The 72089-nt window shown below is 35.1% G+C and overlaps 2 protein-coding genes and 1 long non-coding RNA gene across 6 annotated transcripts in view; 1 reads left to right on the top strand and 2 right to left on the bottom strand.

Moving 5' to 3' along the window:
- Positions 1-17650, top strand: part of LOC136035318 (uncharacterized) — a 117962-nt gene extending 100312 nt beyond the window's left edge. For 2 of the 4 annotated variants that reach the window (XR_010619391.1, XR_010619388.1), the window contains 2 exons: positions 10666-10781; positions 13066-15130. This is a non-coding gene — a long non-coding RNA (uncharacterized LOC136035318). Of the gene's footprint in view, positions 1-10665; positions 10782-13065; positions 15131-17266 lie in introns of those variants that run through there. The other 2 variants (XR_010619390.1, XR_010619389.1) reach the window with 2 other exon arrangements.
- The window catches only part of LOC136035316 (venom protease-like), a 46198-nt gene extending 18100 nt beyond the window's left edge, over positions 1-28098 (bottom strand). The window contains exons 1-4 of the mRNA XM_065717026.1: positions 27910-28098; positions 18050-18237; positions 10828-11053; positions 5864-5999 (exon numbers count right to left, since the gene is read on the bottom strand). Coding sequence (XP_065573098.1) covers positions 5864-5999; positions 10828-11053; positions 18050-18237; positions 27910-27991 — 632 coding nt within the window. The 5' untranslated portion in view covers positions 27992-28098. The remainder of the gene's footprint in view (positions 1-5863; positions 6000-10827; positions 11054-18049; positions 18238-27909) is intronic.
- A 13831-nt stretch (positions 28099-41929) lies between these two features.
- Positions 41930-69905, bottom strand: LOC136035312 (venom protease-like). Its single transcript, XM_065717020.1, has 6 exons — positions 69772-69905; positions 58831-58995; positions 51000-51126; positions 47644-47906; positions 43309-43463; positions 41930-42173 (listed from the first exon to the last, which is right to left on the bottom strand). The coding sequence occupies exons 1-6, from the start codon at positions 69821-69823 to the stop codon at positions 42015-42017; spliced, it is 921 nt and encodes a 306-aa protein (XP_065573092.1). The 5' UTR covers positions 69824-69905; the 3' UTR covers positions 41930-42014.
- Positions 69906-72089: the final 2184 nt, after the last annotated feature.

Genomic DNA, 72089 nt, shown 5'->3' with positions numbered 1-72089 from the left:
ACAGGGACACAACTACAATGGCGCGTAACTAATATGGCGCGTAACGACTTACGCGCGCGGGGGGGGCTTGGGGGGGGGGGCGCGAAACGCCCCACCAACTAGGTGTTGGGGTGGCCTGAAGCGCCACCCCAACAGCTAGTATATATATAAAAATAAGATGTCTCTGTGTCTGTCGAGTGACGTCATGTCATCATGTCATGTCGTCATGAAGTTAGTTGTCGTCATGTTTGTTATGTCGATGACGTCATTAAAGGTATTTAAGACATTCGTTCACGGAAAAATGTTAATTGTAAAATGACTGAAGAGCCTACAATGGCAACAGCCGAGGAAGCTGCTCAAAGAGTCTATGTCAAAAAACTTGCTGCTGATAGAGAAAGTAAGAAAAGAAAGCGTGCCGAGGAATAACAAGAACAGCAAGAAAACAGGCTTGCGGCTGAAAGAGAAAGTAAGAACAGAAAGCGTGCCGAGGAACTACCAGAGCAACGCGAAACCAGACTTGCAACTAAAAGAGAAAGTGAAAAAAGAAGGCTTGCCGAGGAATCAAAAGAACAGCAAGAAACCGGCTTGCGGCTGATAGAGAAAGTAAGAAAAGAAAGCGTGCCGAGGAATCACAAGAGCAACCTGGGTCAGTGCGATGCTGTATGTACTCAGTGGAATGGCAAAAACGAGGATTGCCACACGCACATATACTAATCTGGCTACATTATAAAATTACTTCTAACGAAATTGATGATGTGATTTTCGCTGAAATACCTGATGAAAATGTCGATAAGGGGTTATATGATATTGTTGTAAAAAATATGATACATGGACCTTGCGGTGCACTGAACGAAAATTCGCCATGCATGGCCAAAGGTGCACAAAGCAATATCCTCGACTTTTAGTACCCAACACAAATATTGGCAATGATGGTTACCCACAATATAGAAGAAGATCTACTGAAGATGGCAGTAAAATAGCAATAATAAAGAAGCGTAACGGTACCACCATCGAAGTAGATAACCAGTGGGTTATTCTATATTCCCCATTATTATCAAAAACATATAATGCACCCATAAACGTTGAATACTGTAACTCCGTAAAGGCAATCAAATACATATGTAAATGCGTCGACAAAGGCAGTGACATGGCAGTTTTTGGCTTGCAGTCCAAAATCAAAGATATCGATGAAATCGTACAATATCAGGCTGGAAGATACATAAGCAGTAATGAAGCTGTTTGGCGAATTATTTCATTTCCGATACATGAACGTTGTCCAGCTGTTGTTCACTTAGCGGTACATTTACAGAATGGTCAACGTGTTTATTTTTTGGAATCCAACGTGCAACAAAGAGCCCTGAATCGACCGGATACAAAGTTAACTGCTTTCTTTTCGCTATGCAAAAATGATTCTTTTGCAAAAAAAACTGCTGTATACTGAAGTGCCTTCGTATTACACGTGGAATACTAAAAATAAAGTATTTGAACGTCGAAAACAGGGTAAGTCAGTCGACGGCCAACCTACCATCTTCAAAGATACCACAATAGTTCACCCCACCGTTCACCCCAGTCAACATGAATGATTCTTTCTACGCCTGCTTTTGGTGAATGTACCCGGTTCGACGTCCTTTGAGTATTTGAGAATAGTAAACGGTACTATACATGACACTTCCCGTAGTGCATGCCAAGCTCTGAATTTATTGGAGAATGACCAACACTGGGATAACTGCATCAATGACGCGTGCGAAACGTCAACTCCAATTCAAATTCTTGCATTGTTTGGAATCATTCTAACAACTTGCTCTCCTTCAGCTCCTACAGAGTTATGGGGAAAATATAAATCGAAAATGTCCGAAGATATTTTCCATCGAAAACGGTTAGAGACGTCAGATATGACTTTTGATTTTACATCAGAAATTTATAACTACACTTTAGTTATTATAGAAGATTTGTGCGTATGTATGGCAAACAAACCTCTTCAGGATTTGGGAATGCCTTCACCTAATCGTACCGCTGCTGTTTCGACATGTGTAGAATTGGATCGTAAACAAAGTTACAGTACGAGTGATCTATTGTCGTATGTACAAAATAACATTTCCAAGTTAACGTCGGAACAAAAAGACGTTTATGAAACGATAATACATTGTATCGATAACAACGTTGGAGAAATTTTCTTTTTGGATGCGCCAGGAGGTACTGTTAAAACGTTTGTGATAAAACTGATTCTGGCATCAATTCGATCATAAAATGATATAGCGTTGGCATTTGCGTCGTCTGGAATAGCCGCAACGTTGCTGCCTGGTGAAAGAACTGCTTATTCCGCTTTGAAATTGCCTCTGAATTTGCATTCTATAGAAAATCCCACGTGCACTATTTCCAAATCATCTGGAATGGGTAAAGTATTGCAGCAATGCAAACTTATTAATTGGGACGAGTGCACAATGGCACACAAAAAATCGCTCAAGGCTCTGGATCAATGTTTGAAAGATTTGTGAGGGAATTCGAAACCCTTTGGCAGCACATTAATATTGCTTGCGGGAGATTTCAGGAAAACATTACCTATAATACGTAGATCAACCCCTGCAGACGAAATGAATGCTTGCCTGAAAAATTCTAATTTATGGGCACACGTAAAAACATTAAAATTAACTACAAATATGCGTGTCCGATTGCAAAACCATTACTCTCGTCAAACAGTTTCAGATCAATTGCTGGCAATTGGAAACGGAAAGCACCTAGTAGACTCAATTTCAGGACGTATACAACTACCTGCTGAATTCTGTAATTTAGTGACGTCCAAAAATGAATTGATTGAAAAAGTATTTCCGAATACTCTAAACAATTATAAAATATCCATCTGAATTTTTAAATTCCGTGGATCTTTCAGGGTTTCCGCCACACGTGCTACAACTTAAACAATAATACTGTTAAGAAATATCAACCCACCAAAGCTTTGCAATGGCACGCGACTCGCCGTAAAAAAAATCAGTGGAAAACGTAATAGAGGCCACAATCTTGACAGGGCCTTTTGAGGGTGAGGCTGTTCTTATTCCTCGCATTCCCATGATTCCAACGGATCTGCCTTTTCAATTTAAAAGATTGCAATTCCCAACTGTGAAACTACAAATATGCGTGTCCGATTGCAAAACGATGACTCTGGTCAAACAGTAGACTCAATTTCAGGACGTATACAACTACCTGCTGATTTCTGTAATTTAGTGACGTCCAAAAATGAATTGATTGAAAAAGTATTTCCGAATATTCTAAAAAATTATAAAAATAATAAATGGCTAAGTGAAAGAGCGATTCTCGCACCCAAAAATATAGACGTCCACGAAATCAACAATATTGTTTTGACCAAGATTCGAGACCAGGCAGTCCTTTACAAGTCAGTCGACACAGTTTTGGAACCAAATGAAGCGGTTAATTATCCATCTGAATTTTAAATTCCATAGATCCTTCAGGGTTTCCACCACACGTGCTACAACTAAAAATAGGCGTACCAATAATACTTTTAAGAAATATCAACCCACCAAAGCTTTGGAATGGCACGCGACTTGCCGTAAAAAGAACAATGGGAAACCTAATAGAGGCCACAATCTTGACAGGGCCTTATGAGGGTGAGGCTGTTCTTATTCCTCGCATTCCCATGATTCCAACGGATCTGCTTTTTCAGTTTAAAAGATTGCAATTCCCAATTCGATTAGTATTTGCAATCACCATTAACAAAGCTCAAGGTCAATCATTAGAAAAATGTGGTATAGATCTTAATACTGATTGTTTTTCCCATGGACAATTGTACGTTGCATGTTCGAGGGTCGGTAAACCTGACAATGTATTTATATGCAGCGACAATTGGACAGCGAAGAATGTTGTATATTCGCAAGTTTTACGCAGTTAATTTGTATTGTATCTATCTATCAATCTATCTATATAAAAACGAGTTGTGTGGATGCATGTTTGTTTGTTTGTAAAAAGAGCGTTTGCATATGACGTCATTATTAGTACATACGGCTTTGTATATGCACAGACAATGGGAAAGCCAAGAATGTTGTTTATTCGCAATTTTTACGTAGTTTGAAACACATATATAAATCTATCTATATTCACAGGTGGGACACAGGGACACAACTACAATGGCTCATAACTAATATGGCGCGTAACGACTTACGCGCGCGGGGGGCTTGGGGGGGCGCGAAGCGCCCCACCAACTAGGTGTTGGTGGCGCCCCACCAACAGCTATATATATATATATATATATATATATATATATATATATATATACATATATATATATATATATATATATATATATATATATATATATATATATATATATATATATATATATATATATATATATATATATATATATATATATATATATATATATATATATATATATATATATATATATATATATATATATATATATATATATATATATATATATGGATAATGTAAACGGTTCTTGTCCAAGGAAGCAAATGTAAAACATACTTGACAAATCTGAAGAAGATTGATCATCGGTGTTTTTAATCTGTAACTATAGGACATTTCCAGTATGGAAAAATTCCAGTGGAAGGGCTATGGCGTTGTAGATGGATGCTAGAAGGTGACGGCTGAACCGCTGTTTACTTTTATGATTCCAGCGTAATTCTAACTAATTCTAATTCCAACGTGTGTAGTTTATCTAATAACTAATTCTACGTATAACGTGAGTTATCAACAAACAGCGTGTGTGGCCGATAGATGAGCCGATTGAAAAGCCTGGCCATGTAACGGGGTCTGCGAGTTTGAGGAAAAGAACCGTGCAGATTTTAACCACATTTAAACATAATAAACATTTTATTGAGGGTGTTCTCATATTACTTGTGCTTATAAATTACCCTACTATAACGTTCATATATATTTCAAGCAATATTTCAGCTTATCCTTGACGACCAGTGTAAAATCTTTTTCCTTAAATTGATAATTTGTTCTTACTGTTAAAAAACAACTGGAAATGATGGAAATCGTTAACTGAGATGTAGTTTTAGTAAATACTCCATAGTATTTAAGAAAAAGGGATAAAAAATTGAAATATTCTGGGATCTTTTTAGTTATTCTTGTCAATCAAAGGAGAAGCATGGAGCAATACGGGAAAAAAAAATGTCCCCTCCTTTGTTGTCCTTGACAACTACTTACGTTATAAGTAGCAACACATCGTAATTACTGCTTTAACTCTCAAAGAATTAATAACTGAAACACAAACGTTGTGTTTGCCGAACGTAAAATTGAAATTACCACTCTTAAATTTAGTATTTTAAATTCTTGACTTAAATTAAATGCCAAGGCTAATTTTAACCAGTATCCATTGAAGTTTTAAGAAACAGGATGATGTAGAATATCCTAGAAAAAGAATATTAGAATATTTTTGGTGAACAAAATCTCGAATGTAATGGGCTAGCTGAGGATTATCCACCATTATGTAGGGCTTGGGCCTCATAGTAGTTTATATTAATCATATGCAGTTAAAATCATTCCAAATTTATAACATGAAAAACTGAAATATGATATGAAATACCAAACCAAAAAATCATGCTCGTTGAACACCCAGAAAGAACCTGATAACAGATGCAAACATCTTGCTAAATAAATACACTTATTTAGTTCGCTTTTGCTATTGTATTTTTAAAAAGAAAAACTTAATATTTCAAAAGTGCTAATAAAAATTAGTTAAAACAAATGTGAGGGGTGACGAAGGTGAAGAAAGTTTTCTCTCGTGAAGTACAGACGCTCTAAGTAGGATTGGAGAAAGGGTAAAGATGGAGAAAGACTTTTAAAAGCTTGTAGAAGTAGCATATCATAAATAGGGTGCTAAAAATGTGAGAATAAAACTCACAAATCATCTTTGTCATACACACAATGAGCAGCTGTTAAAATATGCCTATTTGTAATAAGAGAGCCACCACATCCAAAGTCAACTCCCTTACTTGGGTCTTCAGTATATCCCAGGAGAGCCATCCATGGCCAGGCGCCTGAAATAAAAAGCACAAAAGAAATGAGTTTTAAACTTTTAATAAAACTAAAAGTTGTATTCAGTTGACCTAAAAAAGTTACACAATATTTAATCATATTACTTCAATAAAAATAAATCTCAGTTCTGTATAAGCACACCATTCAAAATTAAATGATGTACTTATGCTGAAACTTAGGGTTTCACTAGTGCTAATAAAAAATAGGGCAAGGCATGCCTTATATGAAAATCATGGATTGACAACCCAAGACCGGCAACCGGAAAATAGAATTGTTTTTTGTTGTTGTTTTTTTTTTCCAACCCTTATGAATTTTCTAATTGATGATAAGGTGGAAAAAATCAGCAATAGACAACGATACATCTGTTACTCTTTAAGACCCTTTCAGACACACTCTTTGTTATGTCTGTCAATAAGAACACGAGCTCAAACAAAAGGGCTGTTGAATTAGAATAGAGAAGAATTGTTAAGTCTATAAAACTTTAGCCTAAAAAGCAGTAGGCAGAGTAGGAGACAACTTCCCTCGTGTATGGAATAACTTCTGTTAGTTTTAAACATTAATATAGTTATTTACTTTTATTTGAAAAAAACTTAATTTTATTGAATTGAAATTTAAAGCAGACAAAATGTATTATAGGCCTACCTCACTCAATATATCATGCATAAATAGCTAAAATGAACTGACTGTAATTTTCTGTATTTGTAGAATTGTGAAAACGCTGTGCTTTAGTTAAAACACTGGTTTTAGGGTAGTAAAATATAAAATACTTTCTGAAGCAAGAAAGTATTCTTAGAATAGAAAAAACAAAGCAATTAATGAAGTTTTTATATAACTTGAAGTTATTAGGTGTATCCCCCCCCCGAATCATTTCCTCCAGAAAACTCCTTCCTGAGGTAAAATTTAGCGGCCACAGAGAAAGTATGACAAATAAAGATTATGATGGAAAGATGGAATTTCGGGCTATTCTGCCAGTATTTCAACAAATAGGCAGAATATCTGGTGTAGAATAACCCATAATATTTATTTACACATTTTTATTTTGTTTCAATTTTTATTTTTGTTTCTGGGAATTGGGTAAGATAAAAATTAACACGGGATATATGGGGTAGCTATGAACCCTGAAGACAGACATATTTGACATTTAGAAGTCTTTGAACAGAAAAGATATCTCAAAATTTTGGTTCGATATTTTAGGGGTTAAAGGAGGGCCTGATAGCAGAAAAAGAACCAAGAGGGAGGCTGATTGCCCTCCAGAAGCTGTAGTCTTTTCAAAATCGCACTAGAACTTTCAATTTTCAATCAAATGAGCCACCTCACATGTGTGTAAGATAGTCATTTCCATTTGAAGGAATGACAAAAAGGTTTGTGGCCCTTTTCCGCCTCTTTTGTTTACTGCATTTTGAATATTTGCTTTTTGTACCTACTGCCTTGGGGTTCACTAGCCCGACGTTTTTACAAGTCCTTTTCTGAGCCACATTTATTACAAGAGGCAACCCTTTCAAAGGGACCAATCCCTTGAATATTTTTAGTACACTACTTCCCTTAGTCCAAGGATTTAAGGCTGTAAGGTTGAATATTTATTGCAGATATGGCTTTTTGACAAGTGTGACTTTCTTCTACTCTTTATCATTGAATTTCAGGTGTCGAATTATTTCTAATCCATTTTCAGCTTCGATGGCAAAGTTCTTTCGAAATAAGGGGATACACCCCTAAGGAAACGAGTGTAAGCTTTTCTTCCAAATAGGTGGGGCAAATAAGCAAAAAAAACAATCCATCATTCAAACATGGAAGTGTAGACTTGGTTCTTTCTATGAATTTTGCGCCCTAAAAATGATTGTTTTCCAGGGAAAGTTACTTCTTCTCACCTCACAATTATGATGACCTTATTCAACAAAAAAATAACCCCTAAAAGTTTCATGCCAATGGACACCCAAGCTCTAAATCAAAGAAACCTGACTTTTTCCACCATAAAATCTATCTTTAAGAAATTGATAGTTCTTATAGTTTACGGTCCTTATCCAAAGAGCTCTTGAAGCTATATAATCGATTCTTAAACACGTAACCTGTACATATATTTTAATGCATTGGAACATTGTATACAAATAGGAAAAGAGGAATATTAGCGCTAAAAATCTCTGAAAACAAAGTTTTTGGTAGAATTTGCCAGCCTCCCCTACCCTAACAAGGAATTTCGTGAAATTCCCTCGCCTTGCCTTTACTTCCTTTGTACCGGTAGACCTATTACTTTATATTTAATGCTAAATAGCTAAAGATTGTCGCTAAAGAGGGAGCACTATTAAAACCCCACCCTATCACCAGCAATAAAGGTGTAAAAAAAGGAGGATACAGCATTAGACTTTACAGTACCTATCGGCGGTGCTGATCTCCGTTTCTTGACCCTTCAGTCAGGAAGTGCAATGGGGAGCTGGGGGCCAACCATCCTGTGCTGTCACATACCCTTCCTGTTTACCTTCCCCAGATTTCTCCAGGTACCCATTTAAAGATGGGCCGACTCTGACTAAGCTTACAGAGTCACGCCTCTGACTCCCGTCCCAAACTGAACAATTGGGTACGCTGGGATTCGAACCCGCGTCTTTTCAGACAAAGGATCCCAAATCCAGCGCACCAACCGACTCGGCTAGGACGGCTATACAAAAATAAAGGTGTGGACCAGAAATATTCTTGAAAATCAATAGCGATTAGGTATTCCTTTCTACCCTCCCTCCCCCCAGAACTCATACTATATTTATTTGAAGGAATAAAGAGAGTTAAGATGTTTTGACATGTAAATACACTCTTTGAGACAGCTGCACCCCCTCCTTTCCCGCTTACAAAATAACCAACAACCTATCCTTACTAATAGTTAATGCGCACACATCGTCGCACATTATTTTATGAAACATTAAATAAAAAACAAGGTTTTTTAACGGAAAGTAAGGAGCGGCATTAAAACTTAAAACGAACAAAAATTACTTCTTATATGAAAGGGACTCCTTCCTTATCAACGCCCCGCTCTTTACGCTAAAGTTTGAGTCTTTCTCTTAACTCTACTTTTTAAAACAATAGAAAACTTTAGCGTAAAGAGAGGGGCGTTGATGAGGAAGCAGCCCCTTTCATATACGAAGTAATTGCTGTTTGTTGTAAATTTTAATGCCGCTGCTTACTTTCCGTTAAAAAAAAACTTTTTTTTTATTTAATTTCTGAACGTTTTTGAATCAATGCATGTTTTGATTTTGGCTCTCCGCAGATGAATAATTAAACCGACATTTGCATATTTAGTTTTTTGCCTGAATGGCTTTCTCATAGTTTTGATCGAACGATTTTGAGAAAAAAAGGAGCGGGGGAGGAGGCCTAGTTGCCCTCGGATTTTTTGGTTAGTTAAAAAGGCAACTAGAACTTTTAATTTTTTACGAATGTTTTTATTACTAAAAGATATACGTAACTTACAAACCAGCTTACGTAACGAACTTCTGTATTCTCATGTTTTTATTACGTATATGAGGGGGTTTATCCCCTCGCCAGTACCTCGCTCTTTACACTAACGCTTAAATTTTGTTCCAATTTCTTAAGAATGACCCCTGAATCACAAAAAACGTAGAATAAATAGTTGAAATTACTAAAAATACTTTAGCGTAAAGAGCGGGGTATTAGGAGGAGGTTAGCCCATCATATGCGTAATAATTTCTGTTCGTTTTAAGTCTTAATGCTTCTCCTTACTTTCAGTTGAAAAAACGTTTTTATATTTTTTTTTTCATCGTTTTTTTTTAATAATGCCAGAAAATTTTGCGCTCCCTTCATGAAAGTTTTCTTCCTCCCTGAAAAATTCCTCCAAGGAAAGGTCCCCCAACATCCCCCTCTTCTCAACCCCCCCCCCCCCCAACCTAAAAATCCCCCTGAAAACGTCTGTACACTTCCAATTTGACCATTACTATATGTAAGCACTGGTCAAAGTTTGTAACTTGTACCCCCTCCCACGGGGGCTGTGGGGGAGTAAGTCGTCCCCAAAGACATAGTTATAAGGTTTTTCGACTACGGTGAATAAAATAACCATCTCAGAATTTTGATCCGGTGACTTTGGGAAAATAGTTAGCCTGGGAGGGGCCCTAGGTGCCCTCCAATTTTTTTGGTCCCTTAAAAAGGGCACTAGAACTTTTCATTTCCGTTAGAATGAGCCCTCTTGCAAGATTCTAGGACCACTGGGTCGATACGATCATCCCTGGGAAAAAAACCAACAAAAAAACAAACAAATAAACACGCATCCGTGATCTGCCTTCTTGCAAAAAATACAAGATTCCATATTTTTGTACATAGGAGCTTGAAACTATAACAACAGGGTTCTCTGATACGCCGAATCTGATGGTTTTATTTTAGTTAAGATTCTATGACTTTTAGGGGTTGTTTCCCCCTGTTTCCTAAAATAAGGCAAATTTTCTCAGGCTTGTACTTTTGATGGGTAAGAATAACTTGATAAACCTTATATATTTAAAATCAGCATTAAAATACGATTCTTTTGATGTAGCTATTGGTATGAAAATTCCATTTTTTTTTAGTTTTGGTTTCTATTGAGCCGGGTCGCTCCTTACTACAGTTCGTTACCACGAACTGTTCGATGAGACAAATTAGGTTAGTAAATGAAGCTTTAAAATAAATCACCAAATTCTTTTTCAGACTTTTCTTGAGGAGGACTCACAATTGACGCACGAAACCTGAAAAATGCCGTGGACCATCCTAACAAATCATGTGTTATTCGTTGACGCTAAGTAGATGTGAAATACGGTGCATATGTATGATTGTTTATACCTTTTCCTATGCAAATAGCTTTAATATTACCTAGTGCTGCAGGCTCTCCATCAACTATTCTTGTATTTGTTGCTGAAGATTTGCCACAAGTCTGTGGCAGCAGTGCTTGAATATTACCACTGGGCCTTGGTTGGCTAACTGGCTGTGTTGGTTGCAATGTAGGATTACCACTAAATTGATTCCCACCTTGATTTTGAACTGCTGGTGCTGGTGCAAATAGGGATTGAATGTTGAATGAAAATGGAGGGCAACATACCTTAAAAATGAGTCAACCAGCTAAATAAGTTCAACCTGAGAAAGGCAGATTTGGAATTTCAAATATATTAGCATCTTGTAATATTCCTTAGACTCAGAAGACAGCGTTCTTAGAAATTTGGAAAAACAGTTCAAAGTTTTATTGACTGTCACCAAAAAAAGGGAAACAAGTAAAACTAATCAGACAAAAAAAAAATAGAAACCAGCTGATTGATAAATTAATTTTTTTTTCCAATGGCATGGAAAATAAAAGTTTCTTTTATTAACAAAAAAACCTATTCTGTGTGGAAATTGTGATATAAGGCATATAAAATGAAGACAAAATCAGACTAGTAGATAACAGGAATAGCTGCTAAAATATCTTTTTTCTATAAATGTTCGAATTTATCGAAGCATTAAAGTTTGTTTTTTCTTAATTTTCATGGTAAAACTTTCAAAACTCGAATAATTTCTCAAAACTAGAATATACTCTTATAAAATTACATTTTAATCAATTTAGTGTTCAAGAAGAAAGAAGAAGAATGGAACGTTAGGAGAAGGAGTAACATTATGACATGAATCAGATTTTTTACATGTGCTACTATGCGTTTACCTAAAGAGGCATAGCACGGCAAATCAACCATTAAGCAGAAACGAAAAGTGTTCGTTCCTCCTTGAAACGTTTGACACTATGTTTTCAAATAGCACCATCTATTAAAATAATAGAGGAGACGAAAAAGTTAACTGCTCCTCAATCGTATGAGATAATTTTTTACAGTTCTTGACAAGCCTTAGATAATGATATAAACTATATAAAAATATAATATAAATATAAAGATAAATATAAATATAAAAAATAAACTGTATGGTATATTTATATCACAAGTTGGCACAGCAGAGTGAAGTAAGATCTTTCCATCTGTCACGAAGGATTTGATTTTATCACACTCTATGGTAACGATCGATCTTGAATGATATCACAGGCAGGATTGAATCCGCAAACCTCAAGTCATGAGGCACATGATGCATTGATTTAATTTTTTTCAGAAAGCTTTATATATACTTTTGATAAAGGGATTATAATGGTAATCTTTGACACTTTTTAATTGAATCGTTTAAATTAGAGTACAGATAAGCATAGATTATCATTATATGTTAATGCATCAGTTTTCAGTTCTGTTTGTACAATTCACTACCAAGCTACCCTCTCACTATCAAGCTATGATATCGATGAAACTTACATAACCCCCATTTATAATGAACCAGACCTATCCCTTTTATAATTTTTTTTAGTGTATTTACGAATTTATTACCATGTCTTATCTGTTACTTTTATTTTATGAGTCTCCAATTGTGCAATGGTAAGCCTACCCACTTGTCACACAGGAAACCGGGGTTTGACTCTCTGTCACGGAGAACTTTTAGTATATTGCATTTACAGCAATATCTTTTAAATTTAAATTGTAAAAAGGCCACAGGGCTCAGTTCCTTTGGGCATGAGTTCCCTCTTAACTATAGCATCAAACAAAACCAAATATGTGCCATGGTTTTCTCTTTACTAGATATCAGCCATCTGTACAGCCATGATACCGATGAAGCTTTTATAATCCCCGTTTGTAATCAACCTGATTCCTTATATATATTTTTTAGTTTATTAACCAACTTATTATCAGGTCTTATATGTAACCTTTTTTCATAAGTCTCCAATGGTACATTGGAGAGCGTACCTGCTTGTCATGCGGGTGACCGGGGTTTGATTCCCTATTGGAGGGAAATTTTAATATATTAACTTAAATATAATTGTAAGGCCCTATACTATAGCTAAACTACCTGTACAAGTTAGTATAGGCAAGAGTTTGTTCTTTATTAAAAAATAATGCAGCTAATTTCAGTCCAATATATGCAATAGTTTGTTCTTTTAATGTTCGTCTCTTAGTATAAGACATAAGGATAAAAGGATAAATATCCTCCTGAGCCATTGCTGGCACATAGGGCGTCGAGTCGACGTTTCAGTTGATGAGTGTTTTTTTACAGGAAAGTAGCAAGCTTGTCGCACAACGTTGCTGCAGCGTGAATCGAACCCGGGTGCTCTGTATTGCCAAGAAGAGCATCAATCCGCTGTGCTACAACGGTATAAGACTTTAAAGTATTTTAAAGTTGTGTCCTTGAACGACTGAGTGGTGCAGTGGATAGTGTGCTGGGATTATCTTTTAAAGATCGCTGGTTCAATCCCTGCCGTGGCCAATTTTGATACATTTGTCAATTTAAAGTCTAAACAAAACACCAATTAATGACTGCCAGATGAGATTTTCCAGCCTGACACTATTAATGATGAACTATAGTAGTATAAAACTAAAAAAAAAGAATTTTTTTCTTTGGAAATAAAGGACAACGCTAATATTATTTCCTTGTCGAAAGATAAGCGTGTGTAAATATTGAATTCACTTATTACGTCATATACGGTTATGATCTATACGATTATAACGTCACTCATTAAGCTTGTGTACGAAAATGCAGTTTTTTTGTCTAAATTGATTCTATTTTACAAACTTTTTTTTAATTACAAAAGGTATTAGATGTAGCCACTGTTTCCTTTAAAATGAACCATTTTACACCTTTTAATATTTTCCAGTGCCCAGCTAGCTGAGGAGAAAAAAAAGCAGAAAGAAAAATGGTGCCGTATATGCAGAACATCGTGGTTGCTCCTATGTAGGGATTTTTGACAAAACGGCCCTAATAGTGTACTTCGTTTTTGGATCTGATTCTAGTTTTAGGAGTTCAGACCTATTTCTCTTTTTTACAATGTGGCGTGACCAACTCTTAATAGGTTGTTAGTAACCGCAGCAGCCCGGATCGCTTGTTGTTGCTGCAACCTGGATATGATTGGCTAAGAAAATGTGACTATTGACTTAACAAAATTAAACTTATAGATTTTGAGCACACAGAAATATTGAACTCTAATCTCTTTTATCTTTGGTATGAAACTAGTTTACTTTTAAAGATATTTATTATTGACTATATTAACTTTAAAAGCAATCGTCGTAAAACAAATTAAGTAGAAGAAAAAAACTCGCGGGGTAGGTTATTTTTATAAAAACAGGAATTCATAGTTTAGGAATCGAAGATTCACATTAAACTATAGTAAATATTCGAATTGGACTAAAAGTCTTCAAATAGGGTTCTGCAAAATTTCTACTTAACAAGTACCAGTGCCACCTATTTTTTAAATAGTTGATACTGACAACAGAAGAAAATAAACTCATTTGGTATATTGCTTTTATTAAAATAAGTTCAGGACCTCCATGATTCGCATTAAACTACAGTCAAAGTTTTAATAGGACTAGAGCTCTTTGAAAACAATACTTTATAGATTGCTGTAACAATCTAAGCAATACAATAAAATAATCAAATTTTAGCTGCGGAAAGCGTTAATGTTTATTTTAATGTTATGTAAGCCCGCTGTGGTGCAAATGCAGCTGAGAGAAGGTTAAGTCAAACATCTGGTTTAATAACGGTATTCTTATTTTTTCATAAATGTTTTGGTGATATTTTAATGACGCATAAAAAAAATCAATGCAATGCTTAGGATCTTGGCTGCAAGTGCTATCGACTTTCGCAGTATTAGCTTGATTTTAAGGCAATTCTTATGACAACTTTTGCGAATCATTTATTTTACTATAAAAAAAAAAACACTTATGGATATGAAGTAATCTTTGACTTGTTCAAGTTAAGTGTAAAGACTGCAGCAACATGGTCCTGATCAACTTCTTTCAGCACAAGAGTGTGGAAAGGCAAAACTTTTTGAACAGATCGAAGTATTTTTTGCTACCTCCCTATGCTTAAAAAAATGCACTTCTATGCATTAATATTCAAAGTTCCTCTTAGTTCAATATGTAAAAAAAAAGTGTCGTGTGTCGCTGAAACAATCTTAGTGGGAGAAGGCCAAATTTGGTTGTATAGCCTGGAATCATAAATTACTTGTATTTTACTTTTGTTGATTGTCTAATACAATAAAGATTATGTCGAGAAAAAACTTTGTGTCTATAATGCAAATTTTCATGTTTACATCAAAAACGGCATCAAAAGATTTCCATTGCCTTCTTTTGTATAATAACTTCTTAAGTTTTTTTCATAAGATATGGATTTCTAATTAAAAAAAAAGGTTTTATCTTTTGCAAACTTTTCTTGGTACTTTTTATACTCAACTTGAAAATATTTTTTCAAACACCAAGGAATTTGTTGAATTGTGGATGGTTACAAAGAGACTGTTTTAATCTCTGAACTTACTATTTTACGCTTAGCGCCTTTTGAAAAAAAATTTCAACCAAAAAAGTAACTTTATGACTCAGATGAAAAAAAAAAAAAATTTCACAAGAAAAAGTAAATCAGATAGCTCCTAAATTTTCAAGGTCCTACGCATTCAAGCTTCAATATTTGCCAAATTCAATAAAACAATGAAAAGCTTGAATTTCAAGCTGCTTGGAAGTTAAAAATTAAATTAGATAAATGAGCAATTAAAAGAAAATTTAACTTATGACTTAACCTTATATAAAGCTTACAGGGAAAATCATCCTATTTTGATTTAGAAATATTCCGATGTTCTTTTGAGCAAAAAAAAATTCTTAAAAATATCTTAATACTATTAGAATTATTCTGCAAGCTATTTGAATACGCAATTTAAATACCGTGTTCTATTTGTTTTCACAAAGTTTGGCGTTAAATTTTGTCAGAAAATGTAAGACCGTGTAAACAACTCATTTTTTTAATGGTTTTTCCGGGTGCCGTTTGTGAAAAGATTAAGGAAGAAATGAATTATTTAACTATCAAGTTATGTCACAAATAATTTTTAGAGGTTTCAGTTCTTTATCCAAATTCTGGAATTTTTCTTCTTGCAACTACGAACTACTGTTCAGCTTCTTGTTCAAAATAGTCGAAAGACTAATAACTATATCTTTGAGGATGACTTGACCCCCCCGGCCTGAGGGGAAGGGCTGCAAGCTGTAAACCTTGCCCATTATTTACATATAGCATTGGCTATTGGGAAGAATTCAGAAATTTGGTGGGATTTTTCTGGCGGGGGAAGGGGTACATACAAGTATTTTTCCATGGAGGAATTTTTTGGGAAGTTGATTTTTAATGAAGAGGGAGCTGGATATCCCGTCACTATTTAAAAAAAAATCAGGAATTAAAAAAAACATGTTTTATCAGGTGAAAGTAAGGAGCAACATTAAAAGTGAAAACAAAACAGAAATTATTATGTATATGAGGGGGTTTGCCACCCTCAATAGCTCGGTCTGTGTGCTAAGGTTTTTTTTAGAACCTTTAAAAAGCTTATTATTCTAACTAAACGGCCCTTGTGTATCAGGAATCATTCTTAAATAAGAGGAACAAAAGTCAAACTTTAGCTCAAAGAACGAGGTATTGAGGAGGGGGAAAACCCCCTCATATAAGTAACAATTTCTGTTTGTTTTAAGTTTTAATGTTGCTTCTTACTTTCAGTGGACAAAAGCTTTGTTATTTTTATTTAATGGAAAATAAGGTAGTCAGCTAACAAATCCTTGTGAAACGCACAACAAAATGGAGCTGCGTTACACACAGTGCAAAGTGTTGAAAATATTCAGGGTAATTTCAAAAGCCAATTTTCATTTTTATTATGAATATTGCACAAAAACCATTTACTCTAAAAGCCTAAAAACGTAATTTTTGCTCTCCTTAAAATATGAAAAGTGACATTTGCCTGTTTGTTTTGGCTTGACAATTTTGTCCATTTTTGCCAGTTTTTACTCAAACTTCACAGCACTATCTTGTTAGAACAACATTATCGTCATTTGTAAGAAGACGATTGCATTCTCTCTTACATTCAAATTGTGCTCATTTCTGAAACGTAGCATACCTGCTAACAGATATACGTAAACTATGCGAATACAAAGCCTAAATTTCAAATAAAAATTATTTGTAGTTTTTAGTTTTGTCTGTGCGGTCAGAGAGAAAATATCCCACCGTCAGTTGCTTTTTTATGTCTTTGCACTATTCTAAAGCAGAACCATAGATTGATAAGGAACTTAGAATATTTCGGTGGTCGTAACACATGGCAGTGGCAAAAGTACAGGCATCAGTGAGTGGTTTTGCACGGGAGCCTGAGACCCAATTCAAGGCTCACTGAAAAATGTATTTCTTTTATAATTTTGTATAATATTTGTATAATTAACCTAGCATTTTTTTTTGTCTTTTACAGACTCTCCCGACCCTCCAAAATGTATGGACTGTGTAATAATATCCTGATTATGCCCCTCTAATGGGATAAACACTATATAAAATAAATAACGTAATTTTCAGGTAATCCTAAAGAGCAGGAAGAAAATGATGAAATTATTTGACATTTTTGTATAAAAACATGGAATATCAAACTTTACAAAAAGAGTCTCCATACAAAAAAAAACTTACCATTTACTAACTTTTACTGAAGCATTGAATTTGAATTCTGACTGGATTATGTCCTCGAATGCTGTGTAAGTGATAAATATGGAAATAAGCTACTTCCACGGTGCTTAAAATGATGAAAAATGTAGGTCTCTTTTAACCCAATCATTTTCGAATCAGCGTAGATGATCGAGCTTGAAGTGTAATGTCTATTCTATGTGTATTATATTATATTATATTATATTATATTATATATATTATATATACTATATATTATATATATTATATTATATTATATTATATTATATTATATGTGTATTATTCTATGTGTCATTAATAGCAATAAAATAACTGTTGTTTAAATCATAAATTTCTGTAGGTTTACTTTTTTAAAGAGCATTCGGTTTTAAAATTTAGTGCCAGCCATACGAATGATTTACTTCTTTTAAACAAAGAAGAAAAACTTCAAATATATCTTCTAAATGAACAAAATGATATATAAATGAAAAAGACAATCAGGGTAAAAATTAATATACAGGAAATACTTTCTAATATCTACAACTATTTAAAATAATTGATAAAAACGAATTAATCTTACCTTTGGTGCACGAATAGTGAAACCACAAATTGCTTTCCTAAGTAAAGTAAATGTAGATGGGGTTGGATCAAACAGCAAACCTCGTAGAGTTGGACAGCCTTCGAGTGTTAGACAAGTTCCTTGTACTTTATTTAAAAACACACATTGATTTGGCTGGACAAATGACCCAAATGATTCACCAAAAATGACTGAAAATGTTAATCAATTACCGTATCTTACGTGACTATTTTTTTTAATCAAACACACTCTTATCCATCTGGCTTTTCCCATGGATAGGGTTTGACTGGGCTTTGGCTATAATTCTCCTCCTTAGCGTTTCGTACTCTCTACGCCTCCCTTAATATCTTTTTAGAGCCTGCAACCATTATCCACCAGTTTAGTAGCTGCCGAGATCTCCCTAGAATCTTGGTAACACTATTTTGGCTATTGTTATTGCAGAACAACATTACAATTATTTGCCCTTTTCAGCTTTCTTTTAAAGTAAGCTCCTTAATATTTAGTCACGGTAAATCGGAAGATGTGACATGGTATTCTACGTGAAACCAAGTTCTCTGTCCAAAATACAAAGCAAAAAAGCCGAATTGATCTGTCCAACCTGCTTTCCCGTGCATTGTTGGTTCTTAAAATGTCTATAGGCTTCAGGTGTTTCTACACTCCATTATCCCTTATTTTATTTGCTTTTTAAAAATTGCTTAAAGAGCAACCTTTTTCAAACAGTTCGTGGTAACGAACTGTAGTAAGGAGCAACCCGGCTCAATAGTGACTGAAACTCTAAAAAACGGAATTTGGATACCAATAGTTACATCAAAAGAATCACATTTTAATGCTATATATATATATATATATATAAATTTCATCAAGTTTGGTCTTACTCATCACAAGTTACGAGCCTGAGAAAGTTTGCCTTATTTTAAAAAATAGGGGAAAACACCCCCTAAAAGTTCTAGGATCTTAAAGAAAGTTACACCATCAGATTCAGCGTATTAGAGAATACTACTGTTAAAGTTTCAAGCTCCTATATTCCAAAATGGGGAATTTTGTATTTTTTGCCAGAAGCCAGATCACGGATGCGTGTTTATTTATTTTTTTTTCCCAGGGGTGATCATATCGACCCAGTGGTCCTAGAATGTTGTGAGAGGGCTCATTCTACTGGAAAATAAAAGTTCTAGTGCCCTTTTTAAGCGACCAAAAAAATTGGAGGGCAACTAGGCCCATTCCTACGCAAATTTTTCTCCGAAGTCGCCGAATCAAAATTTTTAGATTGCCATTCTGTTCAGCCTAGTCGAAAACCTAATAACTATGTCTTTGGAGACGACTTAATCCCCAATAGTCCCCGAGGGAGGGGCTGCAAGTTACAAATTTTGACTATTGTTTACATATAGTAATGGTTATTATGAAGTGTGCAGACGTTTTCAGGGGGACTTTTTCACGTTAGGGTGGTAGTGGGTAGGGGGAGGGGGTTACGTGGGAGGATCTTTCCATGGAGGAATGTAATTTTTATGAAGGGGGCGCAGGATTTTCTAGCATTAATTAAAAAAAAAAACAATGAAAAACTAAATAAAAAAATCACCTGGAAGTAATGAGTCGCATTAAAACTTAAAACGAACATAAAATATTACGTTTATAAGGGGGTTCGTCTCCTCCACAATACCTTGCCCTTTACGCTAAAGTATTTTTAGTAATTATAACTATTTATGCTACGGCCTTTGGGATTCAGGGGTCATTCTTAAAGATTCAGGATAAAGTTCAAGTTTAGTGTAAACAGTGAGGTATTGATGAGGGGGGCAAACCCCCCTCATCAATTTTTTATTTTTATTTATTGTTTTAAAAATTATGGTTGTGACAGAGCCAAAATTTAGCGTAAGGAGCGAGCCGTTGCGGAGGGACAACCCCTTTCATATACGGAGTAATTTCTGTTCGTTTTAAGTTTTAATGTCGCTCCTTACTTGCAGTTAAAAAATCTATTTGTTTTATTTAATTATATCAAAGACGTTCCCCCTTTTTAGGATGTCCAATAAAGTTTTCTCTTTAAAACGAATAAGATTAAAAGGAAATTTTTTTTTAAAACCAATTAAAAATGTTTTGATGAGGGTGGCAGTCCATTAAATACTTACCCGTGGAACAAAGGTGAAAAAGCCCTGCCTTTAAAAATTGAAAATAAACTATTGCTTACGTATTAGTGGAATCCCAGATACCATTCCAATAGAAATCATGCACCGAAAATCAATTGTCCTAAGTTCTATTTTTTTTTATCATTATAGGGTCTTGTAATGTTTTTAATCAACCCATAAATAATCTTTAATGTTTGTAGGATTTTTGCTTTTTTGATTATTGTTACATACCTATGTCAAATTCATCAAGTGTACCCTTAAAGTAAGTTGGCGGTGGAGGAATAATGGGATGTGCTTTTAGCAGGTTTTAAATCTGAATAAGAGCAACAGACCAAAAGGACCTATTATTCAAAGTCAGAGACTCATCAACTGGAAACAGTGTATGCATTTCTAGTCTGATCTGGCATGCAACAATTAGTACAACATCCCCAGATAGAGTTCTACTAGCGTTTGTTATATGTAGTTAAAGAGAGAGCCAGTGTGAATGATGAAAACTTAGTAGGAAGCCAATGAAGACTCCAAGGCTGTACAGTGAATACACTCTTTACACATCGTGCAATCTAGTATCGTATTTCTTATGCAATTGCAACTAAAAATGCCCATATCGTTCCATAAGCGTTCCTAAAACCGGCGTAACCGTAGCTGCTGTTTGCTACACAGCCAAGGAGCGTGGGCAAAAAAATTGGAAGCACTGAAATGGATGGATTAGGTCTGTCAACATTTGCCCTTAAACACTGCTTATGAGATTCTCTACGAGTCAGCTGGATAAGTAGCACTTCTTCTTCTATCAGAAGTATGGTGGCGAGCATCTTTGCCAAATGAGGATAGTCAACACTAGGAAATTTTGTATAAGAAAGTACAGAAAAAACGCTAAACTACATACTGAAAACAAGGCAAAACACATTTCCAGTAGCAATGGACACCAATTCAATCGCTGTTCGGTGCCACAAGCCTGCTTGACATGTCTTCCATAAACAACGAAAAGCTAGAACCAATCGAAGCAGAAGATGTTGCAAAGTGTTTTTGCTAAATCTGGCATGATCACCTGAACTGATCAACCTTAATGATGTCTTAACATAAAACCTAGTATATCTACCTATGGAAGATATCAAAAGTTTATTTTTCAAAATTCCTGAGACAGAATACAAGATTAAGCATATGTCTATTTCCAATCGAAAGTGCCTGAAAAAAGTAATCAATGCCCTGCCTCACCCGAAGTCCTATCCCTCGAGAGATTCGAAAAAAGTCATACAGTCTCGATTCTACACTGGCATGTCGAAGGACCCATGGTTCTTTTTACAAAAGAAAAATATCTTAATGAAGAGGAAAACATAGAGACAGTCTATAGAGCAGCACAGGTGATAAAGAATACTATCGTAAATTTTACATTCCAAGCCGAGGAAACAAACTCCATAGAAGTTACTAGTGACATTAATCAGGTCCCGGGATGTCTGTATACCATGACCTACTGGTTTTTTATAAGGCCATATGACGGCCCTTACTACACTGACAGATTTTCATTCACAAAGAGCCAAATACAGACAGATGAACTGCACGCCAAAAATAAAATCATTATCATTTAGGCAACCCCGTGTAAGAAAGAATTCTCTAGTTCCTAAGACTAGCTCTGACTGTTCAACAAATTATTAAAAAAAAGTTCATAGATCTTCTCAGTAAACATGGTTAGTGGCTTCTATAAGGCCGTACCATGCTATTGAAAGCAGCTTTGGACAATGCTATTGTGAAAGACTCCTATGAGCTACAAGGATTGTATGTTCCCCAATTTTTAAAGAAGAATGCCATCGTGCTCTTTGCAGTTTATAGCACAGACTTTTCTGGGGACACTGCTAATCAACTTCGGCAATGAGGGGTTTGCCAGTTTTGCTAGTTGGTGTACCTATTATTTGTTTCCGGTGTATTTGATGGTTAAGCCAATTTGGTTCCAGTGGTAAGACATGTAGGGGACTTGTAAGTAATACTCGGCTTTTGGGCTACAATCATCTTCAGTGATGAGGGGTTTGCAACTTTTGTTAGTCGGTGTACCCATTTATTTGTTTCCGGTGAACTTGATGTCTATCCCGGGAGAGAGACTTGTAAGTAAGAATCTGTTTACTTTGGGTTAGAAATTTGAGCAAGTTGGTGCACATTGTATTCGATCTCTTTAAATCTGACAGAATTAAGCGTTTACGCAACGGGTACAAACGATAACGTAAAACAATGAGGTTGTTTCGTAATAATTTATGTCACCTAAGGTATTTTAATCCTGAAAAGTTACCGATAACTTTATAATACCAACTAGATTATATACGATATTGTTCCAAGTTTTCATCCGTCAGGATGTCTACGATTGAAAAGGACAGGACAAAGTTCAACTGGCTGCAAAGTCAATTTAGAACCTTCTTTCGATATCATTTTGTAGTTGTTGTTTTTTCAACGCTGAGGAATGGCCTTTGGTCATGTGATAACTGATTGCCTTTTTGTTTGAACATACCGTTTTAAAAAATTCGATAGGCTGACAACTTCATCTTTTAACCAAGAGTGAAGAAACCACCACAAACGAGAATGTAAAACAATGAGATAGTTTCGTAATCATACAGTTTGTGGTAACGAACTCTAGTAAGGAGCGACCCAGGTCAATATTAAACAAAACTCTAAGAAACGGAATTTTGATGCTAAAAGAAAATTAAAAGAATCGAATTTTCATGCTGATTTTAAATATATAAGTTTCATTAAATTTAAACTTTGGCATCAAAAGTTACGAGCCTGAGAAACTTTGGCTTATTTTGGAAAATAGGGGGGAAACAACCCCTAAAAGTCATAGAATCTTAACGAAAATCGCACCATTGCATTCAGCATATCAAAGAACCCAGAAACAAAAAATTGCAAGCTCCTATCTACAAAATTGTGGAATTTCGATTTTTTTGCGAGAAGACAGATCACGGGTGTGTGATTATTTGTTGTTTTTTTTTATTTCCCAGGGGTCATCGTATCGACCAAGTGGTCCTAGAATGTCGCAAGAGGGCTCATTCTAACGGAAATAAACAGTTCTTGTGCCCTTTTGAAGTGACCAAAATAATTAAAGGGCACCTAGGCCCCCTCCCACGCTCATTTTTTTCCCAAAGTCAGCGGATCCAATTTTGAGATAGCCATTTTGTTCCGCATAGTCAAAAACCATAATAGCTATGTCTTTGGGGATTACTGATTCCTCCCGATCCCTGGGGGAGGGGCTGCAATTTACAAACTTTGACCAGTGTTTACATACAGTAATGGTTATTGGGAAGTGTATCGACGTTTTCAGGAGGATATTTTTGGTTTTGGGGGTGGGGTTCAGGGGAAAGGGCTATGTGGGAGGATCTTTTCTTGGAGAAATATGTCATGGAGGAAGACGAATTCAATGAAAAGGGCGCAGGATTTTCTAGCATTACTATAAAAAACAATGAGAAAATAAACATGAAAAAGTTTTTTCAATTGGAAGTAAGGAGTAGCATTAAAAGTTAAGCGAATAGAGATTATTACGCATATGAGAGGTTCTAAAAATACTTTAGCATAAAGAGCGAGGTATTTAGGGGGAGATAAATACCTCACACTTTATGCTAAAGTATTTTCAGTAAATTCAACTATTTATTCTATGGCTTTTCTGATTCCGGGGTCATTCTTAAAGAATTGGGAAAAAGCTCAAGATTTATTATAAAGAGCGAGGTATTGGCGAGAGGACAAACCCCCTCATATACATAATAAAAATATTAGAATATAAAAGTTTGTTACATAAGTTCATTCTTAAGTTACGTATATTTTCTAATAATAAAACGTTCGTTAAGAATTAAAAGTTCTAGTTGCCATTTTAAGTAACCGAAATATTGGAGGGCAACTAGGCCTCCTTCCTCATCCCTTATTTCTCAAAATCGTCTGATCAAAACTAAGAGAAAGCCATTTAGACAAAAAAGAATTAATATGCAAATTTCATTTTAATAATTTATGTGTGGAGAGCCGAAATCAAACGTGCATTAATTCAAAAACGTTCAGAAATTAAATAAAAAAACACGCTTTTTTTAACTGAAAGTAAGGAGCGACATTAAACCTTAAAACGAACAGAAATTACTCCGTATATAAAATGGCTTGTCCCCTCCGCAATCCCTCGCTCTTTACGCTAAAGTTTGACTCTTTGCCACAATCTTACTTTTTAAAACAATTAAAAACTTACGCGTAAAGAGCGAGGGTTTGCGGAGGGAACAACCCTTTTCATATACAGAGTAATTTGTGTTCGTTTTAAGTTTTAATGTCGCTCCTTACTTTCAGGTAAAAAAACTTGTTTTTTTTATTTAATAATTAATAGAATGTCATCTATGGTATTTTGATCCTGAAAAGTTACCGATAACTTTATAATACCAACTAGATTATATACGATATTGTTCCAAGTTTTCATCCGTCACGATGTCTACGATTGAAAAGGATAAAGTTCAACTGGCTGCAAAGTCAATTTAGTCCCTTCTCTCGATACTATTTTGCTATTGCTTTTTCAACGCTGAGGAATAACCTTTGATCATGTGATTACTGATCGATAGTGAAGAAACAAAACCAAAGTGTTGCTCACGCAACACTTTAGTCGGAGAAGCCGGACAAAAGTTGCCGCAACATTTCACGTTGCCCGGGTAACTTAGGTCTAGTTTAAGTTCGTTCTAAGTTTTAATGCTTCTCCTTAATGTCAGTTGAAAAGCCTTATTTATTAAATTAAATTTCTGATTGTTTTTTAAATAGTGCTAGGAAATCTGGCATCACGAACAATTACCCTTAACATTTCCACGCGTAAAATTGAGTCGGCAAAGAGAAAGCAAGACATAAGCCGAATTTCGTATGGGAATCCTGGCATATTCCCCAAGTGTAAAATTTACCCTGAAAAATACAACTCCCCGGAAGCTTCCCTCACATGGAAAACTCTCCCCGCGGAAAATCCTTAAGCAAAAAATCCCCCCACCTGAAAAATGTATGCACACATCCTAATTTCAAATAGTACAGGGAAGCAATGGGCAAATTTTAACTTAAAGACCTTTCCCCAGGGGCTGTGGGGGTTCGTGCTATCTCCAAAGGCATGGTTTTTCAGTCTTTTAACTATTCTAAACAAAACGGCTATTTCAAAATACTGATCAGACGATTTTGTGAAGAAAAGAGGCGTTGGAGGGGGCCTAGTTGTCCTCCAATCTTTTTCTTCACTTTAAAAGGTCACTAGAACTTTTAATTTCCGTTTAACGGAGCCATCTCCCAATATTCTAGGAATACTGGGTCGATACGATAATCTCTGGCGAAACCAGAAAGAAAAAAAACATGCAAAAAAAAAACACATATGTATGCATCCGTGATCCGTCTTCTGGCAAATAAAAAATACACAAAATTACACATTTTTGGAGACAGGAGGTTGAAACCTCTACAGTAGGTTTTTTGATGTGCTGAATCTGATGGTGTGATTTTCATTAACATTCTGTGAATTCTAGGGGGTGTTCTCCTCTTTCAAAGTTTAGGCAAATTTTCTCAGGCTCGTAGCCTTTGATAGGTAAGACTAAACATAGCAAAACCTGTATATTTGGAATCAGCATAATAAGCTAATTCTTTTAATATAACTATTGGTGTTTTCAAAAGTTGGAGTTTCTGTTATTATTCAGCCGGGTCCCTACTTACTTACAGCTTGTTACCACAAACTGTTGTAAACGGCAAATTATGTACTTTGTAACGAAGGAGTTCGTAGTAAAGGGCACTAAGCTTAGGTTAAAATGAACCTCTCTCGATTTTCTGCATCTATTGATTCAAAATAATTTCTCCTATAAAAAGAAAGAAAAAAAAGACCGGCTTCATAATCTATGATGTTGCTCTTTTATATAGAGGCTTAAAATCAATAAAACAGGATCCTCAGACGTTTTGACGTTGAACTTATAATTTATGATAGATAATTGAAATTTTAAGGCAACAATCAACAAGCAAGGATCGATAATCTTAATTGGAGCATTTCGATAATCCCGAATTGCAGATATAAGGTATTAAAGATATTAATTATTTGTGGATAATTTGTTAATTTATGTGTTTATTATATAATTTATTTTTTAGGCATAGGGGAAAGGGATAGGGGTGTAATGAAGGGGAAAAGCTTCCATAGTAAAATTATTTTTCCCTAGCATGGCTGAATCAGCTTTGTATTCATGCAAATGGAAATTGTGTCAAAAATAATTGTTCATCGAAGGACTTTCGTGTAGCAAACTTTTGATAATATTATTATCACTTGTGTGAAAAGTTTCCCATGAAGGGGCACATGGAGGATCAGAGGAGGGGATGGAGGAGGGAGGACAATGTTTTCTTGTGCGAATATGAAATTTCATGACGCGGGTTCTTCGCCACGAATCTTTGGTAAAAAGAGAAGAAGAGGGTATTACCTGCTTGAAAAAGTATCAACAAATGGTTTGTCATTGTAGGTACAGATATCACCCTGTCAAACAATTCAGAAGACAAACTATGAATTAAAGAAACAAATTAAAATAGTTCAAGAAGTATATTTTCGTTTTATGAATTTTTTCAATTTTATTGTTACGATTTCATCCCTCATTGTCATCTGTCGTCACGTCTAGATATGTACGCTTATGCTTGCATGACGATCCTTGCTTCTTTGCAAAAATTTCTACTGTAAGGCCCTTCACTGTTTCCGTCCGCTCAGTCTATTAGAAATTGTTATCTAAGGCTATATATGCTTTTTGTACCAAATTTTAAAATACAGCACCAAATTCACTAAAATACTCCCAGCATCTTTCCTTGTCACTTGGCCAACAATTTCAAGCCTCTCCCTCGGGTGATAATGTCCGGCTTACGACACTTACTTAGGACCTTTTGTCACCCTTTTTAAAAGATTATATGACTTTTGCTCCTCTTCGTTTGAATAATGGAAAGCATTACGTCTTCCCCCTCCTTGTCAAACTTTTCAAAAATTTGTTTCCAACCTTCTTCGGCCAATAACACACAGTGAAAGCCAAAGCAAAGTTTTTTCGAAATCTATTGTGATTGGATACTCAAGAGGGTGAGGGGTGCTCACCGTCTTGAGCCCAGCCATGTCTCTTTCTCACATTTTCCTTGAAAAAAACTCGTAAACCAGGATTGCCGTCTGCTGTAAATAAAGTGCCAAAAAATAAAAATGTCGTGCTTTCGATGTCATGTATTCACGATTGAGGATTAGCAAAATTGTTGATAACTCCTTCTTTGAGCCCTCTTTGCTAACTATACTTTACTGACGCTGCTCCCTATATCGAACCCCACTCAAAATCTCAAAAAACTGTAAATGTCCCTTAATATGAGCAACATATTTTGATAAAACACATAAGACAAAATATAAAGTTAAGAAAACCAAGACACAACACACTAAAGTGTAGTAACTTGATATGTCCAGGGCTATCGTATTACCTTTCTAAATCGTCCTTTTAACATGAATGAGGCTATTAATTGCTTTCCGTTTTCACAGCTGCCAGTTACAGGGATTGAATGAAAAACGTAACACGTGGAACTCTTCAACAAAAATATTTTTACGATTTTAAATGTGCTGCATGATACATTGAATTGAGTAAAATGTGTTCCATACGTGAAAGACCTTTGCTCTGTGAATTTAAGCTAATATTCAGAATTCCTAAGTTTTCTTATATTTTTGGAAAGTTCTAAGAAACTTTCGCCAGGTTATATACCAACATGAAACCACACTTACAGAAAAAGCAAATTTTTTTTTACCTTGTCTTTTCTCTCTTGTGGAATTATATGCTAAGGTTACACCTAGACAATAAACCAATAACACCACAGAATTATAATTCATCCTTAGCGCCAAGATGCACAGCTTAATTTGAAGCTACTAGATTCAAAAATGACAAAAAGAAGCTCTAAGGCAATGGCCAGTAGCAAATCAAAGTGGAAGGACCTGTATTACTGCCCGTAATTTTTTTTTTATTATTATTCTGGGAAGCCACGAATGACACAAGTTTTATCGCGGCATCAAAAATTGAGGTTTTAAAGAAGCTTGTGGTTGGGTACTCCTTTATCAAAATATTATATGATAAGAAAAAACAATTTGTTTAGCGATAATAGAATATTTATGAAGTTTCTTTGCTAACCAGGAGGAATTACTATATTCAAGCATTGATGAGACTTATTGCGTCTGTTATATTAGGAGTCGAAGTTTCTTAACAGTAAAAAATGAAGATTGTTGCACCAAGAAGCTAGGGTACTCAGTCCCTTCTACGCTCTACATGAAGTGAAAAAACTTCAAATGTTTCATAGCCATCCTTCAATTACAGGTCCCATATAACATGTTGAGTTTTCTTTTTGCGTCCCCTCCTTCTCATCATCTTCTGGTCACAATTGTCAGGAAAGTGAAGTAATTCACCTCCAAAAGGAGGAGTAGGCTACACAGCTTGTTATAATTGCCCGAAGAAGAAAATGGATAGTTAAAGTTCTTTAACACAACATTTTTGTTTGTCCAACACATCAATCTTGGCTCAACTTGATCATTAGTCAAAGCCTTACGCTGAAGCTGAATGAGAGACTAGTGCAAAGTCAAAAGGTCATAGTGCGCATGGCACCACGAACATGAGAAAAAAAAAATCGCACATGTTATCATTTACAGTCTGATGACAGAAAGGATACTAATAAATAATGTTTAAATACTGACCACAATAGAAAATGACTATCTTTGCAATGCAAAAGCAATTTAAAGAGTTCGTTGGTCCTTCGATAATTACAAGTAATACTTTAATATTGCAGATGCCGCACAAATAGAAGGGTAGATGATAATATGAAGGTAAAACTTCGAAAAACCTGTTTAAGTGAATGTACACGGAAAACAACCTACTCAATAAATACATCCGCATAAAATTGTAGATTACGGAATTCAATTGACGTTACTAATGACACAGAATTACCACAGTATATTACCTTTGTTAGTCATGGTAGTGGTTGACTGAGACAAATACGAAGTGATATGTTACACCATACATACTGGTAAAATTGATAAATTAACTTCGTTTTGTATTGTTGTTAAAGATCAGTTTTATATAAAGTGGAGATTGCCAGGCCACCAAAATGTGATAAAAGTTTATGCCAAAAAGTTTGACAGCTATTCCAGGCATCGGATTAAAGGAGACGAATATATTTAGCAAAAGTAAAAAAAAATTATTGTCTCCTTGTCTGTATGTTCAAAGCCAAGCCTGGTTAATGTATTGAACATCCGGTAAAAATTATTCTTCAATGCTTAATTGGAAACAATTAGTATATTTGGTTCGAAATATGCTCTTTACGTAATTTAGGTTATGATAGATAGATATTTTAGGGCAAAACGAGCCACGAGGATGGTTCAACGCACAAAATACTTCCCAAAACAATAATTCAGCAACACATAAAAAAAAACGAAAACAAAAAATTCATATACACACAACATTTTCAGAACTGTCTCTTCTCTCCTTTCCCTTTACAATTTTATTTATGTTTCGATACCAACTTGATATATTTTTCCATGTTTTTAACTGTCCATGCTTCATTTGAACCGATTATTGAAACAAACCACTAATTTGACTTCACAATACTTGAAGATAAATATTTCCTCAAAATCCAATATTGTTGGGCAAAGGGCTATAAGGTAAACTATATCCTCGTCGACTTCTCCACATATGTGACATGAGTAAGGGCCATCGATCATTCTTACCCTACCTAAATATTTTATTCTGTCTCCAAATGCTAAAAAAGTATCCCTTCCTTATTTATGTTAACTAATTTCATTGCTATTTAAGCAAACCTTAAAAATAAATATCTTAGCCCCAGACCTCCTCCCATTGCCGGTAAATTATGAAGGGTGTCGAGGCTGACACTTCATCCAGACGTTTCTGGGTGTCCTCATCATCTAACACACCGTTTATTAATTTTGCTCCATTTTCTTGTCTCCAGTTATATTCCTGCCCTTTCATTAGAAACCATTATTCCACAACCATTTAAAATTTATATCACCAACGAAGCTCTTGAACTTTTCACTCTATCGCACAATAAGCTTCCAGATAAGCGGCGATTACCAACCTATTTTATGGTAAGCTAATAGCCTTTCCCAATGTCCTGTCATTATAACCCGTCTTGTCAAACAGTTTGTGGTAACGAACTGTAGTAAGGAGTGACCCGGCTCAATAGTAACCAGAACTCTAAAAAATAGAATTTTAATACCAATAGTTAGATCAAAAGAACTGTATTTCAATGCTGATTTTAAATATATAATTTCATCAAGATCAGTTATACCCATCGAAAGTTACGAGCCTGAGGAAATTTGCCTCATTTTAGAAAATAGGGGGGACACCCTCTAAAAGTCATACAATCTTAACGAAAATCACACCATCAGATTCAGCGTATCAGAGAACCTAATTATAGAAGTTTCAAGCTCCTGTCTACAAAAATGTGGAATTTCGCATTTTTTGCCAGAAGACAGATCACGGATGCGTGTTTATTTGTTTTTATGGCACTTGGTATTAACCAAGTGACATATAACAATCGCAAATCCTGTCGGTCTGTCTGTCGGTCTGTCGGTCCCGGTTTTCCTACTTTAGGCACTTTCAGGTAAGCTAGGACGATGAAATTTGGCAGGCGTATCAGGGACCGGACCAGATTAAGTTAGAAATAGTCCTTTCCCCTATTTGACCATATGGGGGGAGTGGGGGGCCCGTTAATTCAGAAAAAATAGAAAATTGAAGTATTTTTAACTTACGAACGGTTGATCAGATCTCAATGAAATTTGATGTGTGGAAGAATATCATGTCTCAAAGCTATTATTTTAAATTCCGACCGGATCTGGTGACATTGGGTGGAGCTGCGAGGGGGAAGCCTAAAACTTGGAAAACACTTAGAGTGGAGGGGTCGGGATGAAACTTGGTGGGAAAAATAAGCACAAGTTCTAGATACAGGATTGACATAACCGGAACGGATCTACTCTCTTTGGGATAGTTGGGAGGGGGGTTAATTCTGAAAAATTAGAAAAAATGAGGCATTTTTAACTTATGAACGGGTGATCGGATCTCACTGAAATTTTATATTTAGAAGGATATCGTGTCTCAAAGCTCTTGTTTTAAATCCCGACCGGATCTGGTGACATTGGGGGGATTTTGGGTGGGGGAACCTAAAGTCATGGGAAAACGCTTAGATTGGAGGGATCGTGATGAAACTTGGTGAGAAAAATAAGCAGAAGTCTTAGATACGTGATTTACATAATTGGAACGGACCTGCTCTATTGGGGGGGGGGTTAATTCTGAAAATAAGAAAAAATGACGTATTTTTAACTTATGAAGGAGTGATCAGATCTTCATAAAACTTCATTTAGAAGGACCTCGTAACCCAGATCTCTTATTTTAAATCTCAACCAGATCAAGCGTAATTGGGGGGGGGGGCAGTTGGGGGGGACCGGAAATCGTAGAAAATACTTAAAGCGGTGAGATCAGGATGAAACTGGATGGGAAGAATAGAAACCTGTTTAAGATACGTGACTGACATAACCGGACCGGATCTGCTCTCTTTGGTGGAGTTTTTTTTTCTTGGGGGGGGGGGGTAATTTTGAAAATTGAGGTTTGTAAATTACGAAAGGGTGACCAGATCTTAATGAAATTTGATATTTAGAAGGATCTTGTGCTTTAAAGCTCTAATTTTAAAATCCGACCAGATCCTTTGACATTGGGGGGAGTTGGAGGGGGAACCGGAATTCTTGTAAAACGTGAAAATTGGGGTATTTTATCTTATGAATAGGTGATCGGATCTTAATGAAATTTGATATTTAGTATGAATTCATGCCTCAGAGCTCTTATTTCAAATCCCTACCAGATCTTTTGACATTGGGGGAGTTGGAGGGGGAAATCTTGGAAAACACTTGGAGTGGAGGAATCGGGATGAAGCTTGGTGAATAGAATAAGCAATTGTCCTTGACGCCTGATTGACAGAATCGTATTGGATTCGCTCTCTTTGGGGGAGTTGGGGGGAGGGGTTCAGTGATTTGGCGAGTTTGGTACTTCTGGACGTGCTAGGACGATGAAAATTGGTAGGCATGTCAGGGAGCTGCACAATTTGACTTAATAAAGTCGTTTTCCCAGATTCGACCATCTAAAAAATTAGAAAAAATTAGGTACTTATAACTTACGAGTGTGTGATCGGATCTTAATGAATTTTGATATTTAGAAGGACATCGTGACTCAGAGTTCTTATTTTAAATCCTGACCGGCATTAAGCCTCTTATTTTCCTTTTTAGATCAATCTATTGATTCATAGAACTTTATTAGAGCTCATACCATATGAGCTCTTGGCTCTTAGCTCTTCTTTCCTCGTCACAAGTGCCATATAAGCTCTTAGCTCTTGTTTTGTTTGTTTTTTTGTTGTTTTTTTTTCCCCAGGGGTGATCGTATCGACTGATTCGTCCTATTATGTCGCGAGTGGGCCCATTCTAACGGAAATGAAAAGTTCTAGTGCCCTTTTTAAGTGACCAAAAAATTGGAGGGCACCTAGGCCCCCTCCCACGCTAATTTTTTCCCAAAAGTCACCAGATCAAAATTCTGAGATAGCCATTTTATTCGTCTTAGTCGAAAAACTTAACAACTATGTCTTTAGGGACGACTTACTCCCCCGCAGTCCCCGTGGGAGGGACTGCAAGTTACAAACTTTGACCTGTCTTTACATATAGTAATGGTTACTGGGAAGTGTACAGATGTTTTCAGGGGGATTTTTTGGTTTAGAGGGGAGAGTTGAGGGGGGGGGGGTATGTGGGAGGATATTTCCATGGAGGAAGTTTTTTGGGGGGAAGAGAATTTCAATGAAGGGGGCGCGGGATTTTCTAGCATTATTTGAAAAAAAACAATGAAAAAATAAACATGAAAAGTTTTTTCTGCTGAAAGTAAGGAACAGCATTAAAAGTTAAAACAAACAAAAATTATTACGCATACGAGGGGTTTACCTCCTCCTTATACGTCACTATTTACGTTAAAGTATTTTTAGTAATTTCAACTATTTATTGTACGGCCTTTTTGATTCCGAGGTCATTCTTAAGGAATTGGGACATTTAAGCTTTAGTGTAAAGAGCTAGGTATCGACGAGGTTTGAACACCCTCATATACGCAATTTAAACATACGAATATAGAAGTTTGTTGCGTAAGTTAATTCGTAAGTTACGCATAATTTTTACCCATGAAAATGTTTGTAAAAAATTAAAAGTTCTACTTGCTTTTTAAGTAATCAAAAAATTGGAGGGAAACTAGGCCTCCTCCTTCATTCCTTTTTACTCAAAGTCTTCGGATAATTGCAATTAATTAATATACAAATTTTGTTTTAATTATTTATGTGTGGAGAGCTAAGATAAAAACATGCATTAATTCAAAAACGGCCAAAATTTAAATAGAAAAAAAAAGTTTTTTAAATGAAAGTAAGGAGCAACATTAAAACTTAAAACGAACAGAAATTACTCCGTATATAAAAGGGGCTTTTCCTCACAAACGCCCCGCTCTTTACGCTAAAGTTTCTTACTGTTTTAAAAAGTAGAGTTAAGAGAAAGAGTCAAACCTTAGTGTAAAGTGTAAAACCTTTTCGTAGTAGTTTCGGTGGTGGATGCCCCAGAAATTTCCCCATGACACGTTAAGTCGTTCCAAAAACATTGTTGAAATGCACTTTTGGCACTCTTTTGACACCCGGTTTCAACTTAAATCTCTAAGCCTAGAAAGCTGTTGCAATTGGAGAAGTACTTGGAGTAGTTATTTGTAGTAGCATAAGGAAAAGTAGCAGTGGTATTGATGTTAGTAGTGACTTACAAATATTACACTTTTGTCAATTGATCTTCCCCTTCGTGTATTCTTCAAGAGTTTTAATTTAATACCCAAGTCAATTCTTAAGATACGCCATTTCGACAAACTGTATGCGCCTGGTGTGTTTTGATCTAGTCCAAATGCCCCTTCAAAATTCTGTCTACTTTTCACCTTCATACGTGTAGCCTTAATCCATTTTGTATCATAGTAGTAGTGGTAGTAGTATTTATTTATACAGTATGAATGTACTTCATACAGTATAGTAGTTATTCATATGCAATACAGTCAGTGTTTCCACTATGGGGATTTCCCCCCTAAAATGGGGATTTTTTAAGTCTTTTAGGGGCGAGAGTTTTTTTAGGGATTTGGGGATTTTCTAGGGATTTTTGCTCTCCCATGGACTTTTAGGGAAATTTTTGGGGGTTTTTCCTTTAATTTGTTTATCATCATCATCTTCTTGATCAGAGAAGCAGGATAATTCGATTTAGGATCTGTTTCCTTGCGAATTGAACTTGGAATCACAGAGAAGAACTTCTTCAGTTGCTTAAAAAATTTTAACACCATACAGAATTTGAGATGTACAGGAGTCCTAAGCAACAAACTAGCAACAAAGAACTGTCTGAAACAGTTCCATGCTGATGTGGGCTTCAAACAATAATTTCAGCTTGGACTTTTCTCGATTAATAAAGTCATATGGTTTGTCATTTTTGGGTTGTTTTTTCATAAGATTATTTGGTAGTCAGCATGTCATTTTTTTACAGGTCAGATAAATAAAGTTATAATATATTTTGATAGTTTTATAAGGTACGTAGTTGTTCTTACTGTAGTAAATTTTTTTGACAAGCATTGCATGTACGATTCTTTTTCTCCACAGTACTTGTATGATGTTTACGATTTTTGTGTAAAATCAAAAAAACTTGAACTCGAACTTGTAGCCAGCTTTATAAGTGCTGACGTGAATAATAGAGGTAGGCTATAACTATTCGAACACCTCTCTTACCGTTTCATTACCCTAGTTTTTAACAGACAAAGAAACTGACAGCCATTTTTTAATAACAATGGCACATGTAGGAATACATGGATTGTGTGTTTTTGGCAAGCCTACGTACCCAGGGGAAAAATCATGAACCTTCATGCTATAATTGGTAAATTTTTTGTTGTTCGTTTTTTTGACTTACAAATAAAGTGAACATACCACTCGATGTCTTTTTTTATGTTCTTTACAAAAATAACAATCACTTCTGTCGCAAATTCAAATTTAAGCACAATTTGAGCTCTTGAAACCAAAATATTTCTAGTTTTGGGGTATAAACAAAGCTTAAAACATTGGTCTCAGCATTGAACGTCCTGCAGAAGGACTATTTGGAATCAACTAGTGCTTTAGAAATTGATGTGAACAATCGGAAGTTTTAACTTCCCCTTGAAAGCGTTTCCTTGGGTCCAAACGAACAAGATTCCCTCTGTACGTCAAGGTTAGATACCGCCGTCCCCCCTGATTCAATCGAAGTAGTTCTCAAAGCTGCATAGGCGTTCTATATCAAAGCAGTAGGCCAGATACAGAAAAGGTTCCATTTTGAAGATGACATTTACAAATATGCTGAAATGGTTGACCCAGTGTCAGCCCAATCACTTCAGCCTGCCTCTCTGCTATCTTTTGTTAGGAAGTATGGACAGATCCCATGGAACGGAACCAAAACCGAGCAGGAGTAGAGGAGGCAGAGCCTCATCGATATTGAAAACGTCAAAACAATGGATGCCGTGACCTGTTGGTGTTTGGTATTGATGAAAAAAAAAAATGCTGCCGGAACAGAATTTGTATCCTAACCTGAAACCGGCAGTATTATTTATTTCCACTGTTCCATTTTCAAATGTCAATGTCGAGAGGTTTTTCAGTGCTGTAAAAGTAGTAAAAACTGACTGTCAGAGTAAATTGAAAACATAAACTTTGCAGGGGATTTTAAAAACAAAATATGGAATGAAAAGGGCTCAAGAAAGTGTGGAATCTGAAGATGATTAGTTACTTCACCACATGAGAATGGTGAAAGCTTCAGCCACCATACAAAAAATTTTGAAGACACATCAGACATAAGTTACGATTGAACAGTATTAAAAATCTTGTACTGTAATCTACATTACAGTATTACATTTTCTTTTTTATTTGCTTAATATTATTTGAAGTATATTTGAAGCTATTTGTATTTAGCTGATGATTAAAAAGCACTTTAAACGGCATGACAGGACATTCTATTATGGTAGTGATAGCTAGACTTCAATCTAAGAAGCCAAAATATGTTACTTTTCAATGGTACGGGTAAAATGAGAAAACTGAAGATGGGGATTTCTAGGGATTTTTCAGCTCTTTATTAGGGATTTAAAAAATGAGAAAGTGGAAATACTGAATACAGTAGCAGTATTCATTCAGACTTCGTCCAGTTAAGACCAGTGTTGAACAAGGATTATATTTTGAATAGGGATTTCAGTGTTACACAATAGAGTAAACTCATACGTTTTGTAAAAGTATTGGATCTAATTACTCAAGTGACGAGGAAATTCAATCTTTTCTGGATATTTTTCTGGATAATTTTAATGAGAAACAGACGAAAGCTGGCACGTCTATAAATAAGGAAGGCAATTAAAAGGTAACATTTTTCTAAAATGCCTGGAGGATTCGAAATTAGCCGGTGGGAATTGTGGATACTTCAACTTTTCTTTTTCAACTTTTCAACTTTTTCTTCATTCAACTTAAAAATTACAAAACAATATTATGCCCCAACAGAGAGCAGAGTTCGTAAGGCTGGGACAGTGCAAAAACATAGAAAAAACATCAACATCTCGTCGTAATAATGATTCCGAAATTTAACACGGCAAAAGACAAACAAAATAGAAAAAAACATAAAAGAGAAGTAACAAGGATAAGTAAATAAATAAATATCGGGCAGGAGGGGCGTGGGAGGCCATCCCAGACAAAGGGACACAAAACAAAACACACAAATAAGAAGATCACCAATAAGAAGATCACCAATACACAAATAAGAAGATTCACCAATGGTGAATAATCAAAATTTTAGCAAACAATCTTTAATATTTGCTTTTTTAAATTTAATTGATATTTTTGGGATGGATCAAACAGAATTTTATTATTCAGCTTATAATTGTTAGCAATGAAGGGTATTTGGTACCTAATCAAAAACATTGACCTTTCAGAACTTCGGAATTCGGAATTCGGTACATCCCAGACCTCCGACAATCCGAGTGAGGAAGTAAAATTAACAGAGATTTGTCATAGGTATAATTTTTAGAATCTTCGATTTGAAAATGCCATATAGAAGTATCTAATACTCGCATTTCATTGAAATCTAACAAATTTAAAAAGAGGAATAATGTTTTAGTTTCCGAAACGTTTTTAAGTCTTGAAGGTCGATGTAGGAAATTTCCAAGTATTTTGCCCTATTTTGTAGAACCTGTAAGGGTTTTATATGCTTCCAAAATGTATTAAGATATACAACTGAGCAGTAATTCAAATAAGAAGTAATTAGAGAGTGGCAAATTATTTTTAAAATGGTAAAGGGAAAAATATTCTTCACAAGATACATCGACCCAATATTTTGAGCAAGTTTTAATCTTAAATACTCAATATGATTATGAAATGACGAAAGGGGATCAAGAAAACCTCCTAAAAAACGATATGATTGGACCCTACAAATGTAAAGCTATCTAAAGCTGTCATCTGAGGTGTCTAGTGAAATATTCATACCTTCTCGTTTCGGATTTTTCCTTTTTCGGCCCATTGTACATTAATATTGTACTAATATCCAAATATTAATACGTATTACTAAATATCCAAACAGTTCTTGAAATAATGTTTTCAGCATTGAATGAGTATCCAAAAGTTCTTGAAGTAATATTTTCACATAAATCCGCATAGAGGTCTTAAATGCGTCTTACTCTGACGAGAGCAATAGAGATCATTGAATGAACCGATCAAAAATATCGTTCAAAAGATAAACGATCACACTTGTAGTTTTCTGTTACGGCACGCATGAGGTATTAACGGTTCAAGAATCTCAGCTTGAACCATACCAAGAAAATTTTGATGAAGCTGTGAAGAAAAAATCTGGATGTTTACTTAGAAAAGTTAAATTTAGATCGGGCTTCTCTTGCCTCCGTTGTGGACAATGCTCAAAAAGAACTTTAAAATCTGCGAAGCGGTTTGAGAAATGAAATTGAACAAAGGGTTCTTGACAACTTGAGCACGGTACCTTCTACAGGGCTAGCATCATCAGTTACAGAAACATCGTCTGTAAAATCCATGATTCCATTTTGGTTGAATACTCGGCAAAGTTCAGTGCTTTTGAAAAAATGATATCTGGGCTCAAAAAGCAAATTGCATCTCTGGAAGACAGAATCGAAGTGATTGAGCCAAAACTTGATGATATGGACCAAAAAACGATAATGGATACGCTTATTTTTAGTGGTTTAAAGCAAGCACAAGGAGCCAGTGTTGAGATGTCAGTGAAACAAATTACTGGGGAAAAAATGGGACTACCGGATATTGCAAATTCGTACATCCTGAGCTTTCGTCGGTTCCACAGTCCATCAAATCCAGTCTCCAACAGTTCTAACGTGTCTACCGTTTGTGTTGTGTTTTGTAATCTGGATGCTGCAAAAACGGTGTTCATGGCAAAATCGAAACTAGCAAAAACTGGTATATTTGTGTCGGAGTACTTAACGAGAAAGCACAAACACTTGCTTGATTTTGGCTCGAAACAAACTTGGTTCAAAGAACGCATGGTCAATCGATGGAATGATTTTTGTCAATCAGGGTCCGAATATCAGGAAAATACAAAGTGCAAAGGATCAAATCGGTGAAGGATCATCAGCTTAATTACTGCTTTTCTCATGTTTGTTTGTGCAGTGCCATGTTCTCACTCTTTGTTCTTTCAACCATTTTCCGCTTCCGCTACCCTACTTTTTGTTTCTTATTTATGGTTTTCACTTTTTTTTGCCTCTGCTTATACTCTTTATCAATTTCTGTTTACACTTAGGTCATGTCAGGGTTCCGTGATCGATTGAAAAATTATGTGGAAAATAGATTAGTTATTGATGATATGCTTTCAGATGTTTAGTTTGGTCAGTCGGGATTTAAAGCTGGATTAAAAAAATCACCCTAATGATAGTTCATACTTTGAACTTGAAGATCTTACTAAATGGGATATATGTAATGGAAATTCGTTACTTTTTTGGAACTGCCAAGGATTCCGATCGGCTAATTGTTCTTTGTTGTGGACAATGGAGTGTCTTAAATCGCAACCATTGTTTGTAGGCCTATGTGAAACGTTTTTGAGTGATCAGAACCTGAATATAATAGATTTTTCTGTTCCAGGGTATAGGGTTGAATATAAAGGTTTCTCTTTTATGCAGAGAGGAGGACTAGCCGCTTAAATAAGAAGTGATGTAGATTATGAGGTAAGACATGACTTTTCACTCTGGCTTGGAGGTAAACTCGAAACATTTCTTATTGAAATAAGGTCGTCATGGTCAGAAAAGCTACTGTTTGGAATAATATATAAACTACCATCATTTTCGAAGAAAGATTTTTTAGATGTATTTGAAAGTCTTCTGTCAGTATTGGCAGTAGTAATAGTACTTGCGGCAGCAATAGAAAAAGCAGTAGTTGTAGTAGTAGTAGTAGTAACAGGCAAATACATGCGAATATTATCTTTTCGGTAAATTCATCATCTCAATCATCATATCCTCAAAATTTACAATTAGTATACTCAGTCTTTCCTGAGTTATACCCTTTTGACAACCAATATTCAAATAAGATTTTATGAATTAGTTCAACACACCCCTCAACATTCCCTGAAAGACTCATCTTAATGCCCTTCATGCTCTGTCTGAGCTCATAGAACTCAGACATGATTCCTTTACATGCATTCCATATAAACCTTATATGCCCCCAGGGCACAACTTGTGCCAACCCTGGAGGCATTGTTATATGTTCTTTGGACTGTTTTAAACAAAATTGTCATCATTTGACTTTAATCAGAGGAGTTCGGTGAAAAAGGGATAGTTGGAGGGAAGCTAGTTAATCTCCATCACTACTGACTGGCACTAGAACTTCCGATTTCGACCAAACGAGCTAGCCATTTCAAAAATTTATCCGACCATCCCTTCCACAAGAACCTTAACTTCCCTTGCTGCATAGCTTACAACTCTCATCCTCAGGCTCAGGTGGTTTGTACCAACCCCAAAAGCCTTATTATATTATCATTGAACTATTTTAAATAAAAGGACCGGCTAAAAATTTCTATGGAAAACATCTTAGGAAAACACTACGTGATTTTTTGTGTGTACGAGGGGGGCTGCAATCTGATCACTTTGACTTTTAAAAAGGGCACTACAACTTCTAATTACAAATCCAATGAGTCCTTTCCAAAGCATATACGACCCCCCTCCTATAAGAACTTGATATACTCCCGGACATAACTTACAATCCTTGCCCTGAGGGACCTAGGGGGTTGTCATCTTCTGACCCATAATTTCTGGACCTTTTAATAACGTTGAGTAAAATGGATATCTTAAATTTTTATTGGATATGTTTAAGGAAATGGCGGGCGTGGGAGCGTGGTTAGTTGCCCTACAGTCACTTTTAATTATTGCAAATTGCACTAGCCCTTTCAATTTCCACACGAATGAGCCCTTTTTGAAGTTTCTACGTTCACCCCTTCGATACGAAGTGCCATGGTGTAAGAAAAACAAAACCAAAAAAAAAAAATCAATCAATCAATAACGCATTGTGCCAAAATCGTTCTTTACTTAGGCAGCGTTTTTGCTCTGCCTAAGATATAACGCACCTTTCCCCAACGGAACATGTTTTCGAAATGCAAATTGAAATAGGCAATCATGCCTATTAGCAAGTTCTCGACAAAGGCAAAAACTGACTGCCTCAAAGGGTTCTCTCAAAGGGCTTAGTTGAGAGCTGCGTTGAAAATAATTTTGAATTTGGTTCAGCGATTCTTCAGATAGATGGCATTTTCATCTAAAGCAATGCAGTAGCGTTGATTTAATAAAGAGCCTTGTGCCTCTAAATGGAAATTCAAAGTTCTAGTTCCCTTCTTCAAATATGAAAGAAACCTACCCAACCCCTCCACGGCACTAGATTAAGGTTTTCAGGTAGTTACTTTGACTGGAATAGTTAGAAGGTCTAATAAGAATGCATATGAGGATGAAATGACCCCATCCTACCCTTATGGAACGACACTCAAGCTGTATAAATTATCTAGCCTTCACAAATGGGTTTTGATAGAAAGGAGAGCCAGGTTTGGTACTGAAAGCCCAATCACCTTGAAATCTTATGGATTCTTTGTTTGGCCAAGATTTTCCAGAGTTACCTGGGATATACACTGGTAAAGTCAGGCTAATTGAAGTAAATCAAGACTTTATGCGCACCCCAGTATTTGGAATATATTTTTTGTAATATCTATAGTATGGCTTAGGAGACCGAGTTGAAACTTCTATTCAATGTTGGAGGGATCAAACAAATCTCGAATAATCCTTTGGAGTAGGGGATTGGCAAATCATGATCATCAGTGTATCCAGGATACCAAAATAGCATGCCTGCGTTGTCTTGGGAATAACTTTTGGATGGAGTTGAAAGGTGGTGTGGGAGGCGGGGGCACAAAGGGAGTTTAAACAGTATATAGAAGAACTAGAAATGGCTTGTCTGTGATCCTACCAAAAGTTTTTGCGCTACAAGCCCTCATTGCACTTGACTCACGGTCAAGTAATGATATAAATCAAAGGGTATTAATTTTATTTCTTGCTAGGTTAATGAGAAACTACGTCTCTGGGACCGGGCTAAAACTTTGAGGGAGATAGAGACAGAAAGATGATAATTAAATAGATGGATAGAGAAAAAGATAAAAGAAGCTTTAACTTCGTGCTATAAGTAAGAAAATACATTTACTCTTTCAAAAATAACTTCTATTTGAGCACAAGGATATGCTGAAAATACTATAAAAAAAAGAATTGTATTCATTCCTCAATGCTAGACAGAATCCACTCAGAATAGTTGGGAACATATGTGTAAACGCCAGGGTAACTAGCGGAGCCGCATAAATGACCAGTTGACACAACACCAATAACAAAGAATCTACCACTCACTTGGTAGAGCAAAGGGCCACCGGAGTCACCCTAGAAGGATATATAATGAGTTAATAAATTTTAATTTTATTCCCTTAAAAAGGGAGGCAAAATGGCAAAAACACTGACACTACTGTATTTTTAAGGGTTGGATGGAAAACTGAGCAATGTTTTTTTTTCACTGTTTAAAACTGTCAATATTACTTGCAGAATGTGAACTAGTACACAAGAAAATGCACATATACACATTACCCATTCATCTTTCAAAAATTACGTTTCCTGTTATAAGCGGATGACGTTTTGTTATCTGTTATTTACAACAGATAAATACTCCTTGATCAATACTTACATTTCCTCAAAATTTGAACATTGTTTGCTTCAGAATAAACATATTATTAATATAAAACAGAGACCAATAATTTAGGGGAGCTATTCATCTATGATATGTAAATTTTATTTAAATTTAGAAACCATTGGAATATATGTTAGTCATTGGTGCCATTTTAAAGTTTTATGGTTATTTTGCTACATAACTTGGATTATCATGAGAGCCTTTTGATATTTATCGTCTGTTAAGGCCTATCTCAAAGACTGAATACTTTTTTGTAAGTGCTCTGAAGCAGGGCTGAGATAAAAGCCTTTAGCGAGGAAAAAAAGCATTCAGACTGGGACGAGATATCATAAATAAGCGTTAACTAAACCCATAACTACATTCCGAAAACAATCTCTTAACTTGAGAAAAATATCTAATAGATTGCATCAGGTTTGGCAGTTTAAAAACTGTTTACTGACTTTTTTTCCTGTTCTTTCTCAGCTGTTATTACCTTGAAGCTCCTTCGTTGGTTGTAAGGTCTTTCCTGGTGAACAGGACTAAATTACAGCTAATTTTGTTCAATAAAATACGAATCAACATTATTGAAAAGTTTCCCATAAGTATTGTGAATCACATTGCTCCAATATTTTCTTGTCTTGTACCTAGCACTAAAAAGGATACTTAAGCAACCGTAATTTCAGCCTTCTTAGACAATTAAAATTTCCAGGTCATACGATAGAATCAGACTAATGATTCATTAAGATTTTAAAATGTTTCTTGAAGCAAATCTACTGATTTCTCTTAATTAACTTTTAACTGAAAATAGAATACTTCTGTTTCTTATCAAGCTACTTAACTTAAATTTCAACTCACCCTGCATGCGTCTTTTCCTCCAAATGGGTGACCAGCACAAATAGTGTTGCTGGTGATTAGCACGTTTTTAAATCGAGAATAAGCTTGGAGACAGGAAAGTTTGGAAAAAATAATCACCTCCACCTCCTTTATTACATCACTTAGTTCTCCTTCAGCTGCAATAAAAATCCAAATAAGTGGAAATTCTGTGAAGTAAAAGATGGCCTTATCTTCTCTCTTAAATGTTACAGAAATTATAATTCGTCTCCACGGAAATAAAATTGATAGCCTAATTTACAGAACTAACTGTTGAAACCTAACATAATATTTATGTAAATATGATATTATCATAAATATAATGTTTGCAATCGAATTTTTTTCATTTTCATACCTTTGTTTAAATCCAGTTATTATCGCATCAACTTTTTTTTTATATTTAATGTTAACTCTGTTTCCGTCACTAAAACGACATTTCAAATCAAAAGAATATTAATAATTTTGAAAAAAAATTTCATTTGTTATTTTAAATTTATAGTTCAGTTACTTTTCTCGTTTCATGAAGGTATCTGGCAATTTTATATGTGAATAGATATATATATATATATATATATATATATATATATATATATATATATATATATATATATATATATATATATATATATATATATATATATATATATATATATCATGAAAAGAGAAATCACCAATGCAACAGCACAAACACAAAAAAAAAAGAGAGACAGAAGGAGAAAAGGAAGACTGTTTTCCTAAATTAGTGATTAATATAGACCAGCACTTGAATGAGGCCTTAACCCTACTCATCCATACAATCACATAGGTCAAACAGCATAGCCACACACAATCAACCATAAAGAATAATCCATGGACAGTCAGTCATGTCGTCAATAAGTATAAGTCGTCATTTACCAAACAATAGAAAAATTAATATAGACAAATAATTCAGAGGCAACACCCAACATAAGGGCTCATCAGGAGAATACACTGACCTATATTGGGTTTCGCCACTCTAAATTCTCTACCCAGGACAGTGTTGTGGCTACCACAGAATATCCATGGCATCCCCGCGTCAGGTATCACCCCCAAAATACATGCCTATGAAAAAAAAAGCAGCAAATGTAAAACAACCAAGTAAAACCAAAACAAGCTTATCCTGTTAATATATCCCTCCCTTTAGCAACAATAGGTAAACTAAATATTATAAATTTTACCAAATCACAAATATTAACACATTGCAAAAAACCTGAATGAACTAAACAATTATAGAATTCATCTTTACCATGTGGCTAATTCTTAAGAAAATCCGCTCAATTAGAAACACAATTCAAAATAAATGGCGCTGCGACAACACTTCTCGAACCTCCGAAATTAGTTGAAAATTTCTTTAAGTATTTCTAGATAATTCTTTTGATATTTATTTAAAAGTTCGTTATAATGAAAACTAAATTTTTTAAATTGCCAAAATAATTTATTTGCAGAAAAACCTCTTGATATCAATTTTTGGCTTAAGATTTTACATCTATTTTTAAAATCAATATATTTACTACAAATCCTTGCATAACGAATTAACTGTGAGAAAAACGCTGAATATATGATATTTGAGTGTATATTACTTTCAGGGAATGGGAAACTAATCACTTCAAAATCAAAATCATCCGTTTTATTATACACTTTAAAACTTAATTTATTATTATCACAAATATTGATATTTAAATCTAAGAAATGATCTTCATGACCAGCGCCATGACTAGGCTCAAGAATAAGCTCTGATGGATATATATTTTTAGAAATATCAATGAAATCCTTTCAATTTAAGACCAAAATATCATCTAAATATCTTTTATTATTTGACAAAGCGTGTTTAAATTAATTGGATTATTCTTATCCATCATATATTTATATTCTAGTTGACTTAAAAACAAGTCAGCTATAAATGGGCTGGCATTCCCCCCCCATGGGAATTCCCACAATTTGCTTGTACAAATCACCCCCAAATCTTATATAAGTATTGTATAAAACAAATTCCAATAACTCAAAAATCATATCCAAGCTGTAACATCTCAAGTTAACTGAAGTATTAAAGCAGTTTGTCCATATAGCTTTTTTATTATAAATGTCTATTTTTAAGAACCTTTTACTAGATAAGAGGAAAGTTTTCTTGATAACAGTTTTTAAATTATCAAACACTACATTAAGTGATAAATTAGTATACATTCTCGCAAAATCGAAAGACTAAATTCTTTTAGCTGAAACCATTGTTAAAGAATCTATTACCTGCAGTGAATTATTAACACTCCAATATGGATTAAAATTCGAAAATTTTTTAATACCAGATCATTAGGTTTTAAGTTTATTTATAATTTCCTTTAAAATTAAAGAGAGGTCAGTAGCAGCAATGCGGGTTGGACATTTAGCTGCTCCAGCAATGAACCGTGGTTTAGGGGGATTCTTATGAAATTTTACAGTCCAGTATAGGAAAGGGAACTTTTTATCATTGTCATTTATTTTAATATTAAAATTTTTAAAAAGTATTTCTTCAGTCTTTTCAATTAAATTCTCATCCTCTATATTTACCCTTTCGTAAACATTAGTTGTGCATAACTCCCTTTTTAAGATATCACAATACAGCTTCTGACAAGTTATGGCAAAATTATTATTAGCTTTATCCACTGGCACAATTACAAATTCATTCTTTAGATTAGCAATTGCTTGTTTAATCTTCGCATTATAAAATAATGATTTAGTGTTACTATTTTTTAAGTTAGAATATATTTTATTTCTTATTCTACTAATAATTAAATTCTTCCAACTTTGAAAACTCTCTTTATTTTTATTCTCTTTCTTACACCACTTATCAAAAAATAAATCAAAATCATTTTCCAAGCCATCAAGAACACTCGATGGTTTCAGATGATGAGAAAGACTTATATTCAAATTATAATTTGAAGATCATCTTGCTTTATTATTGACAAGTCCCCTGTTATAACATGTTTGTAAGTAGGATTTACAAATGGGCCAAGTTGCTTACAATTAAAAACCGGTTTCCAATTTATATCACTATCTAGTCTTTTTAGTATTAAATTATAATTAAAAATAATTTGCCCAATAGTTTTGAAAATTTATAAGTTAAAACTGGATTTTTGTTCTCTCTGTTTTCGTTTACTGGCCATTGACCCGTTTGTCATTTTTATATTCACTTCTTTGCTTTGTCATTGCTGGCCAGTTCGGCTTCAGATCTTTTATACTTTTGAAAAACCTTAGGTTTTAGCAGAAGTGACAGGGGTCGTTAATTAAAATGTAGAAGTTGATAATCTAGATACACACTATTGAAAATTGTAAAAAAAAACAACAAAAAAAACAAAAATTCCAACCAGATGATGCTGCACTGTCAGTGGTGCTAATAGCTTTAAATTCCGGTGAAACCTATTTTAGATTAATATTTGCTTCTATATAGGTCTTTGCTTTTCCACTGAAATACTGATATTTTTCTGAAACTCAATAATTCCAACAGGCTATTATTCAAGTTCTATGGCTGAAGCTCCTAGCATACATCTGTAAAGTAAAAAAAAGACATATTTACAATTGGACGCATTGATAGAATAAAAAAAAGGAACTGACCGATTATTCTACTAATCACAGAACTGTGAGAAGTATCTACTGTGCTCATGAAAGAGCATCAAAGGTTCGAAATTTTCGAAAAGACTCGGGTTATGTTTAACAATGTGAAAACACACAATGTGCCCGCTGGTTCTCAACGGGGCTCATCAGCAATATCTCAGTAACAGCAAAGGACATTAAGTTGGAACTTTCAGGGCGTGTTAAGAGGGAATTTAGGGAATATTTGGAAGGTGACCAGTCGTCACACACACTTTTTAGCTAACTTCACTAAACAGATACGGTCAAAATTTTAGACCATCATTTTGTCCAGTTTAAAATTTAAAAGAAAATTTATAGAAAAAAAAATCGGTTGTGAAATACAAATGGAGACTAATAAATAGACAAAAACAAGATTAAATTTGTCCTTTTTTAACACGTAATTTACTAAGGTAAAACCTTAAGATAAACTTTTCAAAATTTAACAAGACGTAAGTGTTTATTTTCTTCTCACAAGACAAATAAATGAACAAAGGGTGGAACAGGAAAAACTGAAAACGAACTAAATTTTGATATCAAACTAAGAACCTATAGATAAATTTGTTTTTTGTAACTTTAAAACCATTTGCTGAAGATTTCATTTCACTCATGATCTTTTTGCACATAAATTTGCGTTTTGTACAAACAATAACGCCATTTGTGTGTAAAAGTGAAAATTTGAATATTGTTATAGCTACTTACTAAACGATCTTCGGCCAAATCCAATAACAGTTGCTTTTGCCCCTGTCAAGTCAGTATTAACCCACTGAAGGGAGGAAGGTAAGCACGAAGGTCTCAATCTCTCACTAAAAGGGATCCTCCTCGAAAGCTGAACCAATGCAATGTCGTTAGTATGTGTTTTTTCTATGTACTGAGGATGGATGAGCAGTCGTGACACGCCAACATCTATGTGCAAACCATCATTAATTGACGTTATATTGTGCTCCTTTAGCCGCACTTTTATTCTAAAAATAATAGAGTTAACATTTTTCAATTAAAAAAAATAATTTTCTGGAACTTCAATTATCAACCTCTAGGTATGTGGTCCTTCAAATTTTTAAAACATTATTCCATCCCTAGTTAAAACAGGAATCAAGATGCTATCCCGATATACAAGTCTGTATATTCACCATTTTTAACAATTGCACAGAAATAATCTTTAAGTACTTCCTAAGACTTCCCATGGATTTTTTTATCTTCCTAAGTATTTGAACTTTTTTCAATTCGGTGCTTCTACTTTGCCAAGTTAACTTATTTGACCGGTTTACTGAAGTGGTGACTACAAGCTTAAGGAATATTGCCAATTGAAGTGAAGTTATAGCTGCATTTTTTTGGAAAGTGCGGGTTCAATATTGCCCCTTTTGCGTGTTTACCTAAGCTAGATATAGATGTTTATGTTCCTTATGTTTATCTAAGCTAAATTTTTCTCCTGAGTAGCTATTATAGCAAAAATATTCAGCAATGGCAGTGACTTAAACATCATTTGAAAAAGCACTTTAAAACATGAACCAATGCCTGATTTCCATCAGGAATTCTACTGATCAATCTTCGACCAAGTGCAACAGGCTTGTATGTCTTCCAAGATCGGTACTGTTATGTCTGACATACTGTCACACAGGCAAGGCTTAGCAGATGAAGATGCTGAAATAGTAGAACTGCGATGTTCTATCAAATGCCATCAAGCTGAGTGTCTGAAGCTCGAAAAAAAGAAGCTTGAACTAGAAGTTGAGGATTGCCAACTGAATTCAATTATTCATAGATTGCCACAAGAGAAATCAGGCCAGTCTCTCAGTGAAAACATTGAGACGTTATTCAAAGAGAAATTAGTGATTATAAAAGATATTCCTATTAAAAGGCGTAGTAAAGCGCCCTACTTGAAAATGTCTTTATCCTGTTGTCTGTCTACTTTATTTTTGTTTTCTTTCTGTTTGCTCTTTTTAATCTTATATACATTCTTTTTTGTCGTATTTCTTTTACTTTTATCCATATTCATCTATCTCCGAGCTCATAGACCTAAATTCGTTAAAATCAGTTAAGTTTTTTTGCCGTATATCTTTTGTTGTAGAAATTTTACAGGAACATGCTGCCGCACCGTCCGCGTTTGAAACTTCAAAAAAGTCACTTTTTTCCTCTGTGCCATCCCAGCCCACCGCAAAGTGGGGAATACGGTTGAGAATTAATTTTTTAATTTGAATGGTGGTGGCTGTCGTGAAATATGCGATAGATGGAGTAATTTTGAGGGGGGACCCTTGAATTTATTACAGATTCTATCAAGCCTTGATAGAGAGGATGAAAATACTTGTGATTTTCTTATTAATAATTTACCCACGAAAAAATACCTTTCTCCTGGAATGATTGCGACTAAACCAACTAAGAAGTGTGTGAGAACGGCATTTTTAAACTGTTGTGGATTTATAAGTAGTTTAGAAAAATTTCAACATTACTTTCCTACCATAAGATTGATGTATTTGGTGCATGTGAAACGTTTTAAATAAGTAATCTCCTGAGCCAGCTCATATAAATGATAAGTCGTTATTTAAAACAGAATAGGTAGACAAAGAGGAGGGTTGGCTTTTTTTTTAAATGATAGTATACATTTAAGAGAAGTGAAGATTATGATTACCTTTATGAAGAAAGCTCATTTGAATTTTTTGTTATTAAGGTAGATTTAAGTCTTTCAAAAGTGTTATGTTGCGCACTATATAGGCCACCGAGTTCGGCTGCTAAACAATTTGTAGAAAAGCTTGATGCACTCAGCTCGCTGATGACCCAAACAAAATGTAAATTAATGATGATGGGTGACTTTAATGTTGATATTAGTAATGTTCATAGGGATGTCATTTCAATGCTTTCAAATAATATTGCTGTTGACTTTGTAACGAGTTGTACGTCTGTGGGTTTGCTTCCAACATGCTGGATCCAGAACAGAATCACGGAGTCATCGGCGTAGTTAATTGACAATATTTTCACCGATTTTGAGACACTGGGCTGTAACGTTTTAGTTGAAGATACTTCTGACCATTTTATGATGCTGTGCGACCTTCAAACCGGATATTACCCTGTACCCTATTCTTTGAGCACAATAAGACTGGGCGCTACTTCGATTGATAAACTGAAATGTTTACTGCTCCAATTTAACCGGTCTCCCTGATTAGAATGTCACAACGTGGACAAAGCTACTAAGTACTTCATTGACCGGTTCGAAATAAGGCATGTCCTTTATCAAGTCAGCAAGCTAGGCGTTATTTTAAACCGAAAATACTATGGATTACAACTGCTGTTCTGTATTCTATCCAGACAAAAGATAACCTCTTCAGAAAATTCCTGGCAGATCCTACACATAAAAATCAGGCCAAATTTTGGCAGTACGGAAATTGCTTGACAAAGCTACTGTGACAAGCGAAGCAGTTACATTATCTTCATAAATTTCAAAATGCTGAAAGGTCTCCAAAAAGACTTAATTGATTATTAATGAATGCCTTGAGAAAAAGAAATTGAAAAACCTTCCGGAAGAGATGTCACCAAAAGACAAGAAAATTGTTAAAAGAAAGCAAAATTTTGTTGGTTTCCTAAAGGAGCACTTCGCAAGTATTGATCAGGTAATATCACTTTAGGCATCAACTCGAAGTTTACCTGATTCAGTATATTCTACTTCCATGCCGCATCCATCGGATATCTTTTTTCTAATGCTGGTCTCAGCGGAAAAATTACTGCAAGTTATATATCAACTGAAGAGTCGTCGGAAGGTATGGATGGCTCGTCAATAAGTCTATTAAGACGGATAATACCAGATGTTACAGGATTTTTTGTTAATATTATCAACTTATATTTTTAAGTGGACGTTTCCCAATTTGCTTAAAGTCAGCACGTGTCATAGCCCTGCATGAGGGTGACGATGTGAAAGACCCAAAAAACTACAGGCCAATCTCGTTCCTATCTTCATTCTCAAAAGCCATTGAACGATATCTTTAAAACCGTATAGTTAAGTTTTTTGAACTTTTTCCGTTGAGCTTCTGTATTTTTATGGTTATTTTTTTTTATTTTTATTTTAGGTTTACCTTTGAGGACTCTGGCTTCTCAAGCAGTGGGCTGCTGTAAGTACCCATCTGTTTGTCATGAGTGTCCCTCCGCAAATATATGCCTTTGATCTTTGATCTAACAGGATTGCTAACCATGGCCAAGAACCTGTAGAAAGTAAAACGGAAAAATTATCAAATAAAATCTAAAAATAGTTATAAGAGATACCGCATTCATACTGAGAGGGCTTTAAAAGTGAGATAAGAACGTCAAAATTAGGTACTTTATATAAGACTGCAGATGCATTGTTTTCATATGAATTTTAAAATATATTCATCTATTATAAGCTATTCCATGGAGTGACTTAAACGCAATAATTCTACTCCAAAGCACAGCACCTGAGCTACGCTTTAGAGTTAAGCTGAGATAGACGTCCGCGATCACTTGCATTCACTAAGAGTAATACCAGTGGATATTTGCTTTCGCTAAGATTAACACGAAAGTAAATAATGAGAGGGCTATAAAAGTGAGAAAAAATTGTCACAATTAGGTCCTTTATAAAGGACTGTAGATACATTGTTTTCATATGAATTTTAAAATATATTCAGCTAAAATAAGACATTGTATGGATTGACTTAAGCACAATAATTCTACTCCAAAGCGGAGCACCTTAGCTATTTTAAGAATGTTGAAACAACATGCATGAAACAGTGAAATAACTGTCAGGATTGAGGGTTTGTCATTCAACTGGAAAAGTCAGTTCTTATTTCAAGTCAACAAATAGAATTTTGGGATTTCTGTTAGATTTACGATCAATGCGTATTTTCCTACAGAAAAGAAAAATTTAAAGGTTGGGATGTCGCTTCAAAGCTTCTTAGTCGAAAATTGACTACGATTCAAGAATTGGCTGAAACTCTAGGTATCCTTGTTTCAACCTTTCTAACACAGGATGGTGATCGAAGAATAAATCATTGCTCTCGGAGCCCAAAGTTCTGGATTCGTGCTTGATATGGCTCTTGAAGCCCTGAAATTAGTTCGAGGAACGCAAGATCAGGCTCTCAGAGCTCACAAATAGGTTCTGGAGCCACCAGAACAGCTTCTGAGTGCCCCATAAGAAATCCATGACCAAAGAAATGACAGGAAGTGGAAAGCTTATTACAAAGGCAAAAGATTAAAACAAAGCACGTCAAATGTTGACTTATTTAAAAAGGTTTCTGAAGGACGTGTTGGTACAAAGAAAGGTCCCAAGATCCATAGAAAACTTGCCTATTTACAAACAGAGCTATCTCTACATTCTAATCCAAAAAATGAGCATCAGCGTAGCTGAGAGTTCAACTGCCATTCCAATTCCACTTTCCGTTGAACTCTCAGCGCTTAACCATGAGCTTCAACGTCGCTTACTGCAAGGACTTTAAAATACTGGTATTGCTCATGGTAAATTCAAGTGATCGCGGACGTCTATCTCAGTTGAACTCTCAGCTACGCTGGTGCTTCTTTTTAGGAGTAGAATTACAATTAAACTTCAAACTTGGTAATTTTTTGTTTAATTTATCAGTTATTGTAAGAAATTTGTGAACTTTGAACTATTCTTTGTTTTCAAAATTATAATTTTGCATATGCATAAGTTTTTCATAAACTAGGTTTTTCACTTTTGATCAGAGAAACTTTTCGAAGGTCACAAATGACAAATAATGCCAAGACTCGCTAAAAACAATGTAATTTAACTTATCGCAACTACTGAGGAAAGCTTTTATTGTGAGTTACATAAAGAGTTTTCTACGTAGGTAGGTAAACGTAGCAGCAATTTTTTTCGTCTTAACTAAAACGGTCATTCTCCCTTGTTTATACACAGAAAAGGAAAGAGAAAAAGGAAAAGTAAAGCTTTTACGTACACTTCAAAATGGAATCAAACATTTCACATCACCAACTCTTTAGTGGAATTCCTTTTTTGCATCTATTTTAAAGCTACTTCTATAAACTTTCTTAAAGAATAAGAAATTAGAAAACACTTTTTTTGAACGATCGCAGATATTACAAAAATTAAAGCTTATAAAAATAGAAATGACTATCCTAATAACTTATTAAGGGAATAAAAAAAATATTAGTTTAAAAGGATGAAATCAAAAACCACAACAGAGAAAAATAGCGAAGGTACAATTCGGTAGCCATTGTTAGAGTAACTACACAAAAGAGATAAAATATGGAGTTCAGAAACAGACTAGATTTAACCTATCCGTGGTAAGGTAACAGCAACTCTAAGACAATGCTAAAGAAACTTTCAAGCTCTAGAGCATTCATTAAACGGTTTAAATTGCCCTTCATGAATATCACCAATAAATAACAAAACAAAATTTATTTTGAATTTGACTACACTTGCCATAAAAAGTAACTACTTTTTATATAGTTCATAGTAGAATCCAAAATTAGTTGTTCAAAACTGCTTATATTATATCCTGTTTTTTCCATTTCGGACTAAGAATTCAACGCTGTTACCCGTTGAGTTAGGTTAAAATAACGTTATTGCTTTTATTAATCCAGTTTTTGGTCGCTCAGTTTCAATTATAAATTACACTTCAATACAAAACCAATCAGAATTGGTAACATCCTTAATTTTCTCAGTTTAGTAAAATTTTCAGATAAAATCTTCAGAATCATTTTATCTAACATATCTATTTTTATTCTTTTTACATAAGAGAGACAGCGTATTTGATCCAAGTGTGCTCTTACAATCCAACTTTCAAATTCTTGTTGTATCTTTTCTCTTGATGTCCCAATTACTGTAAAAATTGGCATTAGCCAATTTTAGAAAGAATTTAAAATAGTAACTAGGACTCGATTGATGCTTTGACTTGGCATCAATTACCAATTTATTCCACTGTTTTAATACAAGAAAAGTATACTATTATATATCTATATATATATATATATATATATATATATATATATATATATATATATATATATATATATATATATATATATATATATATATATATATTTATATACATTATATTAATAACAATATATTATAGTTATATGTTATATATTATAATATATTATTATATAATAATTATATATATATATATATATATATATATATATATATATATATATATATATATATATATTATATTAAGTATACTATTGGCTATTCCAACCCTTTTACCGAGGATTTGAAATGACAGACACAGAGGGAAACGTAGAGTCGACAAATCAGAAATTGAGATAATTCTGCGTTTTCTGGCTACACAGCTAGATATTCTAATGTAGCTTGGTCCTAAGAATACGTCATCCTGATTATTATTGCTAAAAGTTCAGAGAACCCCTAAGAGAAAGCAAACACTCCAAAATTTCATTTTTCTTTTTCTGTGGTAGAAAGTTGAAATCAACCAATAGGATTTTTATACTCACCTCTTAGACATTCATATTAGCAAACAAATACTCTAAGTTGATTTACTTTAACAAAAAAACAGCCGATATTTTTGGTTTGAGTAATTAAACTTGCTTAAATTACCCTTGTTGTGATTTAGTTAGCTTCGAGTAAGGTTAGATCCGAACTTAAAGACTCTTGCTTCAGCAGCTTTAGGAATGGTGTTTTATCTTTTATTTCGTTAATAAAAATTTATCACCCTTCCGAAACGGAGAAAAATTGTATTCTTTCTTTATTGTTTTGGTAAGTTTTTGTTATATGATATGACCTCCACCAGCACTATTTGGCTTTATGGGATACGGCTAATATCGAAATTTATTTCAATTCAAATTTAACAAAAAAAAACTATGTAATCAAGCATAAAGCTGGCAGTCTTCATTTGTTGAAACTTTTCTTATTACTTTTATGGATTGACAATTTATGCGAACTAATTGTTCCGGCGACTTTGATGAATGTGGTAGTGGCAGACATGAGTAGTTATATCCTAGAGTGGGGAATTGGCAACTAGAAGAGCGCAGAAATCACGAAAACATTTGTAAAAGCAGAATCAAGCTGCCAGAGAAGTTGAAAGGTCCCTATGTGCTAAAATGAGAGATTTCTGGAGTAATTTGTAGCCGAGTAAACTCTTAATAATTCAGCAAATTTGGTTGAAATCCAAACAAATGCTTTTAACATTGATTCTTACGACCAGTATTTAAGACCGTTCCTTCCGAGTGAGTCTGAAGTGCATCCATGCATCCAAATATAAGAAAAAGCAATCTTTGCTTTTATTTCTCATATAACTCGGTTATATCCTGGAGTTTAATTCTAGGAGATATGCAAATGATGACATTTAGGAACCTCCATTTCTCCACCCTCTTAGAGGCTACCTCGGGCACAATTAGTTCGAACTCTCAAAAGCATGATTTAGGTTACTAATCCTCAGTTCCCCCTATATTGCGTTGCGAGAGCAACAATTTGGTTTTTTCTTGCTTTTTTCCTAGCACCTCTTTTGAGCTTCTTCCTAGATTAAACAAAAAAAAAACAAGTTTTTTTTAAATGAAAGTAAGGAGCGACATTAACACTTAAAACGAACAGAAATTACTCCGTGTATGAAAGGGGCTTTTCCTCCTCAACGCCCCGCTCTTTACGCTAAAGTTTGACTCTTTCTCTTAACTCTACATTTTAAAACAGTTAAAAAACTTTAGCGTAAAGAGCGGGGCGTTGAGGAGGAAAAGTCCCTTTCATATACGGAGTTATTTCTGTTCGTCTTAAGTTTCAATGTCGCTCCTTACTTTCATTTAAAAAAACTTGTTTTTTTTTTAATTTCTGGACGTTTTCGAATTAATGCATGTTTTGATCTTGGCTCTCAGCAAATAAATTATTAAAACGAAATTTGTATATTAATTTTTTCTTGGATAAATGGCTTTTTCATAGTTTCAATCGGCAGATTTTGAGGAAAAAGGTGTGAGGGAGGAGGTCTAGTTGCCCTCCAATTTTTTGATTACTTAAAAAGGCAACTATATCTTTTAATTTTTTACGAACGTTTTCAAAAGTAAGAAATATACGTTACTTACAAATTAACTTACGTAGCGAACTTCTGTATTCGTATGTTTTTATTGCGTATATGAGGGGGCTCATCCCTCGTCAATACCTCGCTCTTTACACTAAAGCTTAAATTTTGTCCCAATTCCTTAAGAATGACCCCTGAATCACAAAGGCCGTACAATAAGTAGTTGTAATTACTAAAAATACTTGAGAGTAAAGAGCGAGGTATTACGAGCAGGTAAACCCATCATATGCGTTATAATATGTGTTCGTTTTCAGTTTTAATGCTGCTCCTCACTTTCAGTAGAAAAAAAATTTCATATTTATTTTTCATTGTTTTTTTTTAAAGTAATGCTAGAAAATCCTGCGCCCCCTCCATTGAAAGTCTCTTCTCCCTTGAGAAATTCCTCCATAGAAAGATCCTCCCAATTAACCCCTCCCCTCAACTCTCTCCTTCCCAAACCAAAAAAATCCCCGTGAAATTCTCGTTCCCCCGTGACAAATTCTTCCTTGGAAATATCCTCCCACGTAGGCCCCTCCCCTCAAACCGCAAAAACAAAAAAAATCCCCTTGAAAATGTCTGTACACTTCCCAGTAACCATTACTATATGTAAACACAGGTCAAAGTTTATAAATTGCAGCCCCTCTCACGGGGACTGCGGGGGAGTAAGTCGCCCCCAAAGACATAGTTATTAGGTTTCTCGACTATGGTGAATAAATGGATATCTCAGAATTTTGATCCGGTGACTTTGGGGAAAAATGAGCGTGGGAGGGGGCCTAGGCCTCCCTCCAATTTTTGGTCACTTAAAAAGGGCACTAGAACTTTTAATTTTCGTTAAAATGAGCCCTTTCGCGACATTCTAGGACCTCTGAGTTGATACAATTACCCCAGGGAAAAAAGACTCATCCGTGATTTGTCTTCTAGCAAAAAATGCGAAATTCCACATTTTTGCAGATAGGGGCTTGAAAGTTCTACAGTAAGCTTCTCTAATACGCTGAATCTGATGGTGTGATTTTTAGGGTTTATTTTCCCCCATTTTCTAAAATGAGGCAAATTTTCTCAGGCTAGTAACTTTTGACAGGTAGGACTAATATTGATTAAACTTATATATTTAAAATCAACACTAAAATGCGATTCTTTTGATGACTTCAAAATTCAAAACTATTGACATCAAAATTCTATTTTTTAGAGTTTTGGTTACTATTGAGCCGGGTCGCTCCTTACTACAGTTTGTTACCACGTACTGTTTGTAAGCGGTAAGGGTTCTGACTCTGCGGTTTTACGGAAAGTATGGAACTTAGGCCGAATTGATGAATATGACTTTGCATTTAGGAAAGCTTCATAGAACTCTTGCCTGGGACAAAAATCAATTGTTTCTACCCATTTCTTTTCGTGATTTCAGCTGAGTTTATCATTCGGTTTTTCGCACTTGGGATTTCGGTAGAGAAATGATATCAGATGTGCCTCTTAAACTTTAAAAGTTCTCTTTCCTTTCTAAGTGATGACGTTAGAAACTTGACCCACGGCAGAAAAGTCAACTTTTGAACTAAGATAGATATTTTTTTCGATGACAGTCGATAGCTCTTGATAAGCTGATCAAACTATATATTAGTCATTTTTTGGTAGAAAAATTCCTTCATGACATATATCAGTTTGAAAGTTTAAAGGGGTTGATAACTTCAGTAGTAAGGTACACATTGAAACCAAAAATAGGCCGATACAGAAATGGTATTAGATTTGCCTCGTAAGCTTTAAAAGCTCTTTCATAGCTAAAGAAATTAGAGTTTATCCAATGCTCCTTTCTAAGTTATGACGTTAGTAACTTGACCTACGGCAAAAAAAGTCAACTTTTGAACCAAGACAGATAGATTTTTTTTCCGATGGCAGTCGATAGCTCTTGATGAGCTGATTAAAGAATATGTCATCAACTTTTCGATAGAACAATTACCTGTTTGAAAATTTAAAGGTTCTTGGCAACCTCAGTTGTAAGGTACACACTGAAACCAAAAAATAGGCCGATACCAATAGTACAACATATAGGAGAGTTTTGAGCAACAGTTGGCTCTTAGCTCATAATCATCTTTGGCAATGAGGGGTTCAAAACTTTTGATAGTTGGTGTACCTATCATTTGTTTCCGGTGTATTTGATGGTAAGACCAATTTGGTTCCAGTGGTAAGACATGTAGGGGACTTGTAAGTAATAATCGGCTGTTAGGCTATAATCACATTCAGCGATGAGGGGCTTGCAACTTTTGCTTGTTGCAATGAGGGGTTTGCAACTTTTACTATTTAGTGTACCTAATATTTATTTTTAGATCCTTACAGATTAATAACTTCAGCGTTTAATCGAAGTAAAGAAACAAAACCAAAGTGTTGCTCTCGCAACATTTTACTCGGCAAAGTTGAACAAAGGTTGCCGCAACACCTCATGTTGCCGATGCAACTTATATCTATATTTGGCTTAAACCTGATGGGATGCCTTCTGAAGGTTGTGAAGATGACTGAAATTCACGGCTCTCCTTCCTTCTTTCCTCAGAGGTTAGATCAAATGTGGATCTCCGAGAGGAACAAACTGGATCCTTACTCTTGCTTAAGATTAATTAGATTTCATATCCAACTTTCTTGTCTGACGATGGGTCCAGTTTACCCTTGATGCGAGATTTTCTTTATCGAGAATACCCTTTTCCTTAATTTTGATATGTGTAGCATACACATAGTTTGAACATAAAGATTTTTTATTTCAGATTAATCAGTTTTTGAAACTAGAGGATATTTAGTTTTTGCCTTTTTTCTAGTTTTACTTACAAGATTGCTTGATAATAATCAAATTTAAATACCGAAAATACGAAAGAAATTTCTGATTCTAACGTGTTATTTGACGGGTATATAAGATGGTAGCTTAGCTTATGCTTACCTATTGCTGCGCTCTTTCCTCCCACTATTCTAGTTGCTGTCCTACCAGGGATTCCACACCACCTAGAATTCAAGGCTGATCCCTCCTTTTGGCTGTCCAAAGTTACTGGAAGTCCTCCAGAAAAAACATCTTTAAACTCGTTGTCAAAAACAACTTGTGCAGAAACTAAAATATATATGATATATATTAATCCGTATTTAAATCAAACTAAAGCCATAACAAGAAGAGAAAAATCATTTTATAAAAATATGAACTTCATATTAATATGAATTTTGGGTCTGTTGTTAATGTGTTTATTTGTTTAATAAATCTCTTTTTCCTAAAAAAAAGTTTCAATACATCAAAGTGATATTTTGTTTCGGAGCTCGTAGTTCAAAATTTACGTTTCGGAGTTCAAAATCCACCTCGATATTCCGTGAAAAAAGCCACGAGTAGATTAGCAGTTGTAAGCAGTTATAGTCACAGTTGCAAGTTCTCGCAGTTGGAAGTAGTCGCGGTGGTAGTGGCTACTTTCCGTGAAAGTAGCCACGAGTAGATGTAATAGCAGTTGTAAGCAGTTATAGTCACAGTTGCAAGTTCTCGCAGCTGGAACTAGTCACGGTGGTAGTGGCTACTTTCCGTGAAAGTAGCCACGAGTGGATGTAATAGCAGTTGTAAGCAGTTATAGTCACAGTTGCAAGTTCTTGCAGTTGGAAGTAGTCACGGTGGTAGTTGCTACTTTCCGTGAAAGTAGCCACGAGTAGATGTAATAGCAGTTGTAAGCAGTTACAGTCAAAGTTGCAAGTTCTCGCAGCTGGAAGTAGTCGCGGTGGTAGTTGCAACCAGTCTCATTTGCAGTCACAATAGTGGTAGTAGTAGAAAGCCCGTGAAAGTTATAAGTTAATACCGTTATCCGTTCCTTAGATATTGCAGATACGCCTTTTTAATAATTTGGACGCAGATAGATTCTTCTAATTTAGCTGAACATACCCCTCTGCATTTCCAAAAATTTTGCCTCAATACCCATTGTCTTTTCAGGCTCACACAGGATTAAACATCCCCCCTTCCCAGTGACAAATCCTGCATATAAAAAATGGAGAAATTATATAAATTTCAATCCTGGCCCCGGGGACTGTGGGGGCATGACATCTCTGGAGGCATAGCTAATAGACTTTATGACAATTTTGAATAAAATCAATTTTTAAGATCTCTATTTCTGTCAATGGGATCATCTAATGGGGCAAGAGAGGGGCGGGTGTCCCTTCCTTTTTCAATATCCCTTTCAACAAGCCTTTAAAGTTTCAACTTAATACCCCTGGTCATTCCTTGGATATTGCGGCTGAGTCTTTTGACAATCCTTCAGCCTATAGTGGGTTTTGATTTCGCTTGACATCCCTCTCGACATTTCTTAAAAAAATTTCTTTATACCCTTAGCCTTTTTGGAGACTCAGAATCAAACTGGCTCCCCCTTCCCAAAACACAACCTTGTTTATAAGCAGTGGGCAACTTACATAACTTATAACGCTTGCCTCGAGTGTTTTTGGGGGTTATCCCATTGCCAGAGGTATTGTTATAAGACTTCGACTATTTTCAACAATATGGCTATTTAAAATATTTTGATTAGATGTTTTTTGGAAGGTGGGCAGCTAAAAAGGGAATATTAGGGGGACTGGCTGCCTTCCTACCACTTTTCAACATCCTCAATATACCCTGAAATTTTAAACTTATTACCCTCAAATGTTCTTGAGATATTGCAGATAAACCTTTTTGACACACTGGATACAGATTTTTTTATTTTTTTTATTTAGCTAAACATGTTTCTCATTATTCCTCGAAGTTTCATCTTAATATCCTTTTTATACACACCTGAGATTAAACATCGTCTCTTTTTTGTGGTAAATCCTACCAGTAAAAAAGGTAAATTGTATAGTTAACAATCTTTGTGTGGGGGGTTGTGGGAAGGGGCATTGCATCTCTGGAGGCTGAGTAACAAGACTTGACTTTTAACTGTTATAGCCAAATTGCCTTTTCAGAATTTTGATCAGTGATGAAGGAAGATAGCATCTAAGAAGAGCAAGGAGGGTTGGTTGTCTTCAATATCCTTCTAAACATCCCCTATAAATTTTCAACTTAATACCCTCAGCCACTTCTTACATATTGATGATATGTCCACCATACAACCAGCTTGCAGTTAGTGTGATTTATTGTGCTCTGCATCCCTTTGCAAGGCCAAGGGGGAGGGGTTGTCATCCTCATAAGCATAGGTATTTAAACTTAAGACTATTTTGAACAAGATGTTTATTTCCAAATTTTGAACCAAAATTTTCGGAAGGAAAATTTTCAATATTTTCAACATCCCCTTCAATACACCCTGAAAGTTTCAACTTGATACCCGTAGGTGTTCTTTAAATCTTTCAAATCCTCCTTTTTGACAAACTAAATACAGATAGTGCCTATTGATTTTACATATAATGCCTCTCTATATTCTTCAAAAATTTCAGCTTAACACCCTTAGTAGTTTCGAATAAACCTAGAATGAAGTATTCCCCATTTTCCTAATGACAATCCATGCATAAAAAAATGGACAAATTGCATAGTTCAAAATCTTTGCTCCGGGTCTATGGGAGTATTGGTATCCATTAAAGTATAGCTATTAAAGTTTACGATTAGGGGTAAGAAAATGACGATTTAAAAATTCTGTTCAGTGTTTGGCAGAGGGGCAAAACGAGGGCAAAGAAATTGCCCTCCAATCTCTCTTTAACATCTCTTCAGCATATCTCGATAAGTTTCAGCTAAATGCCCTCAGTTGTTTTTTAGATATTGTTGATATTCCCTTTTCATAACCAGAAAGCCTAGAGTATGTTTTAATTGTGTTCGACATCCCTCTCAACATTTCCTTAAAAATTTGGCTTAATACCCTTCACCTTTTTGGAGACCCAGGATCAAAAATACCCTTTCAAAAAAAGGATCAAAATAATGGGCAGCCAACATAACTTATAGCCCTTGCTTCGGCGGCTGGGGGGTATTTGGCTAAAATAACTGAGGGGCTGAACAAAATGACTATCTCACAATTTTGGTCTGATGCATTAGGGAGAAAGAATATAGGAAGGGGAGGGCAAGTTTCCCTCCGATCACTGTTGACCATTAAAAAGAGAACTAGAACTTTCGATTTTAAATCGAATAAACCTTTTCTATATTTTACACAACCACCCCTTCCATAAAAGCATTATATCTTAACAGTGAGCTATTTGCCTAACAATAGCCCCATAGGTTCTGGGGATCTGACCTTTGAACTATTATGAAAAGAATGGTTATCTCAAAATCAGTTATGGTCATAACCTATTTAACCAACAGGTCGAAAACCGGGATTGGAACCTGATTTCGTCGATTACGTTCAGCTTATTGTCTGTCAGAACCACCCTCGCGCGCAGTGGCGTAGTGGGCTAAAATTTATGTACCGGTAGGCATCTAAATATAATTATGGCACTTGGTATTAACCAAGTGACATATAGCAATCGCCAATTCTGTCGGTCTGTCGGTCTGTCTGTCTGTCTGTCTGTCGGTCCCGGTTTTGCCACTTTAGGCACTTCCAGGTAAGCAAGGACGATGAAATTTGGCAGGCGTATCAGGGACGGGTCTAGCTTAAATTAGAAATAGTCGTTTTCCCAATTTGACCATCTAGGGGGGGGGGTGAGTGGGGGGCCGGTTAATTCGGAAAAAATAGAAAAAATTAAGTATTTTTAACTTATGAATGGGTGATGGGATCTTAATGAAATTTGATGTTTGGAATGATATTGTGTCTCAGAGCTCTTATTTTAAATCCCGACCGGATCTGATGACATTGGGGGGAGTTGGGAGGGGGAAACCTAAAATCTTGAAAAACACTTAGAGTGGAGGTATCGGGATGAAACTTGATGGAAAAATAAGCACAAGTCCCAGATAGATGACTGACATAATCGGAACGGATCTGCTCTCTTTGGGGTAGTTGGGGGGGGGGGGTATTCTGTAATTTTTAACTTACGAACGGGTGATCGGATCTCAATGAAATTTGATTTTTAGAAGGATATCGTATCTTAGAGCTCTTATTTTAAATCCCGACCGGATCTGGTGACATTGGGGGGGGGGGGAGTTGGGAGGGGAAACCTAAAACTTGGAAAACACTTAGACTGGAGGGATCGGGATGAAACTTGGTGGGAAAAATAAACACAAGTGCTAGATACATGATTGACATAAACGGAACGGATCCGCTCTCTTTGGGATAGTTAGGGGGGGGGGTGTTATTTCTGAAAAATTAGAAAAAAATGAGGTATTTTTAACTTACGAACGGGTTATCGGATCTCAATGAAATTTTATATTTAGAAGAATATCGTGTATCAAAGCTCTTATTTTGAATCCTGACTGGATCTGGTAACGTTGGGGGAAGTTTGGGGTGGGTGAACCTAAAATCATGGAAAACGCTTAGATTGGAGGGATCGGGATGAAACTTGGTGGGAAAAATAAGCAGAAGTCTTACATACGTGATTTACATAATTGGAACGGATCCGATCTATTGGGGGGGGGGGGTTAATTCTGAAAATAAGAAAAAATGACGTATTTTTAACTTACGAAGGAGTGATCGGATCTTCATGAAACTTCATATTTAGAAGGACCTCGTAACTCAGATCTCTTATTTTAAATCTCAACCGGATCAAGCGTAATTGGGGGGGCAGTTGGGGGGGGGGGGGCGGAAATCTTAGAAAATACTTAAAGCGGCGAGATCAGGATGAAACTGGATGGGAAGAATAAAAACCTGTCTAAGATACGTGACTGACATAACCGGACCGGATCTGCTCTCTTTGGTGGAATTGGAGGGGGGGGGGTAATTTTGAAAATTGAGGTATTTGTAACTTACGAAAGGGTGACCAGATCTTAATGAAATTTGATATTTAGAAGGATCTTGTGCTTTAAAGTTCTTATTTTAAATTCCGACCAGATCCTGTGATGTTGGGGGGAGTTGGAGGGGGAAACCGGAATTCTTTGAAAACGTGAAAATTGGGGTATTTTTATCTTACGAATAGATGATCGGATCTTAATGAAATTTGATTTTTAGAAAGAATTCATGTCTCAGAGCTCTTATTACAATCCCGACCAGATCGTTTGACATTGGGGGGAGTTGGAGGGGGAAATCTTGGAAAAACACTTGGAGTGTATGAATCGGGATGAAGCTTGGTGGATAGAATAAACAAATGTCCTTGATACGTGATTTACAGAATCGTACTGGATTCACTCTCTTTGGGGAGGTTGGGGGGAGGGGTTCAGTGATATGACGAGTTTGGTACTTCTGGACGTGCTAGGACGATGAAAATTGATAGGCGTTTCAGGGAGCTGCACAATTTGACTTGATAAAGTCGTTTTCCCAGATTCGACCATCTGGGGGGCTAAAGGGAGAGGAAAAATTAGAACAAAATTGGGTATTTATAACTTACGAGTGGGTGATCGGATCTTAATGAATTTTGATATTTAGAAGGACATCGTGACTCAGAGCTCTTATTTTAAATCCTGACCGGCATTAAGCCTCTTATTTTCCGTTTTAAATCAATCTATTGATTCATAGAATTTTGTTAGAGCTCATACCATATGATCTCTTGGCTCTTAGCTTTTCTCGCCTCGTCGCAAGTGCCATATGAGCTCTTAGCTCTTGTTTTTTTTTTTATAGTAAAAGGAGAAACGTTTAATTGCCACAAAGTATTGAACCCATTTAATAAGTGTTTAATATACTGTAAGGAGGCTAAAGGTTTAACTGTAATTATATAAATAAATTGGAAAAACTAAATTTTTTTTAACAATAAAAAAAATTGAATAAGTAAAATTTGAATAGTGTAATTTCATTTCAATGCTGCAATAACTGGAAAAGAGAATATTTGTAAAAATTCGCTTTCAGTGAAGTGCCAATGACGTAATAGGCTTTAGATTTTAAAGTTAAGAAGGAGGCAGTAGCTAATTACTCGTTTGTAGTGAAACTAAATTTGTCGTGAACGGTCTTGGGAAGGTTAAACTAAATATCTTATATATGATAATATCAACTGCTGATAAGCCCGTCAGTTAAAAATGTTACTTTATTTTCATTTTATTTTCATTATTGTTATAAGTAAGAAAATGTTTGTAATAAAGCGCCATTATCAGTAAAGCGCCAATGACACACAGGTTTTAAACTTTTACAGTTAGGGATGGAGGCAGTAGTGATTTTTGTTTGTTTCAATCTTGATTCGCATATTTCATTAAAGCTTTACTCGTTTTAACGTTTATTTATTCATTTATATTAGTACATATATTTGTGTTCGTTTTAAGCTTGATTTATATATTCAATTTAAGCTGTATTTGTTTTAAGATTTATCTATTCATTTATATTAACACAACAAAAGAATAAAAACAATAGCAATACGAAACCAGAAGAATGGAACAATAACAATAATGCAAGAAGAGATAAGAAAATTAGAAACGACATTTTTTTAAAGGAAAGCAAAAACTCTTGATCCCCCCCCTCCGACATAATAATGGCAAACCAAATGTATTTAAGCTACTCTAATCAAATCCAGGTAATGCAGTCCAACCTAATGCAGGTTAGATCTTAAACAATTTTAGTTTTAATGAGGAACAATACTGATTTTCACATTATCTCCTTCAATTGATTAGTCGCAATCCTCTATTTATTATTGTTAGACGTTTTTATGTTCTTTTTCGGCTTTTATCGGCATTGAACATACCTCGTTCGATGCGTATTTTTTATTAAAAACATTAGCATTCTTTTTTTTTATCTTTGCTTGTCCTTTTTTCGGTGGCCGGCATTAACCCTCCTGGAAAATACCCATCCCCCTGCAGAAAACACCCCCACAGAAAATATTCTCCAAAGAATAGCCCTACACGGATCCCCCTGGAAAATTCGACCCCCGCGCAAAGGACTCGAACTCTCAATTTTTGATCCAATGAGCACACTCTTAAGTTTCTGCGACCTTGAGGTGGAGGTTTGGATGAGGAAGGGACAGTTCTCCTCTTCTACGGAGTAAATTCTGCTCATTTTGGGGTTTAGTGTTATTCTTTACTTTCGTAATATCAGCGTAGACCAGAAATATTTCCAGAAATCATAAGGGAGTAGATATCAATTTCACAATTTCACATTTTTTATGCATTTTAAAAGTTTTTTTTGTGACCCATCCCCCCTCTGAAAAACCTTTGCTGCAAAACGCCCCTTTGCTACCTTTTTTCTGGGAACCTTTTCCACTGAGAAGAGGATTACAGCCATGATTTTAATAACAATCAGAAATTAAAGTATTTTTCAAAAGAAAGTCCTCTAAGAAACATTTTTCTCCCCAGATCATATGCAAAAAATCTTCAGGATGAAATTTCAGCTAGAATAGAACTGTCTTGGGGGAATTCCCTTGGAAAGGGGAAGGGCATTTTTATTTGTAAACAACTTTCCACGGTGTTTTTTTTTTCCGTGGATGAACGAACATTTCATAAAGGGGGAGCCGGGATCAGAAATTAAATTGTAAAAAAGTCTTTCAACTGAAAGTAAGGAGCAACATCAAAACTTAAACGGACAGAAATTATTATGTATATTAAATGAGTTTCCCTCCTCAAGACCTTGCTCTTTGCGGTAAAGTTTTGACTTTTTGTTCCAATTCCTTAAGAAGGGAAATCAAGTAATCTACCAAACGTAAAACTACCACAAATCAGCATCGACAAATAAATGAAACCCGAAACAAACAGAAACTAAAATAAATAGCCGAGTCAAATTCAAAACGAGCAGAAATTAAAATGAATAGGGCGCGAAACCTCTATGTCTTCCCAAAGCCAGAATATAATTTGCCCTTTAATGATAAAAATACAAATGCATGCGTACTGTCAGTTTAATACATATTAGCTGATATTTATTCCTTAAAATTTTAATAATATTCGAATAATTATAGTTATAAAAGTGAAAACAGTTCATTTTTTAGTAAAATCCAAATTAGTTCTGGCCTGGGGAAGACATAGAGGCTTTAAACCCTACTCATTTTAACTTCTGCTCTTTTTGAGTTGAACTCGGCTATTTATTTTAGTTTCTGTTCGTTTCGGGTTTCATTTATTCATCGATGCTGATTCGTGGTAGTTTTACGCTTGGTAGATTATTTGATTTTATTTTTGCTCATTTCTGGTTTAATGGAATTTTTATTTTTCTTTGAAAAGCTTATTTTGTGGGAAAATTTTTTTAATTGGTTTCTGTTCATTTTATATTGACATAGTCTTTTCAGGGAAAAATAAAATAATAGCTTAAACTTTTCAGTTTTTCTCTAAGAATTTATAGTTTGGCCTGCTATTTGTATGCTAGAAAAAACAATTTAATAACTTTTAACAACATAAACCCTTTTAAAATCTGGACACAAATAGCAGTGTTCAATTTAGCTATGCACCTCTTCTAGTTGACCTAAAAAATAAAATTTGATACCATTTTCAAAAAACCTTCCTATGTTCTTTGACAGAATGGATGCACTCGCACTCTTTTGATTTAGTTAAATTTTAAGAGCAGAAGCAATAATATGAAAGATGGAACATAACAACCACAGTCGAAAATATAACAGTTCAAAATACAACAGTTTGACTATTTTTTCACTGTTGATTAAAAAGTTTCATCCCTATTATGAGCTGTTATATTTTCGTCATGGAAAGGCAGTGTGGTCCTCGAAGTTATCAACAACCACAGGCGTTCTTGGGATACTGCAAACAGCATACACACATGCTTTTTTGTTTAATTTTAAGGCAATATTTAGTTTTTCAACATAATAGGCAAATTGAGGAACTGTGGGGGTGGGGCTCACCAACGAAATAGCCCTGGACGTATAGTTACAATACCGTTCAGCTATGCTGAACAAAATAGCTATCTTAAATTTTGATCAGAAATGTTGGGAAAATTATAAGCTACAGAAGAGGTATAATTGCCCTCTAAGCATTTTTGACTTTTAAAAAGAGTATTAGTACTTCGAATTTCCAAATCGAACTAGCCCCTTTTAAATACCAGTGATATTAACTTTAGTGTAAAGAGTTATGTACTTTCAGTTAAAAAACTTGTTTTTTATTTAATTCAAAAAAGGGAAGCCTGTTGCCTGTTGGAAAAAACATAGCATTTGTAATTGGGAAGTAAACAGATTTTTCGGGAGGCGTTTTTTTTTCTGGGGATAATTTCAGTGGGGGGATGTGGGTGATGCCTCCTCTTAAATGCTTTGCTCTTTACGCTAAAATGTGACTTTGTATTCCAATCTATTATGAACAAAAAGTGAACATTCTAAATAACGTTTGCGTGAAGAGCGAGGTTATGTGAAGGGGTTGTCCTCCGCATATTGTTATAATCTCTGCTCGTTTAACTTTTAATGTTGATCTTTACTTTCAATTGAAAAACCTGATTTTTTCTTTAATCACGAAAAGGCATAACGATTTTCAGGGGAAAATATTGAAATACCACTAATTCTGAATAGTCAAAAATAACCAGTAGTTATTTTCCTTTATCCAGAGGCTGAGCCCGTGTAATTTCAAATCTATATTTGTATGGTAATAAAAATATATTGTAAAAAAACAATATGGTTCAATATTTCGAAAAAATCATGAAAAAATATTCTTTAATTACAATTTTTGTTATTGAAGTTTGGCAAAGCGAAGACTTAATTGATCTGAGACAACAAACAAAAATTATCGGAGGTATCGAAATCATTATAACAAATTTAGAAAGCCAAAACATCGATCTATCGTTTAATTGAATTATCGCCCAACACACTCAGTTTAAGGCAAAACATCTTATTGAAAAATTTATCTAATAACAGACTTGAAGGAAAACAGTGGTTTGCTTTGGATGCATGATCTAATTGCCAATAGCCTGTTAGATGGCCTCTGTGTCCCCTTTGTGAACATAACGATAAGCAGAAATGCAAGGGACGAATATGACGTACGCCATGCAAATAAGGTACAAAATTTTTACAAAGTTCTGACCATAACTGAAATTTTGATCGAATATATTCAAGGAAAAAAGGCGTGGGGCTGGTTACCTTCCAATCAATTTTAAATATTAAAAATGGCTCTAGAACTTCTGATTTTCAACTGAACGAGCCCCCTCCAAAGTTTATACGCCCATTTCTTTTATACGAAATGCCTCTGGGAAACAGAAATAAATCATAAGCATATAATGATACAGTGAAGCCTTGTGGCTGTTTACTATAGGTAATGCTACAGCAGTCCTTGGTTTTAACGCAACATTCATATCAAAGGACTAGGTAAATTTTGGTACTCAGGGGAAAATTATTTCTCCCCCCTTCCCCTAACGCTGTAAGTGGATGTCTTTTATTAAATATATGTAAATTGTTCTTCAGCAGTTGCTGTGTCCACAGACACGGGTACACCCTTGAACTTTTAGCTATCTTGCCACTGCTGATATTACCTACTGTCGCTGAATTTTGTTTTCTATATGTCCTAGCAATACATGAAAACAAACCAACAGTTTTGAGATGAATTTTTTCAAAATATAATTCTTAAGGTATCACTCGATTGGAAATTCTCTATCATAGCATTTTCCATATGGAAGAAAACCATTAAAATCTCTCTTATTGCCCTAAATAACAGAAAATTTCCCCCTTTTTACCCTGTGTTTACTAGCTAATTGCTTTTGCCTTAGATAGATCGATATTTGAACCCAAGGTCGTATCCAGAGGGGGCTAGGGTTTTTGAACCATCCTCCCCCGAAATGTTTGTCCCGCTCGTAAGAACGTAACAAAAATGCATATTTACCAAATTTTTGATGCACTTTTTGAAGTTTTTTGCCCCTTCCCCCTGAACAAAAATCCTTTTGTAAACCTCCCCGAAAAACCCTAGTTCGGGCCCTGTGTGTGCCCCGATACCCTATCTCGTTCTATCGTGTGATGCCAACAAAAAAAAAAGTACAACAATGAATTACGAATTTACCTAGAAGTTGCTTCAGAGGCAGAACTAATAGAAATATGACTAAATCCTTCATAACTTCTTGTTTTAAATATCAAGTATTAGCTATGCCCTATCCAGAGAAATACTAAATGTTTATATAATTAATTTAAGCATTCACAAAGTTTTTGGCATAAGAAGATATTGAGTTTAATAAACTGTTTAATCTTTTTAAATCATGCTCAAGAGCCTGTGAAAAAACCAATGAACCATAATTTAAATGGTAAATGCAACAACCTTTTATCTTATTTACGGCACGATATCTCTATTCAGGATCTTTTGAAGCAGGACCCGCGATTAACAATTAATTTGAATTTGCACATAGGCCAGGCGATTCATTCTAAAACAGCTTATCTGTGGTTTTATCTTGTACTTTTTTTCACTTTTGTTTTGTGTTTTTTTCTTACATTTTTTCAACTTGTTTTTTAAACCTTTGAGTTATATAACTAGTAACCAAAAACAAAATTATATTTTGCCTAGTTTTTCTTCGAAAACAATTTTCAAAAACATACTCCTTCAAAAACACTGTTCACTGGTATCATTTTTATTGAACTCTACTAAGAGAGGTAAGGCTGATGCAAACATATACTGAATATTTCGGATTCTTGCCCAGAGTTCTTTTAGAACGGAAAACAAAAAGAAAATAAAAGTAAAGGTTATAAAACAGAACAAAACGTGTACAAGAGACGACAATAAAGGTAAAACAAAATCTCATATCTTTCTCATATCATTCTCACATATCATTCTCATATCTTCATAATCTCAAAATCTCATATCTCAAAATCTCATATCTCATAATCTCATATCTCAAAACAATTAATTTTCAGACTCAGTAGTGCGTCAAAATAGTAGGAGAAGTACTGCAGTGTAATCTGAAGGACCAGCAAATAAAATTTGATGCCGCGCTAGTTTGGTTTTCGGGTGCAAATAACTAATTTATAGGGGAAACAGCAGATTGCCTTAGCACCCTCCCGATAAATTTCAACAGGCTGCCGATTTTTCTCTAGTGGCACGCCACTTACTGACACCGACTTTCCTTATTAGGAAAGTGTTTAAAATCAAACACCCCGAAATCTTGGTCCAAAGGTGTCAAAAATTGTCTTATGATCGTCTCAAACCTTGGAATCTTATAGTCCTTTGCTCAAGGGTACATATACCCTATGGTACATGAATAAAAATCAGCCAGGGCTATAAACTGTTCCCTGTTTTACGACGTACTGACATCTTTAAAAAATTTGTCAGCTATAATGGCCATCTGCCAAATCTTGTACAAAAAATTAGTAAGTATAAATAAACTGAAAATACAATAGCGGGTAAACCTTTTAATAAAGGCATCAAATGCTTAAAAAGATTCATTTAAAGTCAATTTTATTAGTTAAAGTCCATATATTTCAGCTTCGCATCCGGGGGCCTAGATAAAATGATAAAAAAAGATTTAATTTAGATTCTGGTGTAGAACTTAAACCCTAATTTTCTGTGAATCTTATAAAAAGAAGCTGAACATGTCCTAATTTGCTTTTGTATTGACCAAGGTTTGGTATTTTTTAGTAACTTATTGACTCAGAATGTCACACGCGAAAACTTAAAACGCTCATTTGCAAATTTGGGGCTGTTTACATGACCTAAAGCTTTGCACAGCTCATATCCAATCGTAACGCAAAACCTAGTAAGGATCCAACGCAGCCCGGCCCTTGCCGTCTAATTACCTTAACCTCATGTGTAGGCAAATCACTTGAGCACGTATCAAAGCAGAAATTGATCGCAAGGGAAGAAAAACAATCTGGATTCTTATACCAGACGAAGCGTAGGTAATTTCTTAGTCGGATTGTAAAATCAGACAAAGCACAGCTTTAGAAAAGGACAGTAGACGATTTTGGATTTTTAAATATGAAAATTATTTTAGAAATAGTCTATTTTACTAACTGAAAAGTCAAATGACAGTGAGGTCAGTAGTGGGCCCAATATTGGTTCAGAGGGGATATCATTATTTGGTCTCTAAAGCTAGCCTATATCACAGACAGCACACCTTATTTAGGCACTATAAGTTGCCTATGCTACAGAAAGAATACCTACAGCTTGTCCTAGTTAAATGTTAGCTTACAGAAGTTGAAAAACATAAATTTTGGGGATGGTTCAGTGAGATAATTTTTGTATATACACTGTTTCCTAATGTGGCAACATTATCAGTTTTAAAACAGCATTGAAAATGAACAAGTGATTTTCAAATGTAATTAAAAATTGTATATGACTTACACATTTTATATTTCGTAAGCCTGACGTAAATACGTTCTGAGACCATACTG

This window comes from Artemia franciscana, chromosome 14 (genome assembly GCF_032884065.1).
Source record: "Artemia franciscana chromosome 14, ASM3288406v1, whole genome shotgun sequence".
In the NCBI taxonomy this organism is placed as follows: Eukaryota; Metazoa; Arthropoda; class Branchiopoda; order Anostraca; family Artemiidae; genus Artemia; species Artemia franciscana.
Note: the sequence above shows the minus strand (reverse complement) of the source record. Positions and strands in the feature narration are given on the sequence as shown.

Bases quoted from the DNA above. Each gene is read 5' to 3' on its own strand.
- LOC136035312 (XM_065717020.1), bottom strand. From the start codon at position 69,823: ATGAAGGATTTAGTCATATTTCTATTAGTTCTGCCTCTGAAGCAACTT. The intron at 51,127-58,830 runs GTAAGCATAAGC...TACTTTCTACAG, and splicing joins AGGAAAGAGCGCAGCAATAG to GTTCTTGGCCATGGTTAGCA. The intron at 47,907-50,999 runs GTAAACCTAAAA...TATTATTTTTAG, and splicing joins AGAAGCCAGAGTCCTCAAAG to AATAAAAGTGCGGCTAAAGG.